General features: G+C 38.3%; 1 long non-coding RNA gene across 1 annotated transcript; it reads right to left on the reverse strand.

The window, feature by feature from the left end:
- Positions 1–11,463: 11,463 nt before the first annotated feature.
- LOC149216042 (uncharacterized) lies at positions 11,464–50,682 on the reverse strand. Its single transcript, XR_016251063.1, has 2 exons — positions 50,458–50,682; positions 11,464–11,982 (listed from the first exon to the last, which is right to left on the reverse strand). It is a non-coding gene; the product is annotated as an uncharacterized LOC149216042 (long non-coding RNA).
- Positions 50,683–72,089: the final 21,407 nt, after the last annotated feature.

A 72,089-nucleotide genomic window follows, 5' to 3' on the forward strand; every position in this document is an offset into this window, starting at 1 on the left:
CAAGATTTCACCTCAAATTTTTCCACTGGATCTCAGCACCAGAAAGTCCAAAAAGTCGCACTAAAGACAACTCCCTATTTGGACTATGTATCTCATGTTGAACATTGATTGACTAATAGAAGAAGAAGAATTGCTCAAAGGGTTTTCCCCCTTGTGGCGTTTTTCCTTAGTCTTTGACCAAATAAGAAGAATTCCTCGAAGGGTTTTCCCCCTTGTGGGTTTTTCCTTAGTCTTTGACCAAATCTATGTCTCATTGTGCTTGACTATCTTCTATTGTGCATTTATTGTTTATTGTTCTATGTATAATTTCTTTATTGTTATTGAGGTGCTTGAAATTGGAAGAAATTGTTTAAAGTGATTATAATAGCATAGAACATTGTGGAAAATTAACACTTCAACTCTAAACATCATATTCTTGTCAATGTTTAATTAGTAGGTTAAAGAACTTAACAATAAGTAATTGATTTAGCCCCAAGGGCTAGCTCAAGTGACCTAGAGCCATATGTAAAGTTCATTGATGTTGTTGCTAGTTGTTGATGGTCACAGGTTCAACTCTCTTCTATTCCCTTGGGGCGAGGCCCCGTAATCAAGGCTGAGGGTTTACTCAGTTTACTATCTACGAAATGTGGGGAAGTACTCTAGGGTTTCTCGTCTTGAATATTGACAACATCATTTTGGTGTTTATAGATCTTTTAGTTCAACTATACCGCTAAAGTTCTAAGTTTCGATCAGATGTCATGCGGTCAAATTCTAACATAGTACCAGCATTGTGCTGCTGAAATTTTCCAACCAATATTTAAAGAATTCAAGAACTTGTGAGAGGCCATAGAGAACAAAGGATTCAGGGGTTGTGATGCCCAAAAGGCTACTAGTGATTGACACAAATCCATACTTGTAAGAGGCACTAGGACCTATAAGGAACCAACTATCGAATACAAGAAATATCAGTAGTTGGAGTGAATTTATGCCTGAGATGGGTGATTTGAAGTTGTGGTAGGTCATTGATTTTCGCTGATATGCAGTGTCAAAGATTCATTGGAGGGAGCTTCTGACTTCACCCCTTAGAAGTGCATGGTGCAAACATTATTGGATGAAATGGATCTCTAGACCACAGTTGAAAGGAAGGCTATAGTTCACACCACACCCCAACAGTTGGCTCACTATAATCACATACATGCTAAGGAAAAGAGGATCAATTTGGATTTTGTGAAGGATCCCCTGATTCCTCATATCAGGGGCATATCCACAAAATATATGTACAAGGTATTGACTTCACTGTACTAAAGTGTCCATCTTTCTCAAAAAAATCTTGAAGAAAAAACATGCCCATGTGTAATATAGATACAATAGCTGAGGAAGATCCTTGAGCTTAGAGATCTATGCCTTGTGATCAACAATAATATCGATGATGAGGAGTTAGTGCCCATTGCCACCACCATGAAAAGCATTTTCCAAGACGTGTCTGCTTGAGGACATGTACTTTTGAAAAGCTTTGAGATGCATTCATCCAAGAAGAAATAAGGCATGACATTGTGACAATGAGAACCGAGGAAGTCTGAGACTTAGCTCTCACAAGGAGAGTGACAAAAGGTGGTCAAAAAGGAGGCCCTGGAGTAGTAAGAAGGATGAGACATGTTCTTCGAAACATGGTACAAAGGACTTGAGTCATGTGGCATGCTTCAAAATTCACAAGAGGTGACAATATTCCGATGAATGTTCAAAGAAGATAGGGATAGTGAAGCAACAGTGTGCAAAAAGTGTAGACATTACCACTGGAGTGGATGAGTTAGTATCCAAGATGAAAACTTCCTCAATGGTTTCTTGCATGTCTACCAATACCACTTCTATTGTTGGTTTCCACGAATCCTAGCACATGACATTCTACAAGAAGAACTTCAACAAATTTTAAGTTCAAGATGCAAACATGCAGGGGAAGCAAGATGTTCTAATGTATCACAATAACAAGTGCAAGTTGTGGCACAAGCATTTTGGTCACTTGTGCTATGGAACACTTCCTTTCTTGAAGAATATAAGGACTGTCAAACATCAAGAATGAGAAGAATGGAGTGTGCAAAGTATGTGGACTGAAAAAACATTCAAAGGCTACATTTCTATTAAGTGGGTAGAAATCGAGAGAGATTGTCACACTGCCACAAAAGCCTCCCTCAAATGTCGAGGAAAGATGGACTTGTTGGTCCCAAACTTTGATCTAAAAGCAAAGGGAAAATAAAATTCATATCAACAAGGTTCTAGCGAAGAAACAAAGGCCTTATTAGCCTCAAGTTCCAATGGGAAGTCGTAACAAGCTCAGGCATAAAAAATGCACAAGAACATGGGAGCACAAAAGTCTACTTCTCAAGTGAGTCACTCATCTAAAAGTTTTCTATTTATGTTACACTAATGTTTTTCATTCTTCATATAGAGTCTTCCAACTTCGGAGGCAAATGCAAAGCAAATATGGCAAGACGTCAAGACAAAGGAGTACAACTCCAATCTCAAGAATGTCAAGACAAAGGAGTACAACTCCAAAGCCTACTAAAAAAATCGTGATTGATTTCATGCATGCCCCTGATAGGAGCATTAAAAAGCCCAGGGCCAGATTTGTTGGCACAAGATTCTCTTAGAAAGAGAGAGTTGACCTTGATAAGACTTTTTCTTCAACTATAACTGGTTTTGAGATTCATGGGCAAGACTCCAGGTTATTGCACGTTGTTGGATATTTTATCAAATAACATAAAAAGGGGAAATTTGAGATGTTGAGAAAGAAACTTGGAATAATGGAAAATACTCTCCTCGCATAGGGATAATGTTAGTTTACATGTTGCTTGGGACCTATTTCCTTACAGGATGTGAGGCGCTTCAAGGAAAAAAGTATTCATAACAGTGTTTCAACTCATAGACCCTTTCAACTAGTTTTGACATTTACATGAACTTTGGATCGTGGAGTGGATGAGTGAGCATATACCTGCCTACTTGGCACACCACTGGAGGAAGATTATTTTGAAGAGCACATGATTTGGTTAGGGTTAAGTGGACTTAGTCTAGGGTTTAACCATCTACTTGTAGTTATGTCCTCCTCTATATGAGGATGGAAGAGTGCATCACTTTAGTACATTAATTTTTGCTAGTTGGCTAATACTAAATTCACTATGATAGCTAGTTGTTTGCTTTTGCATTGGCCACCTGGGAGACGCAGATTCATTGTTGTGTAATCCTCTTTCTTGAGTAATAGAAAAATATGTGCTTTGCGATGCCAATGAGTCTCTGGATCTCATTTTTTCAGATCTCATAGCTATTTTCTTCACTGTTGATTTAACACACAAATCTGGCTTTTTTATTATTGAGCCCATTCATTATATTAATTTAACAAACAATTGACCCAGCACTGAGGTTAGCATCCTAGCCTAATTTTTAAGTTAGGATTCATATTATGTGTAATGTTGAGTTGCCGCTAAGATAATTGAGTTTACAACTTAGATTTTTAGAATTTTATTGTTTAGATCTAGTCTCTAGCCACTGCTAGAATGATCTAACCTTTAGATATCTAGCCTCCGCTCTTGAATATTTACTTCAAAATTTGGTGTTTGCAGACCTAATGTTTTGATGTTTGTCTTAGAAGATTCCAGACTCCCGATGAACAAACATAACGGTCCACCAACCAATTGTTCAATTATTGAGGATAATGAAAGGTTCTCAAACCACTAAATCGTGTTATGCAGTGAAATTCTAACACATGCAGGTTGATATATCTAATTAGCAGAGTGTGATATTACTTTAGGAATTCTACAAGGTTATTCAACTAAATTAAAATGGATTTTTGAAAGAATTAAAGGATTGCCCAAATGCATGTGGGCTAGCAACAAGTAGCAAGTTGATCGAGCATGTATTAACATGAAGATCAAGATACAAAACCCCCAGAGTCAGTGCAAATGAAGACAGGTCCAAAGCCTAGATAATATTCAAAGCATATGTATATTCCTCATAGCATGGAAACTAAGCCAAAGAGAATCTAGAAGTATTTCTCAAAAACAAAATTGAAAGATTACGAGTAATGGGTGGGTTGATAAATATAATTAGGGGGTTGTGATGTTAGTCTAGGATTTTGACAAAATCATTCGACTAAATCAAATAGAATTTCAAGAAATTTAACTCTTGGTTGTCCTATTATATGACAAAAGATATATTATACAATGCCCCAGGCTTTATTAATGATGATTGGGTCTTTGCTTAATGGTTATGATTTAATCACTGGCTAAGGCTAACGTTAAGCTCATTTACGTCTTGGTTTAGTTGTTTAGAAAATAAAGATATTTTTTGGTGGGGTTGATTGATCTGCTAAAGTTTAAATTTGATATTTGCAATAAAATCAATACAAACTAGGCATTCACTACCCTCACTAAGGTTTGCCAATTACAAGTTTCCCAGTTCCACCACCTTGGTATAATATTTAGATTTTAAACACATAGGGTTTTTTTAAATAAAAATTGATGTCATAAGACACCAACGCCATCGCATTATGAACCATTCCATGAATTATCACTACTAGAAAGCTCCATGATTGTCTCTCGTAGTTTGTTTGCTAGGTGTAAAGATCTTTCATGAGCTTGGGCATTTATAGACAATAATGTTATCTATAAGTGCTTCAATCTGAGAAAAAAAATACCATCTCAATCAATTGCACTCTTGTAACTCTTAAGCTTTTCCAAAGAGCATTTGATATTGTATATCAGCAGGGCCCTCATTTGTAAACATATCATATCTCTTGTACATTCAATATTCCTAAATATAAGTATTACTTGTATTATAATAGATAATTACATATTTCAGTTATTCTAGATATTCGTGAGAATACGAACCTTGTTCATTACAAAAAACCAAGAAAATAAACCATCCTTGTTATTTGTCTAAGCAATAATCATATTACTACAACTTGTGTAAGCATAATCTTCATTGCGGAGTAGTCATTCTTTACATCCGTGGCATATTATTATTATTATTATTATTAATGATTCAAAGAATGTCGTAATTGTCACTTCCACCACATCCATTATTATTTCTGCACTTATTTCATTTCCATCCTAACCTAACATGAAGCCCCAATTGCTATTGTTCCTTATTAGTACTTTCTTCGAGAAATAAATCATTGGACACCAATTTCATAATAATATTGCTATAGTTTGATTGTGGAAGATATTGCCTTCAACCTTCTTATTCCTTATATTTTGAACATCTTAACATTACCCTTAATACACTCTATTGTGATGCCATTAATCCTAACATAACCATTTTCCCATGTACCTCATAAAATGTCAAATGAACGTTGTTAAAATTCTTTTGGTGGTTGTTCCTTAGAAACCAGTCAAATATAGATTACATAGAACCAAAGCTTGGTTCCATTAGAGTTCTTCACATTGCATCTAAGATAGACTTTGTGCTCGCCATGTCATGGTAATCCTAGATTGACATTCTATTAGTTTGGATTAGCATGTTCTTTGCATAGAATAGTTACTTCATGTTAGCTTGATTTTCATTTCCTTAGGAAATCTCTTAAAACATTATCATTTGATAGTAACTAAGGAAAGAACATGAACGATAAATGTTGAAGACAATTCAAGACGAGAGAACTTAGGGATTGGCTCAAGCCAGGGAAAAACCCCAAGATGGGAAAACCCTTGATCAAATCTTCTTATTATTGATATCACATATTCAGCAAAGAGAGAAACACAAATGACAAAGATGCAACCCAGGGAAAGCTACAATAGCTGACAAATTCTGGCCTAACCAGAGATCAATAGTAGACAAAGCAACTACAAAGAATGTTTGAAAAGGACCTCGGTCCTAGTCCAGAGAGTGCAACCTTCCTCTCTAAGTATAATGAACCCCAATATAGTGATATATTGAGCAATCATACACAATGATGAAACAATTGTGGATCTGGAACCTGATTAGGGCTTGATTGTAGACAACATCAATCCATTCAGTGCCTTCAATTGTTGTAGCTTGCATCCTTCTCATTGTGGCCAACCCTGGCTGCTTATATATTGACTTCCCCTATGAGAATAGGGCCTAATGTTCCTTCTAACTAGCCCAGAACAAGTCTGCGGTGCTCCTCCAATAATCTCAGGGCTTGCAGCGTACCTAAACAAGGAGAACACACACAAATCATCTACAGATTTATCCGATTTCCTCGTCCTGCCTTTTCTGTACTTTGGACCCACAAACAGACTTGTAAACATCTCTTGTTACCTCGGCCTTGACCTTCATGTGTTGTGGTTTTCCTACTGGGAGGGATTCCATCCTAGAATATAACCCACAAACAAAACTTTGACCTCCTTTGAAACCACAATTGCCTCAAACATATTCTCCAGTATGTTGATGCATGTAATGAGAATGGAGGGCATCTATATATAGCAACTTGTCCTTATGGAGGTGAAGTTGACCTTAACATTATGTAGGCAAATTTGAAAAAAATTAAGTAAATAAATATTTTTCCTTATCCAAATTTAGTTATCTTTAAGTCAATTTTGATCCTCTCAGAAAGAGGATATCATTGCCACAACTATCTTCTTTAAAAGCGTTGTCCAAAGTGGAATTTGGCCCTAGTTGCCAATTTTAACACTCCCTCTCAACTAGGGAGAATTCCACCTCCCAATCCATCCATTATCATGCCATCTTGATATCATCTCTGCATCTTGACTCATATCTGCTCTGTTGAACACTGATATAATAATGAAAAAGAATTGATCAAGAGTGAGTCAAGACCTTACCACTCTCCATTGACAAAAGTCAGTCCAGAGGTAAAACCTCACTTACACTTGATCCCAGATCAAGTTGAAGAACACCATGCATCCTAGTCATACGGAGTACACGATGAATCCATCGATAGTGCTATGGTCCCTAACCACTTTTCCCAACTCATTGGTTAGATGAGAGGTACTTCCCATGTTGTCCCGGACTACATGGGTAGGATGATGCAAAAACATCAGCAGAGAAAGAATATCCCACATAAACCTCACTCAGACTTGATCCTAGATCAAGTTGAAGAACACCATGCATCCTAGTCATAGGGAATACAATAGTACACGATGCATCCATCGGTAATGCTATGGTCCCTAACCACTTTTCCCAACTCATTGGTTAGATGAGAGGTACTTCCCATGTGTCCCGGACTACATGGGTAGGTTGATGCAAAAACATCAGCGAAGAAAGAATATCTCACATCCTGCTCACAACCACATGTAGGGAAAGTAGAATCCACATCCTACAAACACATGTCATAGCCACACGTAGGGAAAGGATGAACCACATCCTACAAACACGTCACCATCAAACGTATGGAAAGGATGAACTGCATCCTACAGTCATATGTCACAACCATCATAGGTAAAGGAGAAACCACATCCTACGCACATGCAAACAACCAAGAGTAAGTAAAGGATGAACGAAGTCCTACATGCATGCTAATCATCAAGGTAGTAAGGATTTTACACATGGGGAAAGCATGAGCCACGGCCCACCAACATGTCAACAATCGATCATAGGGAATGATCATCCTACATGTGGGGAAAGGATGAACCATGTCCCACCAACACGTCCACATGTGACAACCAATAGATGTTTATTTGCATCCCTAACTGGAGTGTCCACAAGACAAGGCGAACCATTCATCTTGCTCACATGCCATAGGAGAAGGTGAACCACTCATCCTATGCATATATCATCAACTATAGGGGAAGGCGAACCATTCACCCTATGCTCTCATATATCATCAACTATAGGGGAGTGTCCACAGGACAAGGCGAACCATTCATCTTGCTCACATGCCATAGGAGAAGGTGAACCACTCATCCTATGCATATATCATCAACTATAGGGGAAGGTGAACCATTCACCCTATGCTCTCATATATCATCATGGAGTATCACAGGGGAAGGTGAACCACTCACTCTATGGTCGCTCATAGCTCAAGTAGTACCCCAAGCTCCCAGAGCTCAATGATCAATAGAGACCCTCATAGTAGGGTCTATCCACGACTCCCAACCTCTCCTTGAAGAATTTACCAACGGGCTCTATATGGATGACAATAATATGTTCATCCAACCAATAACGATGGAGCTTGGTAGCTCTTCATGTATCATATCAAAATAAAGTGACACCAAATACTTAGGGTTGGCGTTGAACATGGATTCTTTAAAAAATGAATCCCACTCAAAAATATTGCAATATACAATGATGGTTACGAGCACGTGCTCAAATGGCTAACTGAAGAGCTTCAACAACCACCTGGCATCATAATAAGCATGCTTTTAGCTTCAATAGTGCTCCCATAGCAATGTATAATCAAGAAATATAACACTAGATGTACTCCTTTTACTCATCACATTGCCAACCGAGCCAGTATCTGAATATCCATGAAATCTTATATTCTAGCGGTGAATTTTTGACCATAAATAGTGGCATCACATATATCTCAACAAGCAGCACATCCATAGCTTGACTTAGAGGCGTGATAGGTGTTTATCAAGAAAACCAGGGATCAATAGCGTCTCCATCTCATCAGAATTTTAAATGCAAGAAATAGTTTATCAAGGATTTCCATCTTGGCTTGGAAAACCTTATATCGATATCAACAAACATCATTTTCAATCATTACTCCCTCTAAATATTGGGAAAGTGACCTTATCCAAATCATTAAAGAGTTAACTTCGATCATATCATCATCAAGAAGCTTACATCAAGGAGTCTATAACATCAAAGAGTTCATCATCAATGAATCCACATCATCATCATTCACGAGTTCATATCAACATTAAGAGATTATGTTAGCATCACGAGATCCACATCATTTATATAATGAAGAAATCCAAGGAATAGAGTATATAGATCAACTATATCCTCTACTTCATCATTGTCCAGATTATCATCATCACAAAGTCCAATCACATTATTCATGACATCAAAAGAGTACTTATCAACAAGGAGTGTGTATCATTTATCATCATTGTCCAGATTATCATCATCACAGAGTCCAATCACATTATTCATGACATCAAAAGAGTACTTATCAACAAGGAGTGTGTATCATTTATCATTCTATGGGTTCATATCATCACCATCATTATTAAGGACTTCACATCACATCATCATCAAGAAACATTAATAAAAGAGATGTATAATACTTATCTTTTGAAATCTGGACAACTTCCTCTTAGTCCTAGCACTTTTATGACTAGCCTTTTCTTTCAACACAGGAGTATCAGGTCTGCCATGCCAAGCGAATAGTAAGTCTGCCATTATGAAATATGAGATCATATGAACATTATGTCTATCATACGATTAATATAATATGTCATATAAGGATTATGTCTGTCGTTAATATAATGTGCCATATTCATATGAGTATCTTGTCTGCCATATAATAGAATTTGCCATATCCATATGAGGATCCTATCTGCCATGTAATATGTCATATCCATATGAGGAACCCAACTGCCGTGTGATACGTCATATCCATATGAGGATCCTGTTTGCCATTAATATATTGTGCCATATCCAGTATCAGAATATCCATGAAATCTTGTATATGGTGAATTTCTGACCATAAATAGTGGCATCACACAGATATCTCGATGAGCAGCACATCCATAGCTTGACTTAGAGGCATGTGATAGGTGTTTATCAAGAAAACCAGGGATGAACGGCATCTCTATCTCATCAGACTTTTAAATGCAGGAAATAGTTTATCAAGGATTTCCATCTTGGCTTTGAAAATATTAAATTGATATCAACAAACATCATTTTCAATCATTACTCCCTCTAAATATTGGGAAAGTGACCTTACCCAATCATTGAGGAGTTAACTTCGTTCATATCACATCATCAAGAAGCTTACATCAAGGAGTCTATAACATCAAAGAGTTCATCATCAATTTATCCACATCATCATCATTCACGAGTTCATATCAACATTAAGAGATTGTTAGCATCAGGAAGCTTACATCAAGGAGTCTATAACATCAAAGAGTTCATCATCAATTTATCCACATCATCATCATTCACGAGTTCATATCAACATTAAGAGATTGTTAGCATCAGGAGATCCACATCATTTATGTAATGAAGAAATCCAAGGAATAGAGTATATAGATCAACTATATCATCTACTTCATCATTGTCCAGATCATCATCATCAAAGAGTCCAATCACATTATTCATGACATCAAAAGAGTACTTATCAACAAGGAGTGTGTGTCATTTATCATGCTATGGGCTCATATCATTACCATCATTATTAAGGACTACACAATACATCATCATCAAGAAACATTAGTGATGGTAAAAGACAATAAAAGAGATGTATAATACTAATCTTTTGAAATTTGGACAACTTCCTCTTAGTCGTAGCACTTCTATGACTAGCATTTTCTTTCAACACAGGAGTATGAGGTCTGCCATGCGAAGCGAATAGTAAGTCTGCCATTATGAAATATGAGATCATATGAACATTCTGTCTGTCATACGAGTAATATAATATGTCATATGAGGATTCTGTCTATCGTTAATATAATGTGCCATATTCATATGAGAATCTTGTCTACCATATAATAGAATTTGCCATCATATGAACATTCTGTCTGTCATACGAGTAATATAATATGTCATATGAGGATTCTGTCTATCGTTAATATAATGTGCCATATTCATATGAGAATCTTGTCTGCCATATATTAGAATTTGCCATATCCATATCAGGATCCTGTCTACCATGTAATATGTCATATCCTTACGAGGAACCTATCTGCCATGTGATATGTCATATCCATATGAGGGTCATGTCTGCCATTAATATAATGTGCCATATCCAGTATCAGAATATCCATGAAATCTTGTGTTTTGGCGGTGAATTTCTGACCATAAACAGTGGCATCACCCAGATATCTCAACGAGCAGCACATCCATAGCTTGACTTAGAGGCATGTGATAGGTGTTTATCAAGAAAACCAGGGATCAACAGCGTCTCCATCTCATCAGACTTTTATTTGCAGGAAATAGTTTATCAAGGATTTCCATGTTGGTTTTGAAAAACTTATATTGATATCAACAGACATCATTTTCCATCATTACTCCCTCTAAATATTGGGAAAGTGACCTTGCCCAAATCATTAAGGAATTAACTTCATTCATATCATCATCAAGAAGCTTACATCAAGGAGTCTATAACATCAAAGAGTTCATCATCAATGAATCCAAATCATCATCATTCACGAGTTTATATCAACATTAAGAGATTATGTTAACATCAGGAGATCCACATCATTTATATATTGAAGAAATCCAAGGAATAGAGTATATAGATCAACTATATCATCTACTTCATCGTTGTCCAGATTATCATCATCAAAGAGTAAGTATCAAGTACCATCAAAGAGTCCAATCACATTATTCATGACATCAAAAGAGTACTTATCAACCAGGAGTGCGTATCATTTATCATTCTATGGGTTCATATCAGCACCATCATTATTAAGGACTTCACATCACATCATCTTCACATCACATCATCATCAAGAAACATTAGTGATGGTAAAAGACAATAAAAGAGATGTATAATACTTATCTTTTGAAATTTGGACATATGACTAGCATTTTCTTTCAACACGGAGTATCAGGTCTGCCATGCCAAGCGAATAGTAAGTCTGCCATTATGAAATATGAGATCATATGAACATTATGTCTGTCATACGATTAATATAATATGTCATATGAGGATTTTGTCTGTCGTTAATATAATGTGCCATATTCATATGAGAATCTTGTCTGCATACAATAGAACTTGCCATATCCATATGAGGATCCTGTCTGCCATGTAATATGTCATATCCATATGAGGAACCTATCTTCCATGTGATATGTCATATCCATATGAGGATCTTGTCTGCCATTAATATAATGTGCCATCTCCATATGAGGATGAGGATCTGTCTGCCATGTAATATGTCATTGTTAATCGCATACATAATATAAGGGTGTACACAAATTCTCATCAATACTTTATATAAATCAACCATATAATAGCAACTTTGGATAATGCTACAACATACTCACATACAGACACCAGCATACTTCACATCATATACTATCTTAGGAGATGACTTGGATTAAATGCATACTACTTGCATCACATACATATTATGTTGTACATGCTATATATTCTATGCAATTTGAGCACTTCATATAACAAAAATTTGACATATAAATTGTGTAACACGTGGATCAAGCAATTGTAGCATTTGTCACCAGCAACATACTCACTATAACATCTGGCAACATGAAGTATACCTTTTAATAGTATCTTAGAACCTATGAACTTTGTTCTTGGACCATAGGAGTCTTACAGTCGTCTTGCAAAATTGAACTTATTCTACATCGGGGATGTATACATAGACAACTAGCCTTTTGAACAATGAAATCTTCTTGTATGAAACTTAAGTGAGTTATGCCAATGACACTTTCGTTCTTAGTCAACCAGGGAATGCCCTACCACAGGGTCTAAAAGTGAGTTATGCCAATGACACTTTCGTTCTTAGTCAACCAGGGAATGCCCTACCACAGGGTCTAAATGGCTATAGTTATTATGCTTCAAACCAGATTTGTAACGAGCATCAAAACTTGAGTAACAAAAGACATCGATACCAGAATTGAGTTATCTCTTGGATTTTAGGTTAGGGCACGGAACAAGGTTTTCAAATAACCAAATTATGGTTTGTCAAATAATTAGGTTGAAACCCTATACATACCTTGTTCAGAGAGTAGAGGAGAGGCCACAGATTTCCAACAACTGCTTATTAGAACCTTAACAAACTGTCATTTGGATCAGAACTTCAAATCAGATTCAAGAGAATTCAGGCCTGAAGAAACTTGGATTGTGTACAATCCGCAGGACAGGTCGATCTGTTCTAGGGCGAAAAGGTAATTGAATAAGTCCTCAAACTCGGACAAAAGAGTTTCTATACCCATATCTGCAATCTTCCAAAATGATTTGCAATCTTTGAAACTTATGAAGTCTCCTCATCATATGATAGTAATTGAGGAAAGAACATGAATGATAAATGCTGAAGACAAGTCAAGAAGAGAGAACTCAGGAATTGGCTCAAACCAGGGCAAAACCCCAAGATGGGAAAACCCTTGATCAAATCTTCTTATAATTAATATCAAATATTCAGCAGAGAGAGAAATACAAATGACAAAGATGCAGGCCATGCAAAGCTACAATTGCTTACAAATTCTGCCCTAACCAGAGATCAATAGTAGACAAAGCAGCTACAGTGAATGTTTAAAAAGGACCTCAGTCCTAGTCCAGATAGTGCAGCCTTCTTCTCTGAATTTAATGAACCATAATATAGTGATACATTGAGCAGTCAAACACAATAGTGAAACAACTGTGGATCTGGAACCTGATTAGGGCTTGATCGTAGACGACATCAGTCCATTCAGTGCCTTCAATTGTTGTGGCTAGCATTATTCTTCTTGTAGCCAGCCCTAGTTGCCTGTAGCTTGACTTCTGCTATGAGAATAGGGCCTAACGTTCTTTCCAGCTAGCCCAACACAGGTTTGTGGTGCTCCTCCAATAATCTCAGGGCTTACAGCTTATCTAAATAGGGAGAACACAACCCAAATCATCTACAGATTTATCCGATACCTGCCTTTTCTGTAATTTGGACCCACAAACAGACTTACAAACATCTCTTGTTACCTCGGCCCTTACCTTCATGTGTTGTGGTTGTCCTACTGGGAGGGATTCGGCCCTAGAATATAACCCACAAACAAAACTTCGACCTCCTCCAAAACCACGGTTGCCTCAGACATATTCTCCAGCAAGTTGATGTATGTAATGAGAATGGAGGACATCTATATATAACAATTTGTCCTTATGGAGGTGAAGCTGACCTTAACATTTTGTAGACAAATTTTAAATTCAAATTTTCATCTTTCCCGTCCTTAATAAGGTCATGATTTGTATTTAGTGATCTTTAGGTCAATTTTGATCCTCTCAGAAAGAGGATATCATTGCCACAACTATCTTCTTCAAAAGAGCTGTTCTGTTCAAAGTGGAATTTGGCTCTAGTTGCCAATTTTAACACATTCTCCATTGATCAAATCATCTTGGTTGTGTCTTCTTTTCTCCTTAATAAAATTCCATACCTGATTTCATTCTTAAACCTGCAATTGTCGCCAACTTCTATTTCTCATATTTTCATTCAGAGATTTAATTATGCTCATACTAGATTTGCCATGTTTTTCCTTTTCCAACCACAACACCCAGCTTATCATTTAGTGATATATGCCCTCCTTTCAAACATCTACGGACAATGGTGAAGCTTTTCCTCGAGTCCCTTCATCATTTGCTTGGTTAGGTTTCAAATGCATTTTCCCAGATTCAGCCTATAAAGGCCTAAGACACTACAATTCCTTCTATTCATTTTGGCAATGACAATAGCTACTCTTATATGGCGATATAACACTTTGTCACTAGTGATAGGCCATTTGAAATCATGTCAGTATATGAATGGGCTCTTACAAATCCTTTTATGAGCAGTAATATTTCAAAGATGGTTGTAAAATTTTCAGACGATAGTACCGGGTTAAACAAAACACAAATTTATGCTTTGAAAGGATTCCTGAAAAGATAAGTTAGCATGTTTTATATCGAATGTAAAAATTAGCTGTACCTACACAATACGTGTCATTCGAACTTTCCGTTCCTAATTATTTTGTTTCTTCTAGTTTGTTCCATTACCAATAAGATAGTTGCGAAGTCTCGTGACATGCTTCTTCTTCAAACGATGTTCTTTCTGTCACATTCATGCAAGAGAAATGAATTAGAAACTGACAAAAGCAAGCCAACCAACTTAAGCTCTCTTGTTTACTCATGCTAGGGTTCACATGTGTGTTTAACCGATAGCTGCTAACTTCCAGAGACAGGAACTGTGACATTTTAGATGAAGTTAAGGTTCACAAGAATGATCTCCAAGAATTTCGTGTTTACCTTGGAAGTGCCTATATGCCTGTAATTTCAGGATCTTCCCCATATATGTATTTCACTAGATATACACATGAAAGAATAAATCCACACCATTGGTGCCACTTGCCTTCAGCAAGATGTCAACACCCAACATCAACATCTTGTAACAGGCAAATCGTGTAACTTAAAAAGAAAAAAGAAATAAGAAAAAATATCCATAAAGGTGTTCTTAAATACATTGCGCAATCCATACCTGAGACAATTGGACAAACAACTTTGATTCCAATGGATTCTGTAAGAAAGATATCCACTGAAACTTCTGAAGTGGTTTTGATATCTCTGCTAGCTGTTGTGACTTTTGGACAACTTGTAGGTCTCAGGAGATGAGATTCTACAACTGAATTATTTACAATATTAAGCCTGGAACCGGTATCCATGAGAACTTTCCAGTACTCAAATTTGGTACCAATTCTGACTTTGAGCTTAATACAATACATCACAACTCCAATAATTTGATTGCATCCTAAACCACTTCGATCTTCTTCTGTTTCTTCATCAGAATTATGCTCATGAATTTCTACTCCTTTGAAAGGTTTCTGATGATAAATATAAATTTGTGTCTGGGCTGAGAAAACAGGTTGTGTTGAACTAGATCCTTGTTCAATTCCGGGTTTCATTCGCCTGAGTTGACAGTCTTGATGACTTTCAGTACAAAGCCTTCGGTTCTCCTTCACTGTCTTTCTCAGTTCCTTTATTGCTCTATGGATGCTAAGCAGAGTTTGTGGTAGATCTTCACCAAAATCTTCTTGCCTGAATTGTCTTGTCAAAGCTTCTACTGAGAAAAGAGACGCTGGTGGCACATATCCCCAGTTCGGATTATTCTGCTTTGCTGGTTTTGAATTTAACTGATTTACCAGCAGTTCTTTATACATTTCTTTCAACTGGGGATCTGTGGCTGCCATCATTTGTGCGAACAAATTTCTCGTTTGTTCTTCTGTCTCTGGCTGTTTCATCATATTTAGGGAGTGACACTGGCAGACATCTGGATCGCTGCAATCACAATTATCTTTGAAACATTCCCCACAATGGGGATCATTACAGTATTCATCCAGAATCAGAGTTAAATCTATTTACATAATCTGATTCTTCTTCACTAGTGATTTCTTCACAACTTTCAAGCAAATTCAAATAATTTACCTTTCCAGATTTATTTCTGTAGAAGATTTTCTTCTTACCTTTCTCTGGTTTATCTTTCTTCCTGTCTTTTTGTAAGTGGACAGTTTGGGGAAATATGTCCTTTCTTGTTACAATGGTAGCATTTGACTTCTTTCTTTCTGGAGTATAGTTGTGTCTTTTTGTAGTCCTTAGGTTTTTTCTGATGGATAATTCTTTTGCCAGAAAAATTCTTTGAAGAGTGCTTCTTTTTCTTGTAAGCACTTTGTTCTCTCCCCTCTGAATTTTTAGGGGCAGAAAGATGCCATTGTTTGCATAATTGTTGATAGCCATGCGGCTTTCTTGGATTTGTAGCTGCTCTAGCAATCTTCATTTGTGAGCAGAGTTCAACAATTATTGCCTTGACTGCTTGCCTTAACTGAGTGAGCCGGGTGCAAAGAAACCATCAATCTTTAATCGGGTGAATTGATAGGGCATTGTAAGGATAGCACTGAGACCGTATATTTTCCACCAATCTTCAAACCAGTTAGGGAAAGGATCTTCTTGATTCATTCTTTTTGTTGGCCAATCTTCATAGCTAAAGTCAAATTGGAGATGATAGAAGAAATTGGATGAGATATTTTCTAAATTCATCATTTGGAAGAAGGCAGACTTTTGTCTTTCTGGATCAAAATCAGTCCTTCTAAAAGGATTGTTGAACTGTTTAATTGTTAGTCTGCAATTTCCAATTCTGTTATCATCTTCATAATAAATTTCATAAGAAATATTTCCAATATGAGCCAAATAATCAAGTTCTTGAATGGCCAGATCTGGTATAAAAGTAATCATATTTATCCTCCTTCTGTCTTCTTCAATATTGCCATGTGGATTTGGTGGATTTGAAGGATCTTTGGACTCATGGTTAAAAGCCGAGACATTGAAAGATCCTGTTCTGTTAAACACATGGAAAAATTCACAAGTTCTAAATATAGATGGAAGTGTGTACATGGACCCTACAACCTCACTCCCTGTAAACAATATGATTGGTTGTTTACTTTATGGCATCACTGTAAATTTTATTGGGTTTCCCCAGATTAACAATGATTTAACTGCTATTACTTTGGTTGCTATGAAACTCCATAATATGCAGCATTTTGATGAATATTTTAATGAGTTCCTACACAGGTTGCATCTCCTGAACTCATTCTTGAACCAAAATGGAAAGAAATATTCATCTCTTCTTTACCATTATGGGTTTCACAAGCCATAGTCACCAAATTGCCTGGAAAAATTGGTGACTACAAATTTGGAGTTATAAGGCAAGCAGTTAAGGCAATAATTGTTGAACTCTGCTCACAAATGAAGATTGCTAGAGCAGCTACAAATCCAAGAAAGTCGTGATATATATATATAGATATATATATATGGCTGCTCAACAAAGGATTTTCATATCTTGATTTTTATTCGCTCTGCGGCTCTTGGTGGTCTTCATGATCCGGACTTAAACAGGAACGTAACAAATTATAGAGATAACCATAAACACAGATATGCAGCGGAAATAATACTTCATTTCATTAATGTAAAATACTGAAATATGCTTACAAACGGTAATGGAAATAAACTAGCTAGGGCGATGGTAGCTTATCTCTGAAGAGAGATGTGGTGGCTACATGCCTCTGAACTGTGTTACAATGAGGCTCGAAGGCCTATTTATTGTTGAGAAACAATGTAAAACCCTTAACATTCCAAAACCTAACCCTAGAAGATGAAACGCCAAACTGTGGGCCCGTTTGGGTAAATTGGTACACCAATTTCCTGGGGTCGTAACTTTGGCATACGATCTCCGTTTGACGCGTACAATAGCTCGTTAGAAAGATCTATCCGAGCATTGCCACTTTGGGAGGTAACATGGGTCCATGGACCCATGTTGCCCCAGATTTCCCAAAAACGTCGTTTAGGGCCTCAAAACGGCTCCGGAAGTTCAGAACCCGAAAAACTGACCGAAAAACTGCTAAAAATAGTAAGTTGTGCTACAATTAAGGAAACTGAAAACGCTGAGAGAAACAGTGGTGGGGGTCCAGGTGGCCACCAATATCCACTTGGATCATTCCTCCCCCCTTAGGAAGCAATGGTCCCCATTGCATTGCATTGAGTTCCTCCATGAGATGAGGAAACTTTTGCTGAACTTGTTCCCTGGTGAGCCACTTGCCCTGGTGAAGGAGTTGGCCTGCTTTGACAACTCGATACAGTTGGATATTCTGTTGGCGAGTGTTCTTGATCTGTGTATCCATGATCCGATCAATTGTAGCTTGTTCCATGCAATCTGGATTTAATTCTGTGGGTGTGAGTTGTTCTGCAATGTCGGATGTGTCTAGCAATGGTGGAAAGTATGGCCGAAGGCGGTCCACATTGAACACTGGGTGCAGGCCAAGGAATGGGGGAATGCTGAGCTCAAATGCGTTGTCTCCCATAGCCTTAGTAATGGTGTAAGGACCATATCGGAGTGGTCTCAGTTTCCGATAGGCTCCAGTAAGGTGTTCCTTTTGCAAATGTAACCAGACTTTGTGGCCCACCTGAAACTTGTGTTGCACCCGATGTTGATCATGTCGCTGCTTGTACTTGGCATTTGATTTCTCCAGAATTTCATGGACATGCTGGCAAATATGTTGGATGCGCTCAATGAAGCTGGTGGCCTTATCTATTTCGGACTGGACATGAGCTGAATTTATGTGAGTAGCTGCAAGTGGCATGGCCACATCAATGGGGCATAGTGGCTGGAATCCAAACCCACCTGAAAAGGGCTATGGCCAGTGGCGCTGTGAAGAGCTCGGTTGTAGTTGTGCTGAACATAGGGGAGGCTCTCGTCCCATGTGTGTGGATGCTTTGAGTTATACATGCGCAGAATGTGCACAATCATCCTATTGACAACCTCTGTCTGGCCATCAGTTTGAGGATGGAAGGCCGTGGACTTCGTGAGTTTGGTGTCCAGCATTGACTAGAGACTGGACCAAAATGTGCTAAGGAACCGACTGTCTCGATCTGAGATGATAGATTGTGGGATCCCAAAGTGCACCCACACTCGTTCAAAGAAGAGTTTAGCAGTGGCTTCTGCTGTGATATTCTTCTTGCAGGCCGCCATAATGGCCATCTTCGAGAACTTGTCGACGACCACAAAAACACAGTCATTTCCATGCTTAGTGGAAGGAAGGCCTGACATGTAATCCATGGAGATGGATTCCCAAGGTCGACTAGGGGTAGGCAACGGGGTATAGAGGCCGTGCTTCTTGATGGTCGGTTTGGCAATGGCGCAGGCAGTACATGATCTGATGTACTTCCCAACATCCTGTCGAAGATTCGGCCAATAGAAATAATTTTGCAGTACTGCCACTGTTTTCTCGACCCCGAAATGCCCAGCAGCCCGACTATAGTGTGCTTCCCAAATCATCTTGGCACGCTCACTTGAAGGAACACAAAGGTGACCCAAGTGGCATAACAGGGCATCCTGGAGGTGAAAATCTGGAACATGCCGACCCTCCAAGAGTGTCTGGTATGTGTGGCCGAATTCTGGGTCGCTTTTATAGAGAAGTGGCCAATCAGAAGTCTCGTGCCCACAAGAGTTGAGCACAGTGGTTAACGCCATGATCGGTGGTCGACTGAGGCAATCTGCAACATTATTGGTGCTGCCCTTCTTATACTTGATATTCAAGTGGAACTGTTGCAGGTATGTAGACCACTTCTGATGGCGATCATTCTGCAATTTCCCTTGGGTCTGTATGAACTGCAGGGGTCGGTGGTCTGTGTGGATGACCGTTTCCTTCTCCAAAATGTAATGCTTCCATTGTCGGCAGGCTTGTACAATGGAATACATATCTTTATCATAAGTGGGGTACTTCCGGACTGTGTCTGAAAGTGTTTCACTGTGATATGCCACTGGATGTCCATGTTGAGTAAAGACTGCCCCAATAGCATAGTCAGAGGCATCTGTCTCGACCTCAAATGGTTGTTGTAAATCTGGTAACGCGAGCACTGGTGCCGTGCAGAGGCGATCTTTCAACTCTATGAATGCCTTCGGTTGAGATTCAGACCAAAAGAATTTTGCTTTCGCCCCTCCCTTGGTGACTTGACTCAAGGGCCAAGTAATATGAGAAAACCCCAACACGAACCTGCGGTAGAAGTTGGCAAGACCTAGAAAGCTGCGGAGCTCTGTTAGAGTGGTTGGAGATGGCCAATCCCGAATGACTTGGATCTTGGTTGGATCGACATGCACCCCCTGTTCATCAATGATGTATCCCATATACTGAACCTGGGTCATGCCTAAAGTGCATTTCTCCAAATTGGCACATAGCTTGTGTTGCCGCAGTGTTTGGCGAACCTGTCGGATGTGGTGGAGGTGCTCTTCCCAACTCTCGCTGAAGATCAAAATGTCATCCAAGTATACTACTACAAAGGAGTTGGTGAATGGCCGCAAGATGTCATCCATTAGCTTCATGAAGGTTGCAGGAGCATTCGTCAATCCGAAAGGCATACCCAACCATTCGGAAAGGCCCTCCTTGGATTTGAAGGAAGTCTTCCACACATCAGAGGGTTCGATTGGTACCTGGTGATATCCTGACTTCAGATCGATCTTGCTGAAATATTTCGCCCCCTTTAGTTGGTCTAGGAGGTCATCAATCTGCAGGATCGGGTACCTATTACGAACAGTGATATTGTTCAGCGCCCGATAGTCAATACAGAGTCTCCACGTCCCATCCTTCTTCTGTACCAACACGATTGGGCTCCCACAAGGCGATGAACTCGGACGGATGTGACCTTTCTGCAGGAGCTCCTGAATTTGCCTCTTGATTTCATTGTTCTCTAGAATGGAGCGCCGATAAATTGGTCCATTGGGTAGCGGCACACCTGGGGTCAGATCGATAGAGTGCTTGACCTGACAGTGCAGAGGAACCCCTGCAGGGGAGGTGAAGATGTCCTCGTACTCCTCCACAACCTTGTCCATCTGTAGTTGTCGTGCAGAGGGACCCTGTCTGGAGTCCGCGACCACTGTCTTCTTCTTTCCTTGAGGGCGTATCATCAGGAAAACAAATTTCCTGGTTTTGGAAATGATCTTACTGCATTGTTTTGCAGTAACCAAAGAGATGGCGGTAGGTGGTGCTACCTCTGGTATCCTGTACAACTTATTTCCCAATGTAATAATAACAGCACGGGGCCTTGATTCATACACAGCGTGTCGCTTCCACAAGTATGGTTGTCCTAATAATACATCACAAACTTCAAGGGGAGCAATGTCACACAATACCTCATCTGTGAAGGGCTTGATGTTGTATGGAAGGCGACACTGTTGGCTCACGCGAAGATCTCGTCCTTGGTGAAGCCACCCAATGGTGTATGGTTGTGGATGTGCTGTGGTCGGTAAGCCCAACCGCTTCACGACCTCTGCCGAAATCAGGTTCTTTTGACTCCCGTTATCAACAATGCACTGTATCGGAGAGCCCTTTACCCACATTTGGGAGTGGAAGAGACGCTCCTCCTCCTCTGGATCTTCGAGTTCATTTTTCTGGATCTTGGCGGTAGCAACAGTGGCGTTGGGATCCGCATCAATGATCTGCTTCCCTTTGTCATTCCCCTTATCGGGTTCTGACTCAGAGTCGGAACATGCATCTGATTCTGAAACCTTTAGCTCAGACACCAATGACTGCTTGGCCCGACACTCACTTGTGTTGTGAGTGGAGCTCTTATGGAACTCACACCATTTTCCTGTGTCCTTTTTCGGCTTCGCGGCGTTGTTCTTTGCTTGCAGCTTCGGCGGGTTGTCTTGGGCTGTCCTGCCTTGGCTTTGTCCTTTGTTCTGTGGTTTAGGGGCACCTTTCCCCTGCTTTGGATTCGCAGATCCAAAGTCTCGCTTCTTTTGTTTAAACTTCTGCTCGACCTTGACGGCATATCGGTATGCTGCGTCGAGCGAGGAGATGTTCAGGAATTGTATTTCTTCCTGGATGTACTTGTGCAGGCAGCCACGGTATTTGAGTATCAAATGTTGCTCCGAATCCTTGATACCCAACTTTGTGCAAAGGGTATGGAAAAGATTGGTGAACTCCGGCATGTCTTGATCCCTTCCCTGCCGCAGCGTGGTCCACTTTATGTATTCATCCTCATAGCTTCCAACAGGGTAGTACTGCTCCTTGATGGCATCCCGGAATGAATTCCAGGTGGGTGCGGCTGAAAATAGTGAGCCAGTACTTTCATCCTTCTGCTCCTGTAGGTTTCCCACCAATCCTTGACGTGGGGGGCTGCTTTAAGAAGAGCGAAAACAATCTTTTCCCGACTCGAAAATTCATGAACAGACAAATAACCCTCTCGCAGATATAACCATTTATCTACGGCATCTGCGTCTATCTGACCCTCGAATATGGGGATTTCAAAATTAACTTGTACCTTAAAGGGCGTGGCGTTTCTAGAGTAGCTGCTGGAAGTCGATGTGTCGCTTCTGGGTAGCCGCTGAAGGATCTGGGCAAAGCTGTCCATCATCGTGTTCCGTTGTCGCTCAAGGGCTTCTTCAAGCAAGATTTTGATGGGATCTCCTGCCCCCTCGTCTTTCTTCTCATCTGCCATGGGAGGCCGTCGGGATTTGCGAGGCTGGTCTTGCAAAGGTTCGACCAGTTCAAGCCCTAACTCCTTATATCCCGACCTTGTTGGGGACATGCAAAGAAAAACAGAGAAAAAGCAGACCGCTCTGATACCACTGATCCGGACTTAAACAAGAACGCAACAAATTACAGAGATAACCATAAACACAGATATGCAGCGGAAATAATACTTCATTTCATTAATGTAAAATACTGAAATATGCTTACAAACGGTAATGGAAATAAACTAGCTAGGGCGATGGTAGCTTATCTCTGAGGAGAGATGTGGTGGCTACATGCCTCTGCACTGTGTTACAATGAGGCTCGAAGGCCTATTTATTGTTGAGAAACAATGTAAAACCCTTAACATTCCAAAACCTAACCCAGGAAGATGAAACGCAAAACTGTGGGCCCGTTTGGGTAAATTGGTACACCAACTTCCTAGGGTCGTCACTTTGGCATACGATCTCCGTTTGACGCGTACAATAGCTCGTTAGAAAGATCTATCCGAGCACTGCCACTTTGGGACCCATGTTGCCCCAGATTTCCAAAAAAACGTCGTTTAGGGCCTCAAAACGGCTCCGGAAGTTCAGGACCCGAAAAACTGCTAAAAATAGTAAGTTGTGCTACAATTAAGGAAACTAAAAACACTGAGAGAAACAATGGTGGGGGTCCAGGTGGACTTGGCAGGTGGCCACCAATATCCACCTGGATCACTTCAATCCCTCGCGAACCGAATATGCATCAAGCCGCAATGAGGAAACCCCTCCTTGGTGACTATATCGTCAAATCCAGCAGCCCCAAATCGCCTCGCAGGGAATTAGATGGCTGCAACAAGGGGAAGATGAGGGTGCAGGCACCCAAGATCTGTCTTGAAAGGAGACCGCAGAATAGCATCGGCAACTTCTCCGAGGCGATTACTGATGCCAACTACCTGCAAGCGGAGGAGGGGAGATACCCAAGTTGAGATGGAAGTCTCTTTGTTGTTGGGAGAACAGATCTCGGGCCACGGGTAGCGTTGGAGTCTGGATCTGGGATCAGATCTACAATTTTTTCCGTGGATTTTCTTCCCACTGGTTTGACACGGCTCGGATTCTCAAGGAATGGCCGCTCCGCAAAGAGACCAAGATCTGCGATCACCTCCAAGCGATGACTGTCGCCGTCATTTTGCAAACGGAGGAGGGGAGCCTCCTAGGGCTAGATCGAAGCTTTCATGCAGTTGGGAGATTAGATCTCGGGCCTCCGGCAGTGCTAAGGCCTGGATCTGGCAAAAGATCTATCTTTTTGGCCACAGATCCTTCTTTCCATGGATCAGACGCAGATGGTTCCAAAAGGCATGGCCACTCCACAGATTTGTCTACAAGATCAAGGTAGAGATAGACTGCTTTAGGCCATTGACGACTAGGAGCAAGTACCCAGCGATGATCGTAAAAACCATACCCATTTGCTGCAAGACGATTGGAGCAGACGCAGCCAAAGCCTCTATTGCGGGAAGGAAAAACCTCCAGACGCCCCAGATTGCCAGTTCTGGTTCTGATGGGACAATTCCCAATCGATTTCAAATCTTTGTTAAAACGCCCAAGGGGAAAACAACCGTGATCTGGACTTATGATAACAACAGAGTTACAGATTTGAAGAATAACATTGCCGTTCAGACTGGCTACCCGGCTGGGAAACAACACCTATTAAATGGGGGCAGATCACTGCAGGACTATAGAACCATGCAAGATTACAACATCAAGCCAGCATCTACAATCATTCTCAATATGAGACTACGAGGAGGTGCCGAAAGCTCTAGAACTAGCTCGCAAAATATAGGGTCTTTCAAGGACGCAGTCAAGGGCAAAGGGAAAACAAACCCCATAGCTGCCACTGAACCCCCGAGGCCTTACATTGTAGATCAAACTCCGGAGAGCCTATATATCTCCATCGATATATCAGAGGTAAAAGCTATATACTCAGATCTACACAAATACGCAGTTATTTGCAGATTTAGTGGTTTTTGGCCCAGAGCTGACGTATTGCATCAATGGATCCATATGGTCTAGACAAAAAATATGAAATCTACCTATACCCTAAGGGGTTTTTTATAGTAAGATTTCACATAGAAGAGGAAAAGGAAATAATCCTCAACCAAGGGCCATGGTTCTGGGGTAGTGCTAGACTATTCATCACCCCATGGTTTCCCGATTTTGATGCCAATACTATGGTGGTATCAAGGATGCCAGTATGGGTTAGGCTGCATAACCTCCCTTTACATTTTTGGCATCAAAAGGCTTTAACCGCTATTGGAAATACCTTGGGCAAACTCTTAAAGATCGATGCAGAGAGACACCTAAAAGGAATATTTACGTTTGCCAAAATATGTGTCGAAGTAGATCTCAGCCAAGGCTTACCAGAAAGTATAATCCTGAATTTCAATAATACACAATGGACACAACCCTTGGACTATGAGAACACAGCATTCCGATGGTGGGGATGTCAATAAACAAGTCACCTGTACAATGCATGTCCATGTACCAGCCCCAATAGGAGTAAAAAGCAACAAAGGAAGCTGAAAGGATGGCAGAATATAGAAAATCTGGTAATGAAGGCAACTACAGCAAAGAAAGAAGAACACAATGCAGTAGAAGATAAAATTCAGGATAATAAGGAAAAAGAGAACAACTTGGAACAGGAACAAGAACTCCAACTAGAAATAAGTGGCACCAAACGAACTCACAACCCCGAAGGATCGGATTCAGACAAGGAACAACCAACGAACACAATGGAAAACCAGCTTGCCATTATTGACTCCACTCCCAACACTAATGGTTGGCGAAAAGTGGAGAAGAAGAAGGGCAGGAAAGCTTAGGCCAGCTGGATTATTTGTTTCTTTTTTCTGGCTTTCTTGATATCAAGAACAGCTCATTTTGCTTTCTTCTTTTAGGCAGGATTGTATCCTGTGAGCTCTATGATCTGCTTTCATACATCCAAATTGAATGCTTAATTGCATATACTATGTAGCTTTTTATTTTAACAAAAAGTTCGATTTTTTCTTTGTAAAAAAATCCAAGAAAGCCGCATGGCTATCAACAATTATGCAAACAATGGCATCTTTCTGCCCCTAAAAATTCAGAGGGGAGAGAACAAAGTGCTTACAAGAAAAAGAAGCACTCTTCAAAGAATTTTTCTGGCAAAAGGATTATCCATCAGAAAAAACCTAAGGACTACAGAAAAACACAACTATACTCTAGAAAGAAAGAAGTCAAATGTTACCATTGTAACAAGAAAGGACATATTTCCCCAAACTGTCCAGACTTACAAAAAGACAAGAAGAAAGATAAACCAAAGAGAGGTAAGAAGAAAATCTTCTACACAAATAAATCTACAAAGGTAAATTATTTGAATTTGCTTGAAAGTTGTGAGGAAATCACTAGTGAAGAAGAATCAGATTATGTAAATAGATTTAACTGTTATTCTAACACTTATGATTCTAAGGATGAATACTGTAATGATCCCCATTGTGGAGAATGTTTCAAAGATAATTGTGATTGCAGCGATCCAAATGTCTGCCAGTGTCACTCCCTAAATATGATGAAACAGCCAGAGACAGAAGAACAAACAAGAAATTTGTTCGCACAAATGATGGCAGCCACAGATCCCCAGTTGAAAGAAATGTATAAAAAATTGTTGGTAAATCAATTAAATTCAAAAACAGAAAGCAGAATAATCCTAACCGAGGATATGTGCCACCAGCTTCTCTTTTCTCAGTAGAAGCTTTGACAAGACAATTCAGGCAAGGAAAATTTTGGTGAAGATCTACCACAAACTCTGCTTAGCATCCATAGAGCAATAAAGGAACTGAGAAAGACAGTGAAGGAGAACCGAAGGCTTTGTATTGAAAGTCATCAAGACTGTCAACTCAGGCGAATGAAACCCGGAATTGAAGGATCTAGTTCAACACAACCTGTTTTCTCAACCCAGACACAGAATTATATTTATCATCAGAAACCTTTCAAAGGAGTGGAAATTCATGAGCATAATTCTGATGAAGAAACAGAAGAAGATCGAAGTGGTTTAGGATGCAATCAAATTACTGGAGATGTGATGTATTGCATTAAGCTCAAAGTCAGAATTGGTACCAGATTTGAATACTGGAAAGTTCTCATGGATACCGGTTCCAGGCTTAATATTGTAAATAATTCAGTTGTAGAATCTCATCTCCTGAGACCTACAAGTTGTCCAAAAGTCACAACAGCCAGCGGAGATATCAAAACCACTTCAGAAGTATCAGTTGATATCTTTCTTACAGAATCCATTGGAATCAAAGTTGTTTGTCCAATTGTCACAGGTATGGATTGCGCAATGTATTTAGGAACACCTTTCTTTCAAAACTTCCAGAAACATGGAGCAAAGTTTGATCAACAAACAAAGAGATTCGGCTATTTTCTGGAATTAGAAGGTAAAGAATTGTTTTTTCCTTTCATAAATTCAAGTTCACCTAATAGGATAAAACGGATTGAAAGGTTAGAGAATTTGCTGGCAAAGATGGAAAAGAAGAAAGAAATCCTCAGGATAGATGAAAATATTGAACAAGGAAAATTTGATAGAGAAATAATAAATCTCAGGAGTAAGTTTTTGGAATGTTGCTCAGAAGATCCAAATGCCTTCTGGCATGTACATAAGCATGAAGTCGAGCTACCTTTGAAAAAGGATTTTAACGGAAAACTCAGAAGATCAAAGGCCATTCCAATGAATCAAGAGCAGTTAACCCTCTGCAAAAAAGAGATCAAAGAACTCTTACAGAAAGGTTTGATCAGGAAAAGTAAGAGTCCAATAGCTTGTTTTGCATTCTATGTTAATAAGCATGCTGAAGTAGCCAGAGGAAAACCCAGGCTAGTAGTAAATTATAAGCCTCTGAATAATTTACTTGACTATGATGCCTATCCTCTTCCAAAACCATCTACCATCTTGGCACAGATCTCTAAATCAAAGATTTTTTCTAAATTTGACTTAAAATCAAGATTTTGGCAGGTAGGGATCAAAGAATCAGACAAATGGAAGACTGCTTTTTCAGTACCAAAAGGCCATTTTGAATGGAACATAATGCCTTTTGGATTGATAAATGCCCCTTCGGCCTTTCAGCGCATCATGGATGAAACCTTTGAAGGTATGGAAGATTTTCTTAAGAAATACATTGATGATATTTTAATTCATTCAGAAGATATTCCTACTCATATCAAGCATTTGAAGATGTTCCTCCAGAGAGTAAAAGAAAAAGGAATAGTTCTTTCTAAATCAAAGATGAAGTTATTCAAAACAATGATAGACTTTCTGGGATACAATATACAGTTTGGCTCTTACCAAGTAATCCAGAGGAGTCTGGATTTTATTGATAATTTTCCTAATGAAATTTTAGATAAAACACAGTTGCAGAGGTTTCTAGGAAGCCTTAATTATGTATCTAAATTTCTTCAGCATTGTGCCCAAGAAAGGAAACTTTTGAATCAAAGGTTACAAAAAGAACCTATCCCATGGAGTGAAGAATGCACTAAAGCTGTTCAGAGGATCAAAGAAAGAATCTGCAGAATTCAGCCTTTAAGTCCAATACAAGAAAGCTGGAAAAAGGTAATCATGACAGATGCTAGTAATATTGGATGGGGAGTTGTTCTTTGCCAAGAAAATCCAGAAAAAAATAAAGAACCACTAGAAATCTGCCAATATGCCTCTGGATTATGGTCTACAACTCAAACAAACTAGGCAAGCCTCAAAAAAGAACTCAGAGCAGTCTGTCTGGGAATTGAAAAGTTCAAAGACTTTGTTATCTATACAAAGTTTTTAGTAAAAACTGATTGTCAGGCATTAAAATTCGCCATCCAGAAATGTGATTTTGAAGATGCTGCAATGGTAAGATGGATGATGACACTCAGTCAATATAATTTTGAAATTGAATTCATCCCTGGCCACAAGAATTCTTTTGCTGACATGCTATCTAGGGAATTCTTGGAAAAGAATTCTATTCATTCTTTATCCTGCAATTTCATAAGAAGAGTCGAAGATTGTGTTGAAATAGAAACCACTCATGGATGGGTCAGATATAACAATATTAGTCATACCATGCTATTTGATCATGATGATGAATGGTACCCAGTAAAGGAAATAAGGTGGAGAGAAGGTATTCCCAATCTCTGGACTTGGGATGATCAAGAAGTTGAAAATGATCTGGCCATTCAAGAACTTGATTATTTGGCTCATATTGGAAATATTTCTTATGAAATTTATTATGAAGATGATAACAGAATTGGAAATTGCAGACTAACAATTAAACAGTTCAACAATCCTTTTAGAAGGACTAATTTTGATCCAGAAAGACAAAGGTCTGCCTTCTTTCAAATGATGAATTTAGAAAATATCTCATCCAATTTCTTCTATCATCTCCAATTTGACTTTAGCTATGAAGATTGGCCAACAAAAAGAATGAATCAAGAAGATCCTTTCCCTAATTGGTTTGAAGATTGGTGGAAAATCTACGGTCTCAGTGCTATCCTTACAATGCCCTATCAATTCACCCGATTAAAGATTGATGGTTTCTCTGCACCCGGCACACTCCATACTAGAGTTTTGTATAAAAGTCTTAAAGATCTCATTGAAATAGAAGATATTGCTTTCCTAAATGCAATGAGGAGATGCGGTCATACTCATTGGTTTGTAACCCAAAGGATTCATGCAAGACAACTTGTCTCAAGTACTGATGGAACCAGAATGGAATACAATGACTTTCACCAACAATCCTTTTGAAGAAGTTAACTTTCTCCAACCACCAGAAGATCATGAAAATCAGATTTGGGAATCTGAAAAGGAAGTTACGGTTCAATTCTTTTCCACACATCTCATAGATCATTTCTGACATAGTTATTATACTCATCCACAAGTGTCATTTTTTGTACTGTAAAGTCTTTCTAACCGACAATGGTGTTAGACGTTTCTTTCATGGGTTCTTCGTAAAAGAATCTCCATTTTGTACACACCTACACTTAGTACTAGGTATGTCTGTGAATCTTTGCGCGGATGTCATTTCAATGTTACCCGAAAGCAATGATTCCTGACATTTTACTTTCTTTATGTCACATAATAATTGCAAGGATTGTGATACCCTTGCACGGGACAATCAAATCCTTCTTTTTCGGACGATTTACTTTATCTCCTTGCACGGATAATCAATCTGAAGGTATCTTTACTTTTGAGTCATGGATCTCACGAGGGGAGAATTTTTCCGTGATATCAGCTATTTAAAGAAGGAAAATGCCCAGGTATAGGCATTCGGGTCAAGTCTAGAAAAGGATCTGAGAAGCCTGCATCTCTATGTGCGAGCATAGGGAAGAACCTAAAGTGGCCGGATCTTTTAGGAGGAGCGTCTGGGTCTGGGTCAATCTTGAGTGTTTGGGTCTGAGTCGATCTTTAGACTGAGTCTGCTTTGTGTGCCAGGTAGCCTACAGATTTCACTTGCTATGCAAGGATATTGATCTGTTTAATGCCACAGCAATCTATCTCAGTGGAGATCTTGTTTTTCTTCTAAATATTGTAATTACCAGTTTCTATCAGTAATACTTCAGCAAACAACTAACCAACAAGCGTTAATTACACTCTTCCCATGCAGATGAAAGTAAGGTTAATTATTGTTTGTGCTGAACTATGATCTTTATTTATTATGCTACCATGGCAGCAACAATCCTAACATATCTGGAAATGTGAAAGGACAGCCTTTGCAATAACATAGTGAAAAGGATTTCTTTAGTCAAAGGAATCTTTTTTATCACTTTTTCAAGGAATACATGAATGATTTTGAGAGCAAAGAGGAGTGAGCTGAGGGGACCATTGTGTAGTATGGCTGCAGTCTCTCCACAATCTTTCGGGGATGCTGCTGCATGTGAAATATCTCTGTAAGTATGAAACCAGTCTCCCAGTATCTAAACCGAGGGCCACCCTGAAATTGAAACCAGTCTCTGGGCCATCCAAAATGAAATTGAAAATGACGGTCTCACTAACTCACCCCAAGAAAAAGCAGCAGCAAAAATTTGTTCCTGGATAAAACGAATCCAGATTTAGGAACACTTCCAGGCAGAAATTTGTTCTTGAAAAGGAAATCAAAACCGTCCAACATGAATTTGAAAATGCAAGTTTCACTGACCCAGCAAAAATTTTAGCCCTGAATAAAATTTATGCTAGGGAGGAGAATATTTGAAACAAAGATCCCAAAAATGGTTAAGATAAGCAGATTGGAGCACAAACTCTTTTTATAAATCCACATAGTATAAGAGATAGAAACAAATTTCCTAGAATAAAAAAGCCAACGACTCCATAATACAAGACCAAGCATCTATAAAGACAGAAGTGGCTGGATTTTTCAAGTCCCTCCTATCAGATCAGGCATCAAATTTTTCAAATGAGAAAAATTGGGTCATATCCATCATCCCCAAATCCATCGCTCAAGAACAACCATACAGATCTGAGTTCCTACATCTTGATAGGTTCCATAAACCCCAAGGCCATCGCTCAAGAAAACAACTGCGTGATGATGGAATATATCAAGATGTAGGAACTCAGATCTGTACTTTTTTATATGGAAGCCCAGGCCCCCCAGACCAGATGACTCCCAGACAGACTTACTGAGCGGTTGCAGAAACAAGATCCTCATGTAAGATTCCTAATGCTCAAAAACAGCTTATCATTCTCATTCCAAAAGTGGATATTCCAGAAGATTTAGGGGCCTAGAAGCTCATATCACCACTACATAACATTGCGTAAAATAATAGCCGCAAGGATCAGGCATCTCCCCCAATCCCTCACCTCAAAAGAACAAAGCCAGTTTCTAGCTGGTAAACTATCCACTCTCTTAATTAAAAAATGAGGGGTATGCTTCTCAAATTAGAGCTGGATAAAGCTTATGATAAAATGAACCAGGCTATGTTACCAGAAACGGGACGACGACCACCGTTTCTACAGAAAAAATGCATTAGAAACAAGACGGTACGGAAAACGCCATTCCCAACGTCGTTCTAGTCTTTGTTGGTGCTAAATTTGTTTTTTCTGAAATGGATCATTTTTTCTTACAACAGTTTTATGCCACAAGGCTTAGTCATCACCGGTTTGTCTTCGGTTACATCTTAGAAACTCCGGTTAACTCTCGTCCCAAAAAAGCATTGCGCAAAATGCACGGCATGCAGAAAGACAACTAGTTTCATTTTCCAGTTGGGCAACTTAGAGGAACAATTTAAGATGAATAATTTTTCAATGAATGAAGTAATGATTTGGTATTTATTTTTAATGTCAAAAATTTAATATCTTTAGTTTCGTTTTGTATAGATCATGGATTGAAACCTGCAAATCTGTAATGTCTATCTAATGACAAAATCATAGTTGGGCGCTATTAATTATGTTAGATAATTATTGAATAAAATCGTTGACGGTCCAATAGGTATGTCTCTGAATGGAAGAAGACGAAGAATTTAACCCCCAACAATTTTCTGGAATGAATCAGATGGTCATTCTATAACCGAGATTTGATTTTTACTTCTTCTTATTATAACTAGCAATCCTCTGTACAAGCTGATCACAGATCTTTCTCCATCTGTCCACCTATATACACAGATCTATGGTTCCCAATAGAGAAACCCCCACTCAACATATACTTAAAAGGGAAGATGACATTTCTAGGTATTTAGTTAATTTCATTAAATTGTTAATTTGTTGTTGATGTTTTGTTTTGTTTTGTTGCACGCTAAAGCCAATAGTTTATTGTTGAATTTTCATTAACATAATAGAACTGCTAGGAAGAAGGATGGGTTTGGAATACTTGGTATTTTAGTAAATGAGTTTTTAAAGCAATTTTAGTGTTTTTTCTCTCTACTCGTTTCTTGAATGCGAAATCTCAAAACTCCGTTTCTCGTCTACTTGAGGTTTTTCGTTTCGTTCCCGTTTCTCGTTTCTGGTAACATAGGAACTAGGGTTTCCTCAAAAAAACCTTCTAATATTAGTCTTTTATTCGACATTGATTGAACAAAATCCAAGAATGCTTATTCAATAGCCCCTTTTGCTGTCCTTGTAAATGATGAACTCTCTTCCATTTTTAACTCATCTAGGGGATTAAAACAAGAGTTTCTCCTTTCTCTTTCCCTCTCCGTTGTCCTTGTATATTCCCTTCTCAATGATAGTAGCATCCGATGGGTAGTTCCACCCAGGTCCAAGTATCTGGACAGGTGGAAGTTGTCCAAAGGACCTTTAACCTTAGCAAGTCACTTTAATTGAACGAATTATTGAAGTAATTTCCTCTTATAAGAAAAAGGGAGTTAATCTAATGAAATGCAAAGACTATTTGTATTGATGACATAAATCAATCTCAACCATTGATCTCAAGCAAAGTAGAAAATCTCAACTGTCAATCACTTTGGAGTTTAGGGTTTTGGATTCAATCAATAACTCAAACTTATAAAAGGAAAACTAAGCTAACAAAAAAGACACATCAAGTGACCACAAGACAGTGGGATAGTGAGGATCTTGGATGGAGGTCATTCATCCAAGTGTCCAGATTCCATAGAAAGAGAACAAGGAGCACCAAGAGAAGAATCCATCAGCCAGCAGGATCTAAGGACAGGTTTGAGGGTTTTTGCTGCAGCACTGAGCAGCAAAAGGGTTTTGCCACCTGGAAAAATTCCAGGTTTTGCTGTCTGTAATTTTCCTCAGTTGGCATTTAATTTCCCAGAAAAGGAAGCCCTTGTATGCTGCAAAACTAATGTTAACAGGCAGCAGATTTGAAGGGCATAATTTTCGGTGTGCATGTGCATGAGATTGGTCAATTGTGCTTCCAATGTTTATATATTTTATTTACCTGATAATATTCCAGCAATGCTTTTATTTAGGAAATCTGCAGTTAATAAATTTACAGCAAGTGATTTGCTAGGTAATAAATTGCCAGTAGCTGGGGCTAGTAAAATTAACATTCTATCACAGCATTGTCTCTAAGGAGGCCAATTTCTAAGTTTTGTAAATAAGCCAGATTCAGAAAATTTGTGTCGGCAAGGGAGGCCGTACTATTTTCTGCATAGAAATCCACAGAAAGTCAAGGTTGCAGACACAGTGGTAACATACAGAAGCCACAACAGACCATATAAGTGACATCCGTATATGCACACATGTGGGTAACAGATGATGACAGCAACCGTGCGTGCACAGCACAGGTAGACGGCAATCACTGTACACGCACAAGACAGAGACCTGAAGAAAGATGACTGCAACTGTACACGGTAAGATATACAGCAGCGGCCATGCATGCATGTAACAGGTGACTGCAACAACTGTACGTGTGAGAGCCACATGTGCACAGCACGAGACAGTGACAACAGCAACTACAGGAGATTCCAGCAAGTATGAAAGTGGGGTAAGACAGCATACGACTTGACAGGTGAGGACAAAACCTTATAGGGCGACATTAGCAAGCAGGAACAGTCCATATAGCACATCAGATCACAACAGTGATTTGGTGGTCATTCTTCAGAAGGAGAGAGGGAGGCCATACCAGTCAAAGGTTTTGAAAAATTTAAATTTTTGTGGGTTTTTTAAGGAGCCAAAGCATAGATCCACAGAGAATTGTAGCAAATCTATCAAATCTGTAAAAAGATCTTAGCGGATCTATAAACCAGCAGCATTTTTATACTTGTGGGTGCTAAAAGAACTTAGCACAGCTGATTTTATCAAATCTAAAAATGGCAACAACTAATCTCAAATTTGAAGACTGGGTGGATGGAGCATCTAAATTCTTGTCCTGTAAAGTGAGGGTGACCTTGCATTTAGAGGAACATGACTTTCGGAAGATGAAAGAAAAAGTTATTCTTGTACCAATACTGAACAGATGCAGCACTCATGGAAACTCATGAGGACATTAGAGCCAAAAAAGTGATTATGGATACCGTAAGGAATCGTTTGATCCCACACATGGAAAAGAAGCAGTCGGCCAGAGAGATGTTTCAGGATCTAGTGAACCTTTAATATGATAACATGAATAGGAAGATGATCTTGAGCAACCTGCTCAAATCCATCCAGATATCGACGTTGATATTGTTGCCAACTATTTCATGAAGATCAACCAGATACTAGACCAGCTTGTAGCCACTGGCAATATAGTGGATGAGACAGAACTCATCAATGTGGCACTGAATGGGTTCACCAAGCCACCGGAACCATTTGTCAAGAGAGTCTATGCTCAGGAGAAGCTTCCCAATTAGGAGAGGCTTTGGGATGATTGCATCCAAAAAGAGGTTTGGGAGGAGTCTAAGGCAACGAGATGGAGAGAAGAACTTGGCCTTGTTCAATCAAGCCAAGAAGAGCAAAAGGAAGGGTTCCAAAGGCAAGAATGAGAAGTCACAGCCAAGGAAGAAGGACTTGAGAAGACTGAAGTGCTTCATTTACTACATGAATGGGCACTATGCATCACATTATCCTGATAAGGAAGGGTAGGGTTAGTCGCAACAAACAGCAGCAGCATCAACAAAGGTACAACTTGATGAATTTGCAGCAAAATTCGAGGACTTCCCATTGGTGTCTTGTCTATCTACCAGCAACATCACCAAAAGAGCTTGGTACTTGGACACTACTGCATCATGCCACGTGACAAAAGCATCGGAGTTGCTTGGCAGTCTAATGGAGAAAGTTCCAACTCAAGTTGGAAGATATGTTGGAAGCCAAGGACATGTTGTTTGTACCAGAATTGTAGAAGAATTTCCTCTCAGTCTTAGTGATGGAGGACAAAGGATATGAGGTCATGTTAGGGAATGGGCATGTGCTCAATCCATCAAGAAGATCCTAGCCTAGACACACTAGTGACCATTGAGGTTAGTGAGGTCAACTTATACAAGTTGAAAGGCAAACCTGTTCAGGCTTTGGTACATGAGTACATAGTAGTGACAACTTATGTGATTCGTCACACAGGAGGTTGGGACACTTGTGCTACACAGTGTTGCCAATCCCGAGGGAGATTGTCACTGGTTTCCCAAATTCCAGTATTGACTAGCAGAGTGTTGCAAAGGGTGTGAACTTGGCAAGAATACCAAGGATGTTTTCAAAACAGCAACAGTAAGTCAATGGGGATCTTGGATCTCGTTCATCATATGTGTGTTTACCAATATTGGTGGTGTAAGTGTAAAGAGTGTTGTACTATACCGAATTAATTGATGACTATTCCAAGAAAACCTTAATCTTCTTCATGAAGACTAAGGATGTGGCCTCCAATTGGTTCAGGGTCTTCAAGGCCCAGGTAGAGAACCAAATAGACAAGAAGATCAAGGTCTTGAGGTCGAACAATGGGGATGAGTACACCTCCAATGACTTCAAGAATTTCTGCAAGGACGCTGGTATCAAGAAGGATACGATAGTCTCATCCAACCCTCTTGCTAGAATGGGAGTCCAAAGAGAAAGAAACGGTCCATCATTAATTTTGTCAACGCAATGGTACATATCCAGGATCTGCCTATGTTCTTTGGGCAAAAGCATGTAACACTGCGATATTTGTGCCAAACAGGAGTCCTCACAAGATATTGGGGGACAAAACTCCTAAGAAAACTTTCAGAAGGTTGGAGTCAGAGATAGGAAACTTGAGGAACTTTACTTCTCCGGTATACATCCATGTGCTTGTTTCCAAGGTTTTATTAGTTGGAAAGTTTTATTAGTTGGAAAGTTTCCAAGCTTTGTTGTTTGTAATTTTCTCAGTGGGCATTTAATTTCCCAAGAAGGAAAGCCTTATATGCTATAAAACTAAAGTTAACGGGCAACAGATGTGAAAGGCATAATTTTGTATGTGCATGTGTATGACATTGTAAAATTTTGCTTCCGTTGTTTTTATCTTTTATTTACCTATTAAAATTCCGACAATGTTGTTATTCAGCAAATCCACAATTAATAAATTTAGAAGTGATTTGCTAGGTAATAAATTGCCAGTCGTCAAGGTTGATAAAATTAACACCCTTAGCAAAATAATCTCTATGCCCATCATCACAACAATTGGAAGGTTCAAAAATGTCATCTAACCCTATTTCCGATTTTCAATTTGAAGATGATACTAGTGTTATCAAAATCGGACTGAGTTTGTCTGAACCGGCCAGTGCAACTGGTTGGAGGGCAAAACTGGTTCGGACTGGCCTCAGAAACTATTTTTGGCAAATCTGGTACCTAACCAGCCATTTTCACTGAACCAATCAGTTCGATAAGGCCACATACAACACAACACAAGGGGCTTCTTTTGCTTTTTCTTTTTTCTCTCTTACTTGGCCACTGGCCCACAAAAATGGAAACTCCAGCCCCTCTCAAACTTATTTAAAGTCGCCTCATCTATTTCACTCACACTATTCATTCAAGTTTCTTGAATATCTTGAATTGAGATGTTTGAGTGGGTTTTGGAGAGATATTTGCTATTTTGCAGGGCTGTTCTTGGGAGGTTTTTGTGCAGATTTGGGGAGCTAGTGGTTAAAGAGATGAGCTACAGAAAATTTCTTGAAGAAATTGAAAGTTGCTTCAAAAAAAATTGTCAAAAATTGTGGAGTTACTTTCAGCTATTTTTGGAGGTGACAGAAGGGGTTTTGCATAGATTTTTAGAGCAGCTTTTTGCTGTTGTTTGGAGCAACTATTGTTCTCAATTTTTGGAAGGCTTCTCCAAGTATGTCAATGCACCTAACCATCTTCTATTTTTCTGTTAAAAAATGTTGTTTGTTTCTTTACGAATTAAAAAGAAACCTAGAGTTTTCTATGCAGATATCTATTTTAATTTTTCCTTGTATTTCTCTTAGAAAATATTTTGTTTAACACTAGAAAGTAAGAATTGCTAGGGCTTTCTATGCAGATCTCTATTTAAATTTTTATTTGTATCTCATATAAATTATTGTTTTTCTCACCCTAGAAAGCTAGGGATTTCTATGCAAATTTCTATTTTATTTTTTCTTGTATTTCTCTTAATTTTTTCCCTAAAAAGTAAGAATTGCTAGGCCTTTGCATGCAGATTCTTTTTTTGTTGTTGTATAGGTTGCAATTGCCCCTAAAAGCAACAATGATCCAACATAGTTACATTAACATTTGAATGATGATGGAAAATTCAAAAAAGTTTGCAACTACTGTGGCAAGGTGATTGAAGGTGGAGGAATCCATAGAATTAAGGAACACATAGCTCATTGCAGAGGCCAAGTAGAACATTGTGAGAAAGTCTTTGATGACCTAAAGAATCATATGATGGGTTTGATCAAAGCCTACCTAGCAGAAAAGAGCAAGAGCAAGAACAATAAAGTTAAAAAGGACATCGGCAAAAGTAAAAATGATGATGCTCCTTTCATCAACCCTAATCTTGAAACACATATCCCAAGTTTTGAAGATTCCTCTAGTTTCCCTATTAGACTTGGAGATGAGCTTCTAGACCTAGTTCATTTACTTTGAGAAGGGCATGTGCAAGAAATCTTGACTATTTCTTTGTACCTCACACCACGCCTACTGCCCAACCCACCATTGATACCAAATAGAAGAAAGTTGCTTGGGAATGCATTGCTAGATGGTGGTATGATGCAATAATACCTTTCAATGTTGCTAATTCTACATATTATCAACCTCTGATTAATGCTATGACTGCACGTGATTCAGGCTTCAAAGGCCCTGGTTTTCATGATATTAGGGGATCACTTCTACAAAATGAGGTCCAAAAATAAAAGAGTACCTTACAGAGTACAAGCACCCATGGACCAAAATAAGGTGCACAATGGTCTCTAGAGGATGGATTGATGGAAAAACTTGCACCATTTTAAATCTCTTAATTGCTTGCCCAAAAGACATCATGTTTTTTAAATTTGTAGAAGCATCTAATCAAGTGAAGGATGTGCAATTACTATTCTGTCTTTTGGATGAACTGGTTATGCAAGTAGGGGTTGAGTACTATGCTTAATTTTGGACTCCATAGGCCATTTAGAGCCTATATCTTGATGTATTTTGCTTCATAGATGCATTGCACTGGGTGCTATTTTGGTCTTATGCACTCTTGCTATATAAATGGAAAAAAATTCATATTTGCATATAAATCGCTTGAATGTATAATGTATATGGATGCACATGAATATATATGGGTTTTTTTAATACTTTAAGTATGTTTGGTCAATCTATTTTCATCTAGTTTTTTTACCGATTCCCAGTTCAAGGGGTCTACCGATTCAAAGACCAGTCTGGTTTTGAATCTTGATAACATTGAAAGATACACTACTTTTAGGATCTGACAATCCAAAAGAAGCTGAAGCAATAAACAATGCCATCAAAATATTTAAGAGACCCATAGGCCAGACCATCTACCATTAACAAAGACAAATCAATTTTCTTTCATGAATGTAAGCTTGGGACTGAAAAGGCAAATCCTGACAATGTTGGGACTGAAAAGACAAATCCTGACAATGTTGAGACTGAAAAGAAGATATTATGCATACGTTTTACATGGGATTTCCTCTATCAGTTAAAAGACATACTGCAAAGAAATAAATAAATGATACCAATAAAATAAGGAATGAATCAGCAATGGGGCAAACAAATCACTACCCTTAGGAGGCAGAATGTTATTCATTAAATCTGACATCTCGATCATGCCTGTTTATCAAAGTTCCATTGTTTTGGCACAAAAGAGAGTGATCAAGGATATGGTGAGCATCTTTAAACAATTACTGTGGTAGAGAACATCCATGGAGAAAAAATACTCCAAAATGCTTTCCAAAATTTTCTCCAAAATGTTTTCCAAATTTTGCTTCAAAGATGCTAAAAAACTTGCCCAAGGATGATTCAAGTCTTTTTCTAAGGTTTGCACGCAATCCTTCAAAGAATTCTTCCAAAAACTGCTTCACAAAGATGGAATTCTTCCAAAGTCGGCTACAAAATGATGTCTTCTAGTTTTCTTCAACAAGTCACCAAGTTGGCAAGTTCTATCCAAAAACACCTTCAAAACTCCTCCAACAAGTGGTCAAGAAAGCTAAAACAACGTTGCTACAATAAATCTTCAAGGTTTGTTCAAACTCTGCTCCAAGATCTGTTCAAAGTTTGCTCCAAGAGAGGATCCAAAGTCTGTTCAAAATGGTTCTTCAAGTCTACTTAAAACTCTGCTCTAAAACTCTCCAAGTCTACTTCACAAAGATTCTTCAACTTTGCTTCAAGGGACCACTTCTAGGGTTGCTTTCAAAGTGTTGGAAATAATACTGAGAGGGGGGGTGAATCAGTATTATTAAGCCAAATATTCCCTTTTCAAAATTCAGAAGATATACGCTACTTCAGTTAGTCAAACCCGCATATATACGCAATTATGTAGAATGAAACCCGCATATACAATGCAAACTTATAATTTACTTTATCTTTCAGATCTTGATTATTAATCTGTGTATCTGAGTGAAATAAACAGTAACCAGACCAGTAAAAGCAGAACAGAAGACAGTCACACACACAACAACACAAGATATAAGGTGGAAACCCAATGTGGATGAAAACCACCTGCTGCAATTCGTCTCTATCTTCTTTTAATTAGAAACTTCTTTTTACAATGTACTGGTGCAGTCCTTTACCAGTACGCAGGCTACAACCTGCAGAGAGCTACAACCCTCTCTCGTTTTCCAGCTTCTCCTGGAAGGGAGCTACAACCCCCTTAGCTCTTGTACTAGCCAAGATACTAGTACGTAGGTGCTGGCCTACTAAAGGCTACAACTTTCTCTTTCTTCCAGGGACCACGTTTCATAAATTTTCAGACTGGATCCATGAACATCAATCAATTTTCAGACTAGTGCGTATGCGTATACTTGCATGAAAGTGTGTATTGATAGCCTGTTCCTACTGATATCCATCAAGCCTCCATATACACGACTATCTCTTCACAAACCTGCTATGTACGTGGAACTTCCTCAGGCAACTCGCGTACACCCATTTTTCTCTGAAATAGACAGGATTTAATAGCAAGATGATGCATCAACTACCCCCAGCTTCTGTCTGAGGTATTCAAAAGTCTCCCTGGGCAGTAGTTTGGTGAGAATATCAACAACTTGTTCTTTAGAAGGTACATACTCCAACTAGAACTTTTGTTCCAACACTTGTTCCCGGAGAAAATGATACTTGATTGGTATGTGCTTGGTTTTTGAATTCATGACTGGGTTCTTTCAAATGCTGATTGCACTTGTATTATCACATAAGATGGAGATAGATGGTGTACAAGTGATTTGAAAGTCCTGCAAGGTTTGCATCATCCAAAAAAGTTGAGTGCAACAAGATGCAGCAGCCACATATTCCGCTTCAGGTGTAGATAAAGCAATTGAACTCTGTTTCTTGCTGAACCAAGCTACTAATCTGGAACCCATAAAGAATGCTCCACCACTTGTGCTCTTTCTGTCATCCACGCTTCCAACCCAATCTGCATCTGTATAAGCATGTAGAGTGAGATCTGTATCTCTAGGATACCATAAGCCATAGTTTTGAGTTCCTTGAAGATACTTGAAAATTCTCTTTACTGCCTGAAGATGGGTTTCTTTAGGATTTGCCTGAAATCTTCCAACTATTCCCACTGCATGCATGATGTTTGGTCGAGTACCTGTCAAATAAAGAAGACTTCCAATCATGGATCTATAGGTTGGTTGATGCACTGCTGTAGATTCATCGTTTGCACTAAGGCTGCATCCTGTAACCATAGGGGTACACACAGGTTTTGAATCCTCCATGCCATATTTTTTCAAGATCTGCTTGAGATACTTGGTTTGAGACAAAAAGGTACCGCCTTCATTTTGTTGAATTTGCAATCCAAGAAAGCATGTCAGTTCTCCAAGCAAAGACATTTCGAATTCTTTCTGCATCACCAAGGCAAAGCTTTGACTCATAGCTTCTTCATTGCTGCCAAAGATAATATCATCTACATACACAACAAGTATTAGCAATTTGTCATTTTCAATTTTTATATAAAGATTGCTATAAGTTGATCCTTTTGAGAATCCTTGTTGATGAAGATATTTGTCCAAACGATAGTACCAAGCCCTTGGAGCCTGTTTAAGACCATAGAGAGCCTTTTTTTAGTTTGCATACAAGATTTGGATCATTCCCAAGAATAAAGCCATCTGGTTGCTCAATGTACACTTCTTTTTCTAAGTCTCCATTCAGAAAGGTTGATTTCACATCCATTTGAAATACTTTAAACTTCTGAAAGCTTGAGAGAGCAAGGAACATTCGGATGGCCTCAAGTCTAGCAACGAGAGCAAAAGTTTCTTCAAAGTCTATTCCTTCTTGTTGAGCATACCCTTTACACACAAGTCTGGCCTTGTTTCTAATCACTTCTCCATTTTCATTCAACTTGTTTTTAAAGATCCATTTTGTCCCTATGACATTCTTATCTTTTGGTCTAGGAACCAACTCCCAAGTGTTGTTCTTTTCTATTTGCTCAAGTTCTTCATCCATTGCCTTGACCCAACATTCATCTTTGCATGCCTCTTTTACATTTTGTGGTTCAGTGGAGGAGAGCTAAGCCAAATAGCTTTAGGCTTCTGCAATTGTTCTTCTTGTTTGTATACCTGCCTCTTTCTGCCCCAAAATTTGAGATTCTAGATGATTCTTCTGAACATACCTGGATGGAGTCTTCTCTTCTATCCTCATCTGTTCCTCTGGTGACTCTTGAGGTTCTTCTTCATCATCAGTCTGATTTGGAGGGTAGTCTTCATCTTCTTCGATATTTTCATAATTTACTTGCCTAGGAATGTTTCCTTTTTCATCAACCACAACATCAATGCTGTCAACAATTCTTCCAAGTCTTTTATTGTAACATATATATGCTTTGCTGTGGTGAGAATAACCAAGAAGAATGCCTTCATCTGCTCTAGGTTCAAACTTGCCAAGATGTTCATCATTATTCTTAATATAGCATTTGCTTCCAAAAATTTTGAAATGTTTTATCGAAGGAGTCTCACCATACCAAAGCTCATGAGGAGTTTGAGTGCTATTTACCCGGACATTTGTTTTGTTGAAAATAACCACCGCAGCAAAAGCCGCTTCACCCCAGAAGGTTGTGGGAGTTCCAGACTCATCAAGCATAGCACGAGCCATTTGTTGAACAGTTATGTTCATTCTTTCCACTACTCCATTTTGTTGAGGAGTCCTAGCTGTAGAGAATTCCCTTCTTATTCCATGTTCTTCACAAAAATCAAAAAATTCATTTGAGGTAAACTCCCCACCTCTATCAGACCTGAGGCATTTAATTTTGTGATCTGATTCGTTTTCAACCAAGGCTTTGAAAGATTTGAATTTTTCGAATGCTTCATCTTTGTGCTTCATAAGTACTATCCAAACCATCCTGGAGAAGTCATCAATGAATAATATAAAGTATTCTTCTCCTCGAAGTGACCTTTTCCTACATGGACCACATACATCTGTATGAACTAGTTCAAGAGGCCTGCTAGCTGATCCTTCCTTCTCAGGGAAGTTAGTTCTGGTTTGCTTACCAAATTGACATGATTTGCATATTGTGTTGTCTAGAATTTTGATATCTTGTAGACCACGAACTGCCTGGTATTTGCATGCTTTCCTTATTTGTGAAAAGCTTAGATGCCCCAACCTCCGGTGCCATAACCAGTGTTCATCATCCTTGCTCAAATAGCATTGTTGTTGTCCTTCTTCAAATATGTATAAATTATTTGGAGTTCTTTTGCCTTTGATCATTGTTTCTCCTGTATCAAGATCACGAACACTACATCCATTTGATCGAAATATTACCTCGGTTCCTTGATCGCACATCTGACTGACACTCAGAAGATTATGCTTCAAGCCATCAACATACAAAACATTTCCAGCTTTGACCTTTTCCTTCTATTGAGCAGTGCCTCTTCCTTTTATGACTGCAAGGGTATCATTTCCAAAAGAGACTTTCTTTCCCTTTTCTAAAACACTATATGGTTCAAGTTTTTCTTTATCACCTGTCATGTGCTTTGAACATCCACTGTCAATGTACCATTGATTTTCCTGTCCTTCTGCATAAAAAGCTATCTCACATCTTTCTGGTTGTGGTTCCTTTATTCTCCATGTTCTGGTGCTTGAGGATTGTTCCTTTGTCTGCCGAAACCTGCTCCTGCATTCAGAATCTTCATGTCCGAAGTTATTACAAATAGGGCATTCAATTTCATTTTCAAGGGCCGAAAAGTTATTATAGGTCCTTTTCGTAATTCTAGTCATACTTCTTTGTTTTTGAGCTTCTCTAGTCATGATTGTCTTATAGGTAACACATTGAGTTGCTTTGTGACCAGAGTTATGGCAAGAGAAACATTGGCCATTGAAGAAACTTCTGCGATTATTAAACCTACCAACCATATGATTGTAGTTTCTATTGTCATCCATTCTTGAGGCAAATTGAGAAGATCTTACCTGTGGCTGATTGTAGCTTTTGTTCACCCTTAAGGTGGATTGCCCCTGATTTACCTGGTAGTCTTTGTTTATTCTTGATGTAATTCGTCCCTGTTTTACCTGGTGATCTCCATTGGGCTTTTGCACATTCCTCCTTGCTGCATCGAGATAACTCTTTGAGGTGGATGCTTCAGATGCTTCACCATTATACCCCAGACCTGTCTTGATTAGTGGAGAACGTTGTACATTGATAATCTCATCCAGAGTTTCAGATCCTTTAACAAATTTAAGATTAAGAGCCTTTGTTTTCTCAATTTCTTTTCTAAGGCCAACAATTTCACATTCTAACTTCTCAAGAAATTTTTCTTTTTCATCAAGTTGGAATTGCAAAGTCTCAATGGTCACATTCTTCTCTTCTAAACATACTTTGAGTCTAGAAATTTCTTCATAAAAACCATCTACATCTATAGCATCCATGTAATCATCATCTTCAAAAGCCATTAAAAGTTTATAGTTATTACCTCGTTCATCTTCATCACTATTTGAAAGACCATCACTATCTTCATGAGTGTAGTAACTTTTCTTAGTTGCATTCTGTTTCTTGTTCCATCTAACAGGTTCCTTCCCTTTATCCTTATGAGGACATTTGGCAGCATAGTGACCGACTCTCCCACAAGCAAAGCATTTGAAGGGTAACTTACCTCTGAATCTTCCAGTACCCCATTGAAGATTCTTGACAAAATTTGATTCTTCTTCCTCTTCTGATGCATGTCCTAACTCATAGTAGTCTCCTTTGCCTGAAGCCTTGAAAGCTGCTTCTCTCCTGTCTGATGGTCCTCCTTTCCTCATTTCATAAGCAGTTAGAATACCGTATAGCTGTGACATGGTAAGATTTCGTAGATTCTCCTTTTCCTCTATTGCAGAAACTTTAGATTCAAACCTAGGGGACAAAGATCTTAGAACTTTTTCAACCACAACAGCCTCTTTTATTTCTTCACCCAAGTTTTTCATACAATTAACAATCTCATCTACGCGAAGGAAATAGTTAGCCACGCTTTCATCATTGTGCATTCTGAGATTTTCATACTGAATCCTGAGGGTTTGAAGTTTTGCTCGTTTTACCTGTTTATCTCCTTCGTAGCTCAGAACAATCTTGTCCCATATTTCTTTTGCGGATTTATACTGCATAACCTTCACAAATTCTGATTGAGATAGGGGCATTTGTTTCATATTTCTTCCTCTCAGCCGGATCTGTAGGAGTTGCTGATGGAAAAGTGTACCTTGTATCTATGATATCCCAGACTTCTGTACCAAGAGATTGAAGATAGGCAGTAACTCTTACCTTCCAATATACGAAGTTTGTCCCATTAAAGATCGGTGGCCTAACAGATGCTTCTCTCTCGTAGTTGCTCATGATGATGGATCTTCCTTCAAGCGATTGAGCTCCTTCAGAAGGACCTGGCTCTGATACCAATTGTTGGAAATAATACTGAGAGGGGGGGTGAATCAGTATTATTAAGCCAAATATTCCCTTTTTAAAATTCAGAAGATATACGCTACTTCAGTTAGTTAAACCCGCATATATACACAATTATGTAGAATGAAACCCGCGTATACAATGCAAACTTATAATTTACTTTATCTTTCAGATCTTGATTATTAATATGTGTATCTGAGTGAAATAAACAGTAGCCAGACCAATAAAAGCAGAACAGAAGACAGTCACACACAAGAACACAAGATATAAGGTGGAAACCCAATGTGAGTGAAAACCACCTGCTGCAATTCGTCTCTATCTTCTTTTAATTAGAAACTTCTTTTTACAATGTACTGGTGCAATCCTTTATCAGTACGCAGGCTACAACCTGCAGAGAGCTACAACCCTCTCTCGTTTTCCAGCTTCTCCTAGAAGGGAGCTACAACCCCCTTAGCTCTTGTACTAGCCAAGATACTAGTACGTAGGTGCTAGCCTAATGAAGGCTACAACTTTCTCTTTCTTCCAGGGACCACGTTTCATAAATTTTCAGACTGGATCCATGAACATCAATCAATCATCAAAATTTTTGCTTTACCCAAACTCCTTTTCAACCGAACAAACTGATTCACAATTAAAACTTCTCTGATAGTTGTACCCAGAACACAGTAATAGTGACCATATACCAAATTCTGAACCCAAAACACTGCAGCAACAAACAGAGGGAGCTAGATCACAATAAAATACATATACGCTACTTAAACAACCTGAAACGTACGTGTATACGCTCCTGTATGTGGAGCAACCTGCGTATATGCCGTTTTCCTTTGTTGAACCTGCGTGTATACGCGTCTTCGCTTCACTGAACCTGCGTACAGATCTATAAAGGATAATTTGCTATTTCAAACAATCAAATACAAGTTAACCCAGATTATCAGATTTATAGATCAAGCGTGCGCCTTACAGAACAGATCAAGATCATACAGATATACTATCATTCAAGCCTTAAAGATTATGACCCATCAATAGATCTTATCCTTCTTTATGCGCTTAGGTTCTTCCTTCATTCAGATCCAGATCTGCACCATAACCCCAATCACAAAAGTTTCAGATCTAGCACAGGTTAGATATTCAATTGATTCCAAAGATGCTTTGCCAAATGATCTCCTCCCTCTTTTATAGTCTTAGGCCTTTCTCAATACCACGATCCAAAACCATAATAACACAATACCATACTTGGGGGCAACACTTCTGACGAGATACCATGGTCCAAAACCTTAGGTTCAAATACCAAGGACTAACTACCACGAATCAAAGGTAAGTTTTCCAACATATATGCACTTTTCCTTGCATGAAAGTGTGTGTATAGGCATACGCGCTTTAGAAACATCCAACCCGCGTGTATACGCGACTTTGTCTAAATGAACCTGCGTATATGACTTTTCCTTCATTCTGAAAGCCTGAACTGAGATCTGTCACCAGATAGAGTTGCCATCAAGGACAACACCTATGCCATAGCTCCAATCCTATACCATAATGCCAACACAAAGGTCTTCAAAACTGATCCAATGTCTGTCCAAAAACTAACCCAAGGTCTCCTCAAAAATTTATCCAAAGCCTACTCCAAATAAGGTTAAAAAATCAGGCCCAAATATACCTCTTTGCTTCAGAACCCAAGCTGTGACAAGAAGCCAAAACCTTGTCTCAAATTGAAATACCATAGGCCACAAAAGGGGGCCAAAGTTCTGGCCTCGGCATCGAATTTCATAGGCCTTAGAATTTGTTTTTCCACAGGGCTGAAATTCACATAAAGGGGCCCAACTCTTGTCTGTTGTAGGCCTAAAAGAGGCCAAAATTCTGAGCTATAGATAGGCAGAAATTCCTCCAATGCCTGGCCAAATTTAGGACTAGATATGTGCTAGAGTTAACACAAGTTCTGTCCTCCAAGGATAGCTCAAAAGGAAACCTCAAAATCTGATCAACACTGAACAATGTCACTATAAAGCTTAAACCATAACCCAAAACCCAAAGAAACCAGAAACCAAAACCAGTGCTTCTTCTTCACTTCACAAGGTTCATGAGATATGAGCCTATCTGCCAGAAATAGATATATTTCAACTTAAAAATTTAATTTCTCTTCAACAAGTTAGGAGGCATGCAAATACTCGTTGGAAAGGGCTTAAACTCCTATTTAAGACTATGCAATTTTCTTCTTCAACTAGACATCCCTTTGGCATTAATAACAATTAATTGATCAACAATATGTTAGGATAACATGCTAAAGGGATATCAGAGGCTATTGCCAATTAAATGTTTTTTCACCATAGTAGACGAGAAGGCCGATCAAGTAAACACACTTGCCCCACAAGCAATCAACTATTATGGTTAGTAGGAGGGCCATTACCCCTCTGGCCACCCCATTGATATAAAGAGCATAGTATATTCAGGCTTATATGCTATCATAAACATATCCTCACAAATGATGTAGCGTAGGATACTTTTTAGTATAGGTCAGTGGAGGTCTTTATAGTCATAGAAACAATTCCATGGAACCATGTAGGGATAGCATGGGAAAGGGGATAGCATAGAAACGAATTTAGAATTATTACTTTTGGGCCACACAAAGGAGGAGAGTAGAAGGCAAGCAAGCAAGCATACCTACACCTTTTCAAAGAAGAATTTAACATTTTTGTGGAAGATGATATAGACCCAACATTGCAACATTCATTTGGTTATCATTGAAAAACTCAGGTTTCTAAGAGATATTGAAAAGCAGATGAGAGTGACTATATATCTTGTTTCAACATCCAGCAGCACTTGATTGGTCAAAACAAACAGTCAATTTTAGTGAAAGTGCACTTTTCCATAGGCAATTAAAGAAACCTCGAGCAAATGGCCAAAAGGTCCATGGACCATAAATTATCAAAATTCCATCTGCATAGTGCAGAGTCAACTCCTTTTTCATGTCATTTAACTTATGACCTATTTAAAAACTAAGAGAGAATAAAAACCAAACCCAAAAATAATTAACACGAAGCAATAGGATCCAGCCCAAATTTGAGCTAAAATCAGATGAGAACCATCCAAGAAACACAGGAGCACATCGCCCAAGATACCCAAGATATCCTAGAGTCTCTTTCTCCTTTTGAACAAAATACTATCTCCTACTCCAAGAAAATTAGATTCTGTTTTGCATGTATGGACAGATTTGGGTACAAGCAGTCCACAGTCTCCTTCGAACCCACCTGTGTCAAAGAGGTATAAATTAAAATTTGGCAATGCTTCTAGTGCAAACTCAGGTGAGCGTACTGGTGGTGATATCAACAGAAATAATGAAGACCAAAAATAATTTTCAATTATCTGAAATTCAAATGGGAAGGCAACAGATAACCGAACAGAAATGATTGCATGGTCAAGGGAAATAATATTTGCAGATCCAATATTCTCTGTTCAATAGTAATTGAAGGATATTTCGAAACTATAGTTTATATATTGAATGAAACAGCATCCAGTAAAGATTGCTTCCCCTGAAATAAAGTAAACTGGATCAAAGGTCTAGCAATAGAAATAGACTTCTCTACAGAAGGAGTAGAAAGATTACCACTTCATTTGCAAACCAAGCAACAGAACTATAGTATCAAAGGTCTAGCAATAGAAATAGACTTCTCTACAGAAGGAGTAGAAAGATTACCACTTCATTTGGAAACCAAGCAACAGAACTATAGTCTGCTCTAGCAAGTTCTAAACTGGATAGGAAACCCAGTGTAGTAAACGAACATACCCTTCAGCTGACAAGGGTGACATTGATTGTCTGCAGCCTCATTCAGAGACTCAGGAGCTTGACAACTGGTGGGATCAGAGATGCCATGAACAAGAAATTCAAAATAGATTTATGGATCATTACTGGTATCATGAAAATGGTTTTTGTAGCCTGGGCGGGCCAGTGCTGCACCTGAAACGTGAGGATCTTTGCACTGAAAACCTCATGTGCTCAATGAAAAACAAAAGGGATAAGAGATGTTATGCATCTATTAACAAAACGATTACAAGTCTTATCTACTATAGCTTGCATGGAGTGCCAGCTTACTGTATGGTCTAATATCTGCACTATTTATTTACAGGTAGCTTTTATGATGATAAATATAGGATCAAAGCCTGTAAAGAGATCAGAAAACAAAACCAGTCTCTCAACCTGCTTCAAATGCTTTGTTTGTCATGGAACTTCTGTTTCAGGATCAAGGAAGTTCTGCAATTCTGAAGCCAGGAATATGGAGTATATAAAACGGAGGGAGAACCCCAGACATGGGCACAACCTGAACCAAAATCCTGATGGATTGATGTATGTACTATACCGGTACCAGATTGTCTGTCTGATTTAGATATAGATCTTTCTAGCTGCGCAAAAAAATGAACTAAGAGAAAAAAAAACAACAAAACAAAAGTATAAGAAAATTACATCGAACGAGCTAGTCTCAACAGCCCAGTATTCCTTCGTGATCAACTTCAAAGCTTTACAATGATTGGACTGTACTTACAACCTACGTATTACCATAAGCAAATCTAATATTGAAATATGATCAGGTAAGGCAGCCAAGTTGATATCAACTGCATAAAATACCTATCAAGGTATCTCGATGTAGAGGAATCAGCTGTTACCTTGAAAGTGACACTTTCGAATATATGTAAGATTAGACAACCGTGCACTTAATTGAATGTTTTATGATATCATGCATAGATCCAGCCAAATAGAGAACCTTAAATAATGTTGAATTCGAACACAGTTTAGGAATTCATACCTGGAATAGGATGTCTCTATAATGGAGTCCCGACTTCCTGTGCTTGCTTGCGCTGTCCATCCAGTTTTACTCAAATATTTCTCCTGAAAAAATGCTTACAGCCATGCTTATGATGCGTGCTATCTCAAAACAAGGAAACTTGTGCTCCTATCATGCATCCTATAGCTATTTTCTGACTGCATCCTGCTCTTCCTCATCCTCCTTGTTTTCTCAGAGTCGATATACCAGGATCAGCAGATACACCGTTGGCACCATCCGAAGAAACACACTGAAGCTCCTTTGACCTCCTCCGCCTACGTTTATTCCTCCTCGTCCTTCTATGTTCCAAATAGGATTCGGCTAAACATCTTCACTTTCCTCCAGCTTGTTAACCTTCATAAACGACGTTTCTACTGCCTGTAAACCCTAGATCTTTCTTTCTAACCTCTGGGTCTTCCAACCATTTTTCCGGAGCCTATGTACGATGCTCCTGCGATTTTGTCAACCCTTGTTGCTCTCAATAACACCTGATTAAGATTCCTCTTCAACTGAACTATTCCGAACAACATCTATGTAGCCATTTTCTCTCCAAACTTTAAGCCTCTCTCCAAATTTGAATTCAGAATATGTGGAAAAATTCGAAGAGCAAATGACCTCATGGATGTTGTTGGAGCAACCACTAACACTTAAGGGACAATACCACTATATCAAACGCCGTGGGTTTGAAGCACTGTTCTGCTCTGCTATAAACCCTATTGTTTTGAACGAATTCGCACCCATCAAGCAGTGGGAGTTGTCTTTGAGCGGCTTTTCATAGCCTACCTCCATTGATTCTCAGGGTTCTGAGTAGAAGCAGATTCGAACGGCAGACCAGACTGATTGGTAATACAACATTAAAACCTAGCCTAAGCAAAACAAGACTGATTGGTATCACGATATGAAACCCTAGCCCAGCAATGTATATTTGGAGAATGTCGGTAATATATATGATTTTCAATTAGGTTTAAAGAGTGGTGGGAAAATTGGTTATTAGTTAGATATATTTTAATTATGGATGGATTAAATCGGGGAAAAGAGAAAAGATTTGATTTCTATGTTCAATGAATTTAGGTTGGTTTAATTATTAATTTTTAAATAAATCATATCAAAAAATATTATAGAAAAAATAATGGATTAAGAATATTATGGGAAAAACCATCAATTATAAAGTTTTTATTATTATTGCTATGTTATCTCGGGTCAAAATGTTAAACATTACATCTTTACCTTTGAGGGCAATTATTTTCTCTACTAATCTCAAATTCATTCATTTAAGTGGTATGGGGAATTTTTTAATGATAATAATAGTTGAAATAGTCTAGAGTTTTTAACCAGCCTATATCCATCGTAACCTCAGATATATCAAGCGTCGAGAGCGATAAAATCTCTCAAGGTGCAAACCTTTCCTCAAATTTCTCGGTGATCAAATCTCTCGAGGTGCAAACCTTTCCTCAAGTTTTGCACTCGGAAAAAAAAGGTTTGCACCTTGAGAGATTTGATCTCTCTCAATCTTGATAGATTCAGGGTTAAGATAGAGAGAGGGAGATGAAGAGGGGGAGATAGAGAGATAGATATGAAGAGAAAGTGTGTATGTTTGAGGGTGAGATAGAGAGAGGGAATAAGAAAGAGACACAGATACAAATGCAGATATTATATACTATTATATAACCAACATAGATCCATCTTAACATCGGATTTATCCAACGCCAAAATGGATCAAATTTCTCGAGGTGCAAACCTCTTTTTTTAGTGCAAAACTTGAGGAAATGATTGCACCTCAAGAGATTTGATCACTCTCAATGCTTGATAGATTCGAGGTTAAGATGGATCTATGCTAGTTATATAATATCTATATTTGTATTAGTGTGTCTCTTTCTTATTCCCTCTCTCTATCTCACCCTCAAATATGCACACTCTCTCTCAATATCTCTCTCTCCCCCTCTCTCTTACTCTCCCTCTCTCTCTCTCCACCTTTCTCCCTCTGTGTCTTTTTTCTTCCCTCCCTCTCTCCCCCTCCAACTCCATCTCTTTCTCCTTCTCTCTATTGAGTCCTCCCTCACTTCCTTCCTCTCTCTATCATTGCCTCCCACCTCCCTCTACCTCTCCCTCATCACTCTCTCTCTCTTCCCTCTAACTCTATCGCTATCTCCCTCTAACTCTCTCTTCCCTCCTCTCCCCATCGCTCTCCACACCTCTCCCTTGTCACTCCATGTCTTTCTCCACCTCCATCTCTCTTTGTCTTTGTTCTTTCTTCCCTCTCTCACCCCCTCCAATTCCATCTCTCTCTCTCTCTCTCTCTCTCTCTCTCAAATTTGATTCTATGATATTGCATTTAAGAAAATATCTAAATTAAAAAAACTCAATTGGTTGTAAAATATTAGACCTGTATCTTGGATTAATCATGTCAAAGAAAATACAATAATAAAAAACTTAAACAATCATGCACTATCTTTCCCCTATTCTTGTTACTCAATTTGTTTGCTCTCATGGATGGGTCCATAGTTAAAATGGATCTATGTTGGTTCTTAGTAATATTATTTATATTATATATTTCACATTTTTATATATCAAAATATTCTATTTTTTATTTTATTGAAACCTTGATTTCATTCCTATGGGAATCTTTTTAGTAGTAATGAGGAGAGAAGTTATCTCAAAACTAATGATAACGTTTTTCCTCTTATAATTAATTTAAAAAGTTATTAAATTAAATTAATATTAAATATTTATAAAATATTATGATTGTGAAATAAGTTGTGTTTTTGGGGCCTATGGTATTGATAAGCCATGGTATTGGTCCATTTTATTGTAACAAACCCTATTTGCATGTTAATAATATCCACAATAAAGTGGGGGTAAATATTCATGGTAAATAATCGTGTCATATTGTTATAAAATATTTTGATTGTGAAATAAGTTATGGTTTTTTGGCATATGGTATTGATAAACCATGGTATGGTAACAAAGCCTATACACAATATAATAACAAAATCAGAATATAACAAATTAACTTTAACTTTAACTTTTTGTTATTAATTGAAACATTCAAATGTTTACATAGCTTTATATTACTTTTAACTTTTTATTTGTTACTTTTAATATTTTTTTTAATAAATTAGTCAACATAAAAATGTTAAATGTTAAACATTTACGTTACACATCTACCCTATACTATGTCGACATTGACATTAGATTAATTTTTTGAGACATGTTTTCGGCAATAATCACATCAAAATTCATTTGTCCATGCGTTTTGAACCAACAAGTGTGGTTCATCATTAGAACAAGAAAAAGAATCAGATCAAGGCAACAAGTTAAATAGAGAGACCAATCACTCCAACGGCCGGAAAGAAACGGCTACTTTTGACCAAAAAAAACGGCTACATTAGTCAAGTCAAACGTAGTCGTTTCTTTTGGTCAAAAGTATTCGTTTCTTTCTAGCTGTTTGAGTGATCGGTCTCTCTATTTAATTTGTTGTCTTGATCTGATACTTCATCTTGTCCTAACGATAAACCACACTTCTTGGTTAGAAACACGTTGACAAATGAATTTGATGTTATTATCGTTGAAAACATGTCCCAAAAACTTGATATGGATCACAGAAGTCTTAATTCAATAGATTAAATTTGTTAAATGTTAAACATTTATGCTTCACATCCCCCCCATACTGGGTTGTAGAGCACATCTCAACGTAATAAAGTTTTGAGTTTTTGCAAAATATTGTTTACTTTAAGTATCATCTAAAACAAGGGGAAGTGTTTTATAAATTTTTTATGGATACACATTTCTCTTAAAAACCAAAAATGTAAAAGATAATATAGATGAATCTTTTGGATGAGCAATTAAATTGCAACCAAAGGTGATCACTAATCACATATATGGGACTAAGGCTAAAAGATACTAGAAAGTACATAACTCCACTAAAGATAACTTAAGCAATGACGATAATGAAGATTGGCTTTATTATGGATATTATATAAGTTACAGCGACTTTTTGATCCTCGAAGAAGACCTGAAACCTATTTAAATTAGCTAAGAAGTCACCTTCCTCAAACAAAAGGAAACATGTATAAGGAGTAGAAGTTTGTCACCTTAAGAAGCACTAGCTAGTCATTTACATGGCAAGTGTTTTTTATCTAGACATAGATAACACCTAGTGATGGTTGCCCTCACTATTATTTGACACTTAGTCATGATAGATTTTGTCGCCTTTTGAAAATAAATGAATAATAATAAAATAAAAACAAGAGGAGGAGGATATATTGGTGGAGTTTATTGATTTGAGAAAAGTTACAATGTGTCAAATTAAGAGCACATTTAAATGTAATTTTTCTTTATGCATTACTTTTTTTATCCGAATGGAAAGTGGCATCCACCCATGGTAGTTACCCATGGTATTGTAAGTGGCATCTACCTATGGTATTTATCCAACCAAAGCATTGTAAGTGGCATCCACCCATAGCCTTCATTCATCCATGGTATTTATCCACCCATGGTATTCATCCACCTATGGAATTTAGCCATGGTATTGGAAGTGGCATCTACCCCTGGTATGGTATTGGAAGTGGCATCTACCCCTGGTATTCATTCACCCATAGTATTTACCCACCCATGAAATTTATCCTTGTATTGTAACTAAAAAAGGCTAGAAGTAACAAGTCGCATTTTGTAAAAGGAGATATTATCCACCACATAGTTGCTTTTACAATTCTCCATTTTAATGAAAAATTTTATGTGGTTTTGTTCATTGTGTGTTCTCCTCTCTTTTTCTAACATTTCATTTTTTCAAATCTTGGGGGACTCCCCCCAAGATCTGGATTAGTCTCATATTTTTTTTTCCATTTCAATTTTTTTAGATCTTGGGGGCCTCCCCCCAAGATTTGAATTAGTGGTATTAGAGCAGATTATGACTCCATGGGAATGAGGGTTTGAAGCACTATGATGAATGAAACATAAAGTAACAATCTTTAACAAAATTTATGCAAGTTCCATGACCTCCATGGAGCATTTCAGAAGGTGGAAAATATCTCATTTGAAAGAATTTTTTGTTAGATCAAATGGGTTTCTTACAAAATTTGATTTTGTTTCTCGATTTGAGAGATATGAGCAAATGAGATTATGAACTTCCTCAAGTATTGTGCTGCCCCATTGGAACTCCTAGCCTCGGAAACATTAGTAAGCACCGACCATTTCATGATGGCCTCCATCTTGGAATGATCTATCTTTAGCTCTCCTCCACTAATCACATGCCCTAGATACACCAACGACTACTACGCCAACTCACACTTCTTGATATTTGTTAGCAACTAGTGCTTCTTCAATGTTTTCAACACTTACGTCAAATGTGAAATATGCTCCTCCCAAGTAGCACTATGTACAAGTATATCATCTAGATAGACAATAACAAATGAATATATAAAAGGGTGCAATATATCATTCATTAATCTCATAAATGTAGTTGGTGCATTACATAGGCCAAATGACATAACTAACCAGTCATACAGACCTTGCCTGGTTTTGAAGGTAGTCTTCCATGTATCTTCTTCTTTGACTCGAACCTGGTGATATCCAGACTTCAAGTCTAGCTTGGTGAAATACTTTGCTTGTTGCAACTAATCTAGTAGATCGTCTTACCTGGGTAGGGGGTATATGTTCTTGAGCGTGATTTTATTCAATGCCCTATAATCTATACACATGCGCCAAGTCCCATCCTTCTTTGGCACACTGATGATGGGTGACCCACATGATGATGTACTTGGTCGAATGACACCCTGTTCTAGCAGTTGCTGCAACTGTTTCTTCACCTCACTTACTTCTATAACACACTGTTTGTATAGCCCAATATTTGGCAATGGGGAGGCTGTGAATAGTTGGATCTCTGTTCCACTTCTCTCATGGGTGGTAACCCTTTAGGCTCTCAGAACACATCCTTGTATGCATGTAACAACTCCTCCAATTGTTATTTATATTTCTTAGTACACCCCTGCAGGGATGCCTCGCTTCTTATTGACTCCTCTTCGAATTGAATTTCTCTTAAAAACAATAAAACATACTTCTTACTGGAACTAATCGATTTCTTGGCTTGGTTGGCACTTAGCAATGAAATTTTCGACTTGTTGTTGTGCGCATTGATGACGAACGATTTTCCATCCTTGATGAGCCAGTATTGGTTGGCTCTCCTCATGAATATTGCATTTCGTGTGTACATTATGGACTCCCAAACACGACTCCACATACATCAAGGGGAACCACATCTAGATCTACTTCATCAATAAAATCAACACTAACAGAAAATCTATTTTTGAATTGTTTTGTTACCTTAAGCTCTGCATCCTTATTTACCCATCCAAGTGGATATGGGTTTGGATGATCACTAACTTCCAACCCCAACTTCTTGACTAGCTCTACTGCAATGAGATTCACCTGCGATCCGAAGTCAAACAGAGCATCAATCTTAGTCTTCTTGACCTGTATCTTTATATGGAAGAGTTTGGTCATTTCTTTCTCTTCATGTTATTGAAGGCTACTCACATTCACTTCCTTTTGCACTGATGTATAGACGATCTTCTAATCCTTGTCCAAGTTTATTTCAACTTGGTTGCTCGAATCAGTGGTCATGAGATTCTTCTTCTTATTATCTTTCTTCTTGTTCTTCGGGTTTAGCTTTGGATGCAAATTCCAACACTTCTCCTCTGTATGGCCACCAATGTTGTAGTTGTTACAGTGGTTGTTGAAAATAGCAACAAGAAATGCTAAAAATAGAAATGCAAAAAATAGAATATTCCAATTTTAATTTGTCCTTGAATTAAAATTGAGAATTAAAATTCGAATTTAGTCTCACCAACTGCTTGGAAAATAATTAATTAACTCATTATGGATTAAGTAGTTGGAGAAATTCAAGTTAGAAGTCTTTCTGAAGTCATGCAAATAGTTATCCCTTAAATTGAGGAGATTATCCCTTAATTAAGGAGATAAGGTTGAATTATATTTGAGTTGTAATTAGTTAACTCAGTTTACTGAGTTAAGTCCAGTGAAATTAGTTCCAAACTGTTTGTGGAATTAATAGAGAGTTATCAGTCAGTTGATGCATGCATGCATGCAACTAGTGCTACTCAATTAATTGAAGATTCTCTCATCAGAAACTCACGCATGTCTATTATGAGAAAGACCCAGTTGAGATTAAAGACAAGGACAATGTACTATCAGTTGCTTATGTTTGCCTAAAAAGGAAACCAAAGCATGCAGTCAAGGCAACGTTCCTTGAGGATTGCATAGTTCTATAGGGTGTGAGATCAATGTTACACTTGGTAATAGGAGGATCACCTAGAGAAACTGTGCAAGGAAATAGGAGGCTTGGAGGGCAAACAAGAAGTTTTGTGAGAAGCCTTGTTTGCCAGTGAGCATCCAGGAGGACTGTACTAAGAGCTGGCTAGCTGTGAGAGCTAAGGCTTTGTGTAATTATGATGTATTTCCACCTTGTATGATAATACAGATAGTGGGGTTTTTAGCTGAGGCATTCCCCCGAGTATTTTCTGTGTTTCATGTGCATTGATTCTTCTTCTTATGGTTATATGTGTTCAACTCTGATTCAGCTAGAACTTTAAGCTTCCACAAAGCAAATTGATAGTAGAACTAGATTATAGTATTTTTCTTTGGTATATTGCATTATCGGGTTAATCTACAGTCAAATTTTCTACATGATCTTAGAGGTAGATTTGTGGAGAATTTGCAGAATTTCCACATGGTATCGGAGTTGAGTTTATCGAAGCTGTGAACAGTATGTTGAGAAGATAATTCGAAGTTTGAAGTTCAGGGTTGCAGGTGCAAATCAAATTCATAACATACTTCAGGTTGGTCAATGGTGTTCTATGGCTTGAGACTCGAGTATGCCTTGGATGACAGCTCGAATTACATAGCATGGAAAGATCGCATGGAGGCTGTATTAGAAGACAACAGCTTGAAGGATTTCATTGATCAATAAATCCCAAAGCCAAGTTCAACTAATGCACAAGAGTTAGCTAAGTGGAAGAAGTGTGTGGTGAGGGCGAGACAGATCATCCTTGAGGGAGTTTGAGACCATATTGTCTTGAGTCTCCATGGGAAGGATACTCCATATTCAATGTGGAAGACATTGAAGGACCTCTACCAGAATAGTAGCGATAAGAGGAAATTAGTGCTCAAGGACAAGCTTCGAAGAATCAAGATGGAGAACAACGATACTATTTCCACATATCTGAACAAGCTCACCACTTGTAGAGATGAGCTTGGTAGTGTGGGAATAACTACTGTCAATGATGATATGGTGAGCCTTGCTCTCCTTGGCCTTCCAAAGAGTTGGAATAGGTACCAGGACTCTGTGAATGGAAGGGAGAAACTGCCAGATTGGGAACGATTGTGGTCGGATCTCATGCAGGAGGAGATCACGAGGAGCACACGAGATGGTTTTTCATTCAAGGATGATGATGAAGAAAATCTGGCGTTAGCACGTAAGGCAAGGAAAGGGAAGGGGAAGGTGTCCCATTCTGAATTAAATTCTTCTCATGGAGGGAAGAAGGTTGACAAGTCTAAAGTAAGATGCTTTAATTGTCATGAGATGGGTCATTATGCGACTAATTTCCCATCAAAGAAGTCCAAGAAGGGATCCTCAGAAGGATCTGAAGGTGAAGCATTAGCCTCTCAGTTCAAAATGGACTTTACCCTCATCGCATGCATGGTGTCATCTATGATGGGTTGTGGTTGGTTTCTTAACAAGGGAGCCTCATTCCACATGACCGGTGATAAAAGTTTATTCAGTGCCTTAGAGGAGAAAGACCTTAAGATGCGCATAGAGATGGGTGACGATGAAAAGTATAATGTTTTAGGAGTGGGCACAGTTTCTTTTTAGAGGGAGCAAGGACCTCCTATCACCTTGACAAATGTGAAGTATGTGCCTGGACTGAAGAAGAACTTGGTATCAGTCGTGGTATTGGAAGACCATGGCTATGATGTGTTTTTTATTAATGGAAAGGTTTTCCTTAGAGACATCACCACGATATAAGTGAAACGGATCGGTTCACGAGTTAAGAACCTGTATGCTCTTGAGGTTCAAGATGCATGCAAAGCCTTGAGGAGAAAGGAAAATATTAGAGACTTGGTGGTTGAGAGGGAGAGTAAATTACCTCTCAACATGCAGTCCCAGAAGAAGCCTCAGACAATTGTGGAGGAACCACAATTGGAGAAGCAACTTCTAGAAGTTGTGGGGCAGCCACAACTAGAGAAGCGAGAGGAGACCGAGTGGAGGCATCCATTCATCCAGAGACCTTCAATAGGGAGAAATTTCGAGCCAGGTGGAAAGAGGGATCACATGCAGCCATACCTCTAGGTGTGAGTGGGGTGATGTGGAGTGATAGTCCCAAGAAGGTTGAAATTGGGCAGGGTCCATTGAGAGGTTTTATCTCATGGATTGTACCTTGCTACGAGAGCCCAAAGTACATAGTAGCGGGAGGAATCAGTGAGATTGATGCAACCAGAGATCAAAGTGACAAAAGCTAGAGCAGTCAGATACTGAAGAGCGTAGAGGTGCAGAGTTTTCAGTCGACAGAGGCAATAACAGTCAGAGACTTTGATGACAGAGGCATCATTCTGATTCAGGTTGGATGTTTTTTTTTGTTTATGGAGTTGCTGGAGCAACAACACTAGAGAGAAGTGTTGCATGCATAATATTCTAAAGGTTCAGGATCGGGATTGAGTTCAATTCCTTTATTGTTGAGAGGGAGTATTGAAAATAGCAACAAGAAATGCCAAAAATAGAATATTCCAATTTTAATTTGTCCTTGAATTAAAATTCGAATTTAATCTCACTAGCTGCTTGGAAAATAATTAATTAACTCATTATGGATTAATTAGTTGGAGAAATTCAAGCTAGAAGTCTTTTTGAAGTCATGCAAACAATTATCCCTTAAATTAAGGAGATTATCCCTTAATTAAGGAGATAAGGTTGAGTTATATTTGAGTTGTAATTAGTTAACGCAGATTATTGAGTTAAGTCCAGTTAAATTAGTTCCAAACTGTTTGTGGAATTAATAGAGAGTTATCAGTAAGTTGATGCATGCATGCATGCAACTAGTGCTACTTAATTAACTGAAGATTCTCACATCAGAAACTCACACATGTTTATTTTGAGAAAAAACCGGTTGAGATTAAAGAAAAGGACAATGTACTATCAGTTGCTTATGTTTGCCTATAAAGGTGATCCATATTTAAACAGGAACGCAACAAATTACAGAGATAACCATATACACAAAAATGCAGTGGAAATAATACTACATTTCATTATTGTAAAATACTGAAATATGCTTACAAACAGAGATGGAAATAAACCAACTAGGGCGATGGTAGCTTATCTCTGAGAAGAGATGTGGCGGCTACATGCCTCTGAACTGTGTTACAATGAGGCTCGAAGGCCTGTTTATTACTGAGAAACAATGGAAAACCCTTCACATCTCAAAACTTAACCCTAGAAGATGAAACGCCAAATTGTGGGCCCCGTTTTGGGGTGAGTTGGACAACCAACTTCCCAAGGTCGCGAATTGGTCGTATTATCTTCGTTTGATGCGCATGATAGCCTGTTGGAAAGATCTCTTTGAGAACTATGACCGAAAAGATGATTAAAAAAAAAAAAATATATATATATATATATTATCACTGGCGATAGATTTCCCAAAAAAATGTCGTTTAGGGCCTCAAAACGGCTCCGGAAGTTTAGGACCCGAAAAATTGCTAAAAATAGTAAACTGCGCTATAATTAAGGAAACTGAAAAACTGAAAGAGACAGTTGTGGGGGTCCAAATGAGATAGGTGGGTGGCCACCAACATCCACCTGGATCAAAAGGAAACCAAAGCATGCAGTCAAGGTAAGGTTCCTTGAGGATTGCATAGTTTTACAAGGTGTGAGATCAGTGTGAGTGATCAGTGTTACACTTGGTAACAGGAGGATCACCCAGAGAAACTGCATATGGAAATGGGAGGCTTGGAGGGTAGAGGAGAAGTTTTGTGAGAAGCCTTGTTTGTCAATGAGTATCCAGGAGGATCGTACTGAGAGCTGGCTAGCTATGAGAGCTAAGGCTTTGTGTAGTTTTGATGTATTTCCACCTTGTATGATAATACAGATAGTGGGGTTTTTAGCTGAGGCTTTCCCCTAAGTATTTTTTGTGTTTCATGTGCATTGATTCTTCTTCTTATGTTTATATGTGTTCAACTCTGATTCAGCTAGATCTTTAAGCTTCCCCAAAGCAAATTGATAATAGAAGTAGATTATAGTATTTTGCTTTGGTATATTGCATTATCATGTTAATCTACAGTCAGATTTTCTACATGATCTTAGAGGTAGATTTGTAGAGAATTTGCAGAATTTCTATAGTGGTTGTTAGGATCTTCGCACTAGTGTGTTGTGGTTGTCGTATTTTTTTTTTCTTTTCTACCTTTTTGCTTCTCCTTCCCCTCCTTAGAAGCTTCATGTTGCTCCTCCTACTTAGATCCACTTGATTGCACTCTTTTCAGGCCTATGTTCTCCAGATATTGTGCCTGTACACAAGTCTCGACCACTTGTTTGGGCTTGAACAACATCACTTGCTCACGTAGATGATGGTGCGAACCCCCCAAATACTTAAGGAGTACATTTCGGTTCTTTGGAGATATACCCAACATTATAGCCATCTTTATGAATTTTGTGGTGTACTCCTGCACGCTTTGGCTTGCCTTTTGCCTGAAGTAATGCCACCGAATCTACTGGTCCTCCACGTACCCAATGGGATAAAATTGTGACTTAATGAGGGTTTTGAAATCCTCCCACTTAGTCATTGGAGGTTCTTCCTCCAACCTCAAGGTTTTCGTGTGGCTCTCCCACCAAGTCAGCGCATGGCCCTCTAATTTCAACCACACGAATGAGATCTTTTGCCCTTCATCAATCTGATGGACACTGAAATAAACTTCAAGTTGTTGTAACTAGTGGTTTAGCTTCAGAGCGTCGATCTTGTAGTGGTAGGACTTGATATCGACTTTTGTTTCCATTTTAAACAAGGACTGTGATTGGTTCACGACACTCGAACTGGGTTGATCTTTTTCGAGTCCTTTCTTTGATTGGTTCTTTGTTTCTCCCCGATCTTCTGATCCCCATTCTGATTTTTCCTCTGCATTTGAATCCCCATCTTCTCCAAATATCCCCATCTTATTGCTTAGGGCCGCCATGAGGAGGTTTACATTGTGGTTTATATCTACAACCTATTATTCAAGCCGCAAAAACCTCACCTCTGTAGGATCACGAGGTCATTTACAAATTCGTCGCCCATGATTAGGGTTTTACGTTTTTCAGCCCTGTCGATCTAGATCCCTGCAATCTTGACAAATTAACCAAAGAAACTAGTTTTGATACCAAATGATTTGTAAACTGTCATGGATATTTCACTGGAAAATTCATCACAATAGATCTAATAATATTATATTAAAACTCTGAAAAATCTACACTATCACAATTTATTAAACTTTAAAACATGTGGATTTAACTGTAATTAGTGCATGCATGCGACTAAATTATGCAAAAAAGTAGAGAACGAAAAAATAAGCTCACACACGCATAAAAAAACAACATATGCTCTCTAGGAAACCCTTTCGAGAGAAAAAACCAGTTGGAAGGTTAGGTCACTTCGCTCTCTTTCTTTGTTTGGAAATATGGCTGCAGGTACAAAGAAGTAATGTTTGTAGCTCTTGGGCTGATACAATGCACAAATCCTCTCTGTGTGCTCTACCTCCTATCTGTCCTGGATATCTTTTCTCATCTATGGAACAAAATTCTCTTGAAAGAATGGAATGCCTCTTCCTCCTAGTAGCCCGGTTATAACACAGCCAGATAGCCTGCTAGTGGTTAAGTTTGGCTACATCAAATCTTAACTAGAGTTATAATAAGACTCTTCTATAGTCTTTTACATCAAAAACATGTGGCTAGCCCCTTTTCCATGAATAATGGGGTTGACCCGACATCCTCCCAAACTATAGGTGTGAAAACAGGAAGGTCAGCTTCTGAGTGGCATAACTTTTGCATATGGACTCTGATTGACGTGCTTCTTGCATCGTTGGAAAGGTCTTTGTGTCTAGAATAGGATAAAAAGGTGTTGCACAAACTTTGCAAAGTTTTACCCCCCAAAAAACGTTGTTTGATGCCTCAAAATGCACTCGGAAGGTTTAAGACCCTATTTCGCCAAACTAGATCCCGCTGGTAAAAACGATCTCGTGAGTTGATTCCTCCACTTTTTCCACTCCAAATGCATCAAGATGGATGAAAAACAATATAATGATCCAATTCGGATCAATTACTTCATGGATGTGACCACTGGTATATTCTATAGAGTTCATTCCACCTTGGAGTCATAAAATTGGATCATTGGATAACCTTTTGGAGGATATGTGTCATCTCTTGAGCCATACCTGCCGCATATACCACTTTGATAAGCTTTACTACATATCAATTTCACACTTAGAGGGGTCATCCACATTTGAGGGAGGCCATTGGACCCCTTTTATGCTGAAAGGCTAAATCTTGGAGCTTTAATTTGGCCTTCTTTCCTTTTTAATGAAGATGTCTTGTCTTCATAGTGAATTATCATTAAGATATGATGACGTGGCATAACAACCTCATACTTTTATATAGATCTAATGATGTGGCACGTTTTGTATGTGGCATAACCACCTCATACTTTTATGTATTTTTTTACCTTATCCACCTTGGTTAGCTACTAGATAATGGTGTTTATGTTCTCCTAGGCTAGATTTGGGATCTTTTTTTTAAGAAACGGGTAGCTTTTATATATCAAAACTAGAAATAGGCCAGGTCCCTTACATTCAAAGTGTGCTCTGCTTCACAGATTTCCAAAGTGGTTTCATAATAAATCCTATTGCTACCCAACTTATTTTCTAATAATCTGCATACATAATTTAAACTATAACTTCGCCAAAAAGTCCCATAGAGTTTCACAAATCAACATATAATATCACTATATATAAAAAACAGAGCAATCTGCCTGGTGCCTTCCATTTTTTCTAGAGGGCAATCCTCTTGGATTGAATCTCCAGGGTGACCGATATCCATGATCCTTTCCATTTTGAAGTGCAGTTGTCCTTCCTCCCCAACTGTCTGAATTCTGGGAGGTGACATTTCTCCAATCATGAAAACTTCCTTAAGCACGCCTATTGTCATAGATTCTACCTTGACCTCAATGTTATCAACCATGAAGTGTAAGTTTATCAACTTGGTATTCAAGTGCTCCATTACCTTCTGCAACAACTCCAGGTCTTTCTTAATGCTCAAAAGGTGATTCATCACTACCGTAAGATGATCGTTTACCTCTTGCACTACCTGTTTCCTTAGTTGTTCAACCATGGCAACAATATCTCATGTGGCTTGGTTCCTTTCTTCCTCCATACAATATAATAACATAATAATTAGAAACCTATGTTTGTTTTTAATAGTTGTGTGTTTTAAAATTCATCTCTCGGTCCTATTGACATCTCTACTCAAAGAAGATCAAATCTCACAATCTTTGCACATGTTGATTGGTACAAATATCACTTAATTTATTTGTTGGATAGAAAATTGCCTAGACAAGTCATTCTAAATCCATTTCGATAAGTCAGAAAACAAGGGAACCAACTTTGTTGGCAATGGTCATTGGGCGACATCAATATGAAGGGTCGTCAAGGCCACCAAATTGGAGAGACCACTCCGCAAAATGTGGGATGGGTAGAGGGAATACTTATCATTCATGTTCCAGTGATAATTAATTGTGACAATCAAGAAAAAAATAAAGCTCAACTTGACAGGGTGAGTGAATTACATGCAATTATCTGAATGGTGTGTTATCATGGAAAATATAGCACGGGAATGCATGTTTACCATTATTTTGGTAGTTTAACTATTTTATGTTCGAAGTGTTTTCGATATATATTTCTTTTTAAATTTTATTTCAAATTAGATAAAAAAAAATGTTATAATTATAGGTTTGACTTTTATAAATTATATTATTAAGTATTTTAAATATCTCTAAAGGTGTTGAATTTATTTATATAATCAAAATCACGTGTTAAACAATAAAATATTGCAATCTTATTTACAACTATATTTTCAAATTCTAAACAAAAAACCTAAACCCTAAAATAGTTGAAAAATGTTATCTTTATGCATAAAGCTATTATGATTGGCCCTGTTATCATTGAGTTAATGGTATAGTGTCTTTGTGTTTTCTCATCTTTTGTAAGGATTATTGAGAAAGATTTTCCACAATCTAATTTTTTTTCTTTGGTGGGCCATAACGTGTAAAATTAGGCGTCTTTTAAAGTGAAATTTGATGAAAAATGTCTTTACGGGCATTGAAAGTAGATGAATAGTCTAAAGGAAGATTCCATAAGGAATTTTGTGCAGTTCTTTCATACTAATAAAATTAAGTGTTGAATTCGTTGTAAGGGATCTGGAATTTGAGTTTGTAAAGAGTTAGTGTAAGAGTTCAAGTGTATCCTTGAATTTGCCAAGAGTGAGTTGTGGAGAAAAGTATTGAGGTCTCGACTATTGTGTCATTTTATAAATGTTTTGTTCAATAATATAAACATGAAGCATTTATGTTCATATTTATACTATGATAAGATTCTTATACAGTGGATTGTCAAATCCCTTGGTTTGGAGAGACCACTCAACAAAATGTAGGACAAGCAGAAGGAGTATGCATTGATGTATGTTCTAGTGATGATGATTCATGACTTTAGAGAAGAAAATAGAGCTAAAATTGGCAATGAACTTCACACAAATGATGTGAATGATGTGTTACCACATAAAATATAGCACAGGTAAGCATGTTGACACTTGCTTGAACATAATTATAACCTTTGTGCATAAAGCAATTGGTTTTGTCTTGTCACCATTGTGTAGAAATTTCCCTATAGATCAACTAGCTTTGATACCATGTAGAAATTTTACTCTCTACACATCTTGTAGAGAAACTGCAGGATAATCTGATTATGCAATGTACTAAAACAAAATACTTAATCTACTTCTACAATCAAACTTGCAGAAGCTTATCAATTTTGAGCAAGATCAAACAGAACACATATAACAACGAAGAAGAATCAATCACACATGAAACACAAAAGAATACTCTAGGGAAATCCTCCACTAAAAACCCTGCTATTTATATTATCATACAAGTGGAAATATCTCAAGATTACACAAATCTTTAGCTCTCAAGTTATCCAACTCTCAGTATAATCCCTCACTATTGTTCATAGACAGAATAGACAACACATATGCCTTGCTTCTGTCCTCCCAGCCTCATATTTCCTTGCGCAGTTTTTCGTGGGTCCTCCAGCTGCAACCTGTGTGATTCACCTCACACACAACACTGACCTCTAAAATAACTGCGCAATCCTAAAGGAGATAATTCCTTCTGCATGGATGAGTTTCCTATATAGGAAAATTCCTTCAACTGATAGTACATTTTCCCTTCCTTTAATCTCAACTGGGTCTTTCTCTCAACTGACATGCATGAGTTATTTATGAGACAATATTCAATTATCTGGAGAACACTAGTTGCATGCATGCATGCATTAACTGACTGAACTCACAATTAGTTCCTCCAACTGTTTGGAATTAATTTAATTGGACTTAACTCAGTTAATTGAGCTAACTAATTACAACTAAAATACAACTAATCCGTATCTCCTTAATTAAGGGATAACTTCCTCAATCAAAGGAATCACTGTTGCATGTCTTCACAAAGACTTCATGTTTGATTTTCTCCAACTAATTAACTCAATATGAATTAATTAATTAATTTTCAAACAACTAGTGAGACTAAATTCGAATTTTAATTCTCAATTCTAATTTAGGGACTAATTAAAATTGGAATCTATCCCGAAATGCTATTTATAGCAATGCTATTTTTAGCATTTCTTGTTGTTATTTTCAACACATTGAGTGGGTGGTGTCGTGTCCTATTATTTTGTCTTTTCATATCTTTTGTAGATATTCACTACTTTGAAGGCATGTTTGAAAGATTATTGAGAAAGATTCTCCATTGTCTAATTTTTTTTTTTCCTTTGGTTGGTCATAGTGCCTAAATTTAAGCATCTTATACAGTGAATGTGGATGAATAATGCATGATCATTGAAAGTGCATGAATACTTAGTGGTGCCATGTCCAACTACTTTGTGCCTTTTCATATCTTCTGTAGTTTTTCAATACTTGAAGACATGTTTAAAGGATTATCTAAAAAGATTCTCCAATATCTAAAGTTTTTTCTTTGATTGGCCATAATATTTAAAGTTAGGCATCTTATACAATGAAAGTGGATGAATAGTGAACGAGCATTGAAAGTGGACGAATAGTTAGTGTTGTCGTGTCCTAAAGTTAGGTGTCTTGTACAACGAGAGTGGATGAATAATGCACGAGCATTGAAAGAGGATGAATAGTGTATAAGTCTTTTGATTGAGTTTTGTATAATGCTTTCATATCCTAATATGGTTTTATAAAAGTGAGAGATATTATAAGAGTTCAAGTGCATCCTTGAATGTGCAAAGACTGAGTTGTGGAGAATAGGAGTTGAGTTTTGGTTTCATTTTGTAAATATCCCATTTGATAATACATAAGTTATATTAAGTATTTATGTTTATATTTGTATCGCAATAAGATTTTAATAAGGTTTTTATATGGTGTTATTTTATTATTTTTTCAATTATATTTTATTGTAGAATTTTGTTTTGTTATAATTTTGTACTTATATTTCTATTGTAAGGATAAATTTGTGTGTTACTCTATATTTTATAGAAGTGATATTCCCAAAGTGATATCAAAGCCAAATGTTGTAATTTTCCTAGTGGACTTTTTTTCCCCTTGGAAAAATTGTAATTTTCATTAAGTAAGAAAATTACATGTTGTAAATGCATAATACATATGTTGTAAGAGAGGCGCTGCCTGTCCCAAAAATAAGGTTCATAAATATAACTGTTCAAAAATTTGATGCCTTATGTCCATGCAGGGATGCATTAATGTCATGTAATATATTGCATAATAATTTATCTGATAATAGTCCAACACTTGGAGAGTGATGATCATCTCTAGTTAAGAAACATGTATATTTACAGATGGAGTAAGCTAACAACAAAAGAAAAATGTAAATATGTCCGGGCTCCCAATGAGCTGATGCTATACAATGATGTCCATATATGGCCGATGGTATTATTGATAATGAGCGCCATCCCTTTGTTCCTGAATTAACCAAGTGCCTGGAGGCCTGTCCGCAACCTCTTTGGATAGTCTGTCAGCAACTGTGTTCCATTCCCTATAAATATGATGGCATGTAAAAGAGTAAAAAAAGAGGTAAGTCGCAGAGCCTCATCTAGAATGTATCCGGAATGTGTCTCAATGAAAAAGCAGAGCATCTTGTAGTTTTGTTTAACCAATCACACACAACTTTAGAATCCCCAAATAATTGTAGATCTCTGTAGTGTTTATCCAAAGCTAATTGAACAATAAATTTTGCGGTGGTTAATTCAGCAAAGTTATTTGTTCCCCGTCCTTATCCCATTTGAATATTGTATAGGTGGGAAACCGAAATATATAAAATGGCACCTCTTCCACATCCTCCCTTCTAGGCGGAGTAGTCAAAATAGGCCCATGGAATTTTGTGATTAATGGTCTCTGGTGTAATAATGTGGGGTCTGAAGGGTTCAATGTCATCTAGAATGAGGGCAAAATCAAACAAAACATGAGCAACTATGGAGGGCCAATGTGGAGAGATGTTCTGGAAAGTGAGTCTGTTCCTCACGATCTAGAGAGCCCAACTAATGAGGAGAGGTAGGTTCCTAAGCTTGGTCGGGATAGAAATAGTCCACCAATCAAACCCTGCCTATGTGATAGATGCTCCCATCCACCTGCATTCTGGTGCCATTAATATTAGTATAGAATGCCATAGTTCTTGTGCAGTTGTACACTCTATAAAAAGATGAGAGATTGATTCATTGCAACATTTATAGAGACAACACCAATATGGACCATATTGAAAACACTTTAGGAGATTATCTCTTGTGGGGATTTTATTTTTTAATATTGTCCACATAAGGAGTCTACATTTATGGGGTGCTTTGAGCCTCCAAAGGTTATGCCACCATGACTCGATGGCTAGAGGTCTCCGAGAATTGACCAACACAAGGTAGCCTTCGTTAGGTGAGTATCTCCCGGTCTTCGGAAGTGCCTAGATTACCTCGTCTTTTCCCTCACTAATTCGAATGTGTGCTTCTATAAGGGCCTCGATATAATCATTCCAAGTCTGAGTCCATTGATGCGGGATGTTCAGTTTGTGGGCCGATTTCCATGCTTGCTGAAATAAGGTGCTATTCTCAGAGTCTGCAATGTGACTTATGTGAGTGATATTTGCTGCATTGAGGTGGTTAGTGAGTTTTATCGATAGCCTGCAAGCATTTCACTGATATTAGTGTAGAATGCCATAGTTCTTGTGCAGCTGTACACTCTATAAAAAGATGAGAGACTGATTCAATGCAATATTTACAGAGTCAACACCAATATGGACCATATTGAAAATGCTTGAGGAGATTATCTCTTGTGGGGATTTTAATTTTTAATATTGTCCACATAAGGAGTCTACATCTGGGGGTGTTTTGAGCCTCCAAAGGTTCTGCCACCATGACTCGATGGCTAGAGGTCTGCGAGATTCGACCAACACAAGGTAGCCTTCCTTAGGTGAGTATCTCTCGGTCTTCGAAAGTGCCTAGATTACCTCGTCTTCGCCCTCACTAATTCGGATGTGTGCTTCTATAAGGGCCTCGATATAATCATTCCAGGTCTGAGTCCACTGATGCGGGATGTTCAGTTTGTGGGCCGATTTCCATGCTTGCTGAAATAAGGTGCTATTCTCAGAGTCTGCAATGTGACTTATGTGAGTGATATCTGCTGCATTGAGGTGGTTAGTGAGTTCTATTGGTAGCCTGCGAGAATTTCCACAACCAATCCATGGATCCAGCCCAATCCTCACAGTCGATCCAAATTATACTTTCCAAGTAATGCCTGCTCTGATGGAGTCCATAGACTCGATAACATCCTTCCAAATGATTGAAATCCCTGTGGAGAGCCTTTGAGGCAGTCTTAACCAATCCATCACTTGCAGTGGGGCAATATATTTAGAAACAGCCACCTTTTTCCAAACACTGCTAGTTTTAATAAGCTACCAACCAAGTTTTGTTGCCAGTGCTGAGGAGAAATCCTCCAGCTTCTTAATGCCCTAGCCACCCCATTTCTTTGGAAAGTTTAGAGCATCCCACTTGACCCATGCAGAAATTTTCCTTGTGTGACCCCCTTTCCAAAGGAATTTGCAGCATAAGGCTTGTATCTTAGAGAGAATGCCCCTGGGGATCCATGCCAGGGTCATCCAATAGACTGGAATAACCTCTAGTACACTTTTAATTAGAATAAGTCTGCTTGCCCTGGATAGATTTTTATGATACCAGATGTTGAGACGCTTTTCCATCTTTGCAAGAAGCCAGGTCCATTCTTCTAATTTGTATCCCAAGGGCTTCAGGTTGTATCCTAGATATTTGAGACCCTCCTCTAATCTCAGGTGGGAGAACTGAAATCTTTGGAGAGCATAATGTATCTCGTGCTGGGAGCATCCCGGTGTCAAAGAAGACTTGGTGCAGTTAATAACCATTCCAGTAGTCGATTTGAATAGAGAGAAAGAATTCTTCATATTCGTCAGGTCCCCAAGTCCATCATTGAGAAATATTAAGACATCATCCACAAATAACAGATGTGTCAGGATGCAATCATATGTGATTTTTATGCCTTGCAATCTGCCCCTTCTGAATTCTTCTTTGACTATTCTATTGAGCCCTTCCATAATGAGGAGGAAGAGTAATGGTGACAGAGGGCAGCCTTGGCGAAGGCCTCTTTCAGAATAAAAGAAGGGAGAATCACTTCCGTTAACGAGAACACTGAAAGGTATGTTAATAATACAATTCATAATCCATTTAATGAAAGCAAAAGGAAACCCCGGGTGGGTTAACAACATTCATAAGTACAACCAGCAAACTCTGTCAAAAGCCTTAGACAGATCAACCTTAAGAATCATACCTTTGATTTTCTCGGCATGCAGAGAGTGCAATACCTTCTGAGCTGTTCCCACGGCCTCATGAATTTGGTGATCTTGTAGAAAGGCAAATTGCTCCGGAGATATGTGTTTGGATAAGATGGGTCTCAGTCGATTGGCTATAATGTTAGCCATGATCTTATATATGCAGTTGCACATTGAAATCGATCTGTAGTCATTAAAGGTGGTTGGCTTATCGGTCTTGGGGATGAGCACAATGAAGGTTGAGGTGAAAAGAGCATACATTTTTCCATTATTTTTGGAAACCTCAATGACTTTGAGGAGGTCTATGCCTAGAATCTCAAAGAAATCTAGATAGAACTCTATCGACCAACCATCTGGCCCAGGGCTCTTATCTTTCTTAAAACACTTGAGAGTGGCTTCCAGTTCCCCTAGAGTGACTTCCATAGTCAGTTCCCTGGCATCCTCCTGTTCCAC

The sequence above is a fragment of the Pinus tabuliformis genome, chromosome 1_1 (assembly GCF_031772625.1).
Source record: "Pinus tabuliformis cultivar Carrire ecotype Pingquan chromosome 1_1, CPIR1, whole genome shotgun sequence".
Classification (NCBI taxonomy): Eukaryota; Viridiplantae; Streptophyta; class Pinopsida; order Pinales; family Pinaceae; genus Pinus; species Pinus tabuliformis.